We start from the raw sequence: 69,867 nt of genomic DNA on the forward strand, positions 1-69,867 counted from the left end.
CCAAGGGGAGCTGGTAAGAGAGAGCCTTCAGTCCAGCCTCTGGCCTGCTAAGCGAATACAGGAAGGAGAGCCCAGCTGGGTTTACTTTTAGGCAGGAGAAGGGGAATTCCCCATGATGAGGCCCCAGACAGCTGGAGTGGTTTGATAAGGAGCCACACACAGCGTGAAGGGCTCTCCTGCATCTGTCCTCATGAAGAAGGGGCTGTACCTCACTTCTTAGTTAGTAATTGCAGCCTGGAACCACAGAACAATGATTCAATTATGGAATCCTAGGAAGGCTGATGAGATCATCCAGTTCCTGCCTGGCCACCGGAAGATTGTTCTCTTTCCCACATTCCCGTATGTTTAGTGATGTCCCTAGGAAGCCTGTTTAGTGTTACTAGGAAATACTTCCTACTGGCCAGCCTACCTTGTCCTCCCTAGCCAGTGATCAGCGCATCCTACTGACATTCCCTCACTGTCCCATCAGCCTCAGCAGCGGTGAAGTCAATTGAGCCAGTGGTACAATGCTGAAGGCAGGGTGAATAGACACCAGCCCTGCAGTCATTCCAAATAAACCACATGGAGTGGTTACCAAGTTCTTTGACAGTCTGCTCAATGGCTGGAACTGGCTGGTGCTGGAATAGACATGAAAGAGTCAGAGTCTTTTCCATTTTAAAGAGATTGATCCCAACTCTCCAGGGGGCCTTTGACTGAGGCCATAACTTTAAGTTGGTTATAGTGCAGAACACTGCTCTGCCAGCATGGACTTTATATTCCTTCGATTCCCTCATTCCACAAATCAAAGGATGATGAGAGGACCAAGTTCGGCTGCCAGATCCACTCATGCAGACCCACTGATTCCAGCAGCCTTGTCTATACTAGCCAAATTACTGCTTGTGCTATATAACAGCTGTTGCACTGGTATAAGCACTGATGTAGACAGTGCTCTTACCACAGTATCATGCAAATATGTGCCAAATATGTCCTGGCAGTAAAAACGCCAGAGCCCCATCTACACAGCAGGACAAATTCTCTGATAGGATAACTCCGCTCATGTCTCAGAGCACCTAGAGCAGTTTAGCACCCAGAAGCCGCACCCTTGCTGGCTGCTGCTCTGTTGTGAGCATTTGTTTTTCTATTCTAGGCGCACCCAGTGCAGGGTGCACCACTATAACTGACAGCAGAATCTGGAGAGACAAGGTGGGTGATGTGATATCTTTTATTGGACCATCTGGCTCAGTTTTTCTAGCTGCTTGTCCTGCATCTACCTGGCATCAGAAATTCAGGCTGTGTTCACCCAGCTCACTATATCACTTACTTCTAGAATTAAGGGGACAATTAATTATGGCTGGTGCTGCATAAGGCAGATTGGAATCCAGCTTGCTCCCCTATTGGCATTACTGTACCTGGCTTTGGCACTTGGAACAGGAAACTAAGGGAGCAAGTTTGCACTGGTTTGGTTATGCCAGTTTAGTTAAATTGGTGCAAACCCCAAGCTGTACACACACAGTTCAATTCAGAAGTGGCTTATTACGGTTTAGCTTAAACCTGTTCCTAATCAGCTCCTGCTAAACCAAACCTGACCTGGTGCAAACCAGAGTCCCCTCGCAGTGTCTTTTGCACTAATTTATGCAGATGAGTTTAAAATTGCACCTTTTGTTAAACTGGTGCAACTCTGCATGCAGATGAGCCCTGAGTAACAAGACATCCTGGTGCTCCCTGTTTACTTGCTCGGGTTAATTTTGTAATCTCACCCTATAACTTTGTACAAGTGGAGGGGGGAGAAAGGGGTTGGGGACAAAGGTCAGGAATCAAATCCCAGACACAGAGGGCATCTCAAGAGAAGGCACAAGGGGGAGTGGACAGGATCAAAGGCTGAGTGCTTTTCTAGGCCATTTTTGCACTTTGATCTGTGCAGGGCACTACATTTCTGACATCTCGGTGTCTACTGACATCAGAAGTGGGGTTTCGCTGCTCCTATGGCTGTAATATTTACCAGTCCAGGCTGGTCTGTTTTGTTGCTTTGATTGACAAAGGAAAGCAGAAGAACTGTGGATGACGCCTTCTGAGCTCAGGGAGGAAGCTTTGGCCACAGAAGGGGATTTCCAGAACATCAAGATCTGACTATGTAAATCATGCACTCACATTACCCTGGCAGGATGAGAGGGCTCAGGGATGGAATGCAAGGGAGTGGGATGAGTTGGAAATCAAGTAGGATGGAGGCAGGAGCTGAGAGGGAAAGAGGGGAAGGCTACAGAGAGGAGGAGAGTGGACCATTGAGGAGGCGAGAGAGGGAAAGAAGAGGTGTGGAGGGGAGAAGTGATAATGGGAGGAGAGGAAGGGGACAGGACTATTAGAGTGAAGAAGAGGATAGAGTTAATGTAGGCAATTGCTTCTCCATACCTTTTGCAGCCCCGGCCTAGGGAAGCTATTTAGACTCGTGCCTAAAGGGCAGTTTCCTCCATGACCCATCCCATCATGCTGGGGCTTTTACCCTTTCATTTAATCAAATAACTTCCCCCACTTCCCAGAACGTGTACCAAGGATCTTCTCTACCCAGCCCACCATCCTATGGGCACCAAAAGCATCGGTGGCACAATCAGATTGTCAGTCATGGACATAAACTGAATATCCAGCCAGATTACCTTCAGGACCTAGCCAGCGATGGAGCTGGGTGGTGTTCCATCAGCAAGGAAGTCATTATTCCCTTCCCATTATTGTAGGCATGCAAGACCATTTGGTGGCTAACAAGAACTGTGAAATCAAGATGAGACACACGTCATGGCCAATTCTATGGGCCACATTCTGGTGTAAACTGGTGCAGCTCCAGAGATGGCAGCAGAGCCACACCAATATGCAGTAACAGAGAATTTGGTCCTCAGAGATCTCAGATCATGTTTTGCTTTGCTTTAGGCTTTAGCTATTTCAAGCCTAAATTTTCAGGGCCAGTAACACACAGGACATTCTCTGTAACCCCACAGACTCAGAACTGTTTGCCATCAAATTGCCTTTAACTAGACACAACAACAAGAACCGATCGGCAATCATCATCTGATGGAATGTTGGCACCGCAGAGATGAGCAGGTTCCTGGGACAGCCCATTATAGGTGGTGAAGGGGGTTTGTCACATGCACTGAGCAAATTAGGCAGTAGACACACAACTGAAAGAGTAACACAATGGCTAAACATGGTCATACCTTTACCAGGCTTCTGCAGCAATACTTCTCTGTAAATAACCGGGCCCTGTGGCCAACACCTTCAGCATGCACATCAACTTGGGACCCAGCTCTGGTTTCCATCCACTGTTTCTGGTCAGACAAGGTCCCTTTCTGCACAAGCCATTTCCATTAAAACAGGTACAGGGAGTTTCGTGTGAAAACAGGAGTCAAGAAGGGTTGTCAACCCTCCAGGATTGTCCTTAGAGTCCAACCAAACTTGGCAACCCTGGGATCAAGACTGTTGTTTCCTCCTTATCTATCTATAGTTTGGGAGGGCTGAAAAGCCAGAGAAAAACAAAGAAAAATAACCTACTCTCTCCTCACCTTGCACAGAGAAACATACTGAAAACACTGCTCCAAAACCCAGCCTGCTGGTGTTTTAGTGAACTCAGATTTCTCCAAAGCAGCACCGTTGGTTTTGGCCAGAAGACAGCAGCTTAATGAGGCCACAGCATGGAATGTAGGGAGAGGGGCTAGGCTCCAGAGCCATCCCGTGCTGAATACATTTGCCCAACCTCCCAGAGTCTGACAGCTGCAAAGAGGACCCGAAATAGTCCTGGGAACTGACTCAGAGTGAAAGCTCATCCATTTGGGACTCAAATCACTGGCTTTGGGGTTTTTCTAAGTGTTGCAACTAATGAAATGCAATTTTGCTTTGCCTGGAAACAATCCCTCACTGACAGCAATGCTGCAGCAGAATGCAAAGCAGCTGTGTGCGTCTGGGCCTCTCTGTTCTTGTACTGGTACATGAACCCCTGGCCCTCGCAGACAGTTTCAACACCAAAGGCTTTGTTTTCCTTGCGGAGGGTGGGGGGGCAGATAGGGCAGACCCAGACCTGCATTCATATCTCGCCCACGAGTCAGTTTTCGGGTGTTTCCCTTTTTTTATTCTACGCCCCCTCACTTCCTTCTATAGTGCTGTGGTTCTTAAAACATTAGAACAACTTTCCTGTTGTATTTATTTCTGTGTTTGACATGGCCTTTTTCATGTACTTACTGGAGACAGGGAGAAAAACTATTTGGGGTGTGACAGGCGAGAGAAGAAATACCACCTAGGACTGATGACACTTTCCTGGTTACAGGTATCCATTGAATTACCAGAGGTCGCCATTTGCCTTCAGAACCACATAACCTAGCCAGGTGAGGTCCTGAGAAAGATTTCAAGGTTGGGAAAGTTCAACCCATGGAGTCTGAGCTTAGAACAGGCTCAGATCCAATGCATGATGGGGGAGAGAGGTGTACTGGAGGAATAGTCCTGGCTCTCCTCTGGAGACCAGGACTAAAATCCTAGATGGGTGAAGATGGCCTGGATGCAAGGCCTTTCACCTTCAAATATCTCCATTTGTAAAGGTCTCCGACCCACAGACTTGGCCATGAGCCTCACAGGACCGGGATAGCAGGGTCTGCAAGACAGGGACCTAGAACAAGAGTATCAAGAGGTGCTGCCAGATGGGGATCAAGATTCATTTAAACTCTGGGCAGCGGAACCACTATGCTTGGCTCAGGCTGCTTCAATTAACCCTTCACTTTTAAAATCATCCAAAGATGTGACTTGCTATCCCAATGCCATCCTGCTTTTCTCATGCAGCAGAGCCTGTTCCTTCTCTAAGGTCTTGCACAGCACCAAGAAGATGGTCAGAAGTCAAATAAGATCACTTCTCCCCCTCCAACCCCTCCGGCCAATTTTCTGCATCACAGAAAGTGCCAGTAGTTTACACGGCAACCAAGTTATCTTTTTGGTGCATAAGAAGTCAGTCTTAAACCTTGGAGCACAGAGATCATTACTCCCTCATTTCCTTGTCATTCGTTTCAAGTGGGTGCGACTGCACTTTTGGTTTTGGTTACACTTCTCACTGCAGAAATAGCTGCACTCTGCTGGGAGCATCATTCCAGTCACAGGGAGAGAGAGCAGGAACAGTCTTGCATCACCAAAGTCTTCCCCTCTCGTCCATGGTGATGAACAAGGACAATTTCCGGGGAGGGCTGCCTGGGAAGTAGAGAAGAAGGTGGATTTGGATTATTTCCCAAAGCACCGGAGGGACAGGATAAAGAGGGAAAATACTCCAAATGCAGAACGAGTCCTGTAGGATTGTGCTTGAGTTCCCCAAACCGCTACAGCTGTCCTATTATTCTGGGGGGACCCCATCTCTGACATTCTCCAGGCCATCAGGAATTGCTCCCTCCTGGCTTGGGATGCTTTTAGGGGCTGCTGAATTTCCCACAGTGATGGGACATGGATTGTATGGTCTAGATCTGCACTGAGGATCTTTGGAAATTCTGCCACCAGTGAGTGCTGGGGCAGTCCCACTAGCACTAATAACAGTGGGAGCAGACATGGAGCTCAGGGTGTTAGGATTAGTGTACGTGGTGGTTACAGTGATGATGGCTTGTTTCTGCTGGAGCAATAGCTAGTGGACCTTCATTCCCACAGCAGTAAGGGCTAGATAAGGACCTAGATTGATAGATGGATGCTCTGGGGCTAAACCATCAGTGGCGGAGGGTGGGATGTCAGAGAATCGGTGTTGCAAAGGGAACTCCTTTGAGGAGGATTTCTCCCTCCTATCACTGAGTGACTCTGGTGTCCTCATCCACTTAACAGGGAGCAGCCAGGACTTGAATTCATTGCCACACCCTCCCAGGGAAATTCCTCGCGCATGAAAACAAAGACGCTGGTCTCGGTGCGTCAGGTTCTACTGGAATTTCTGGCAGGAAGTGGAAAGTGAGTTTAGGGCAATCTCCTCTGAGCGCAGGGCCAAAATAAACAGACCTCCTGGACCTTTGGAGATCATCTCTCTATGCCTGGCTTGCTAGTGAATGGAAGCAGCTTGTCTCTAGTTGTGCGGTTTGGGGTGGGCCCTAGTGTATGCAGACAAACAGGCCCCACCCTCAGGAGTCAGAGTTACACAAGGATGCTGGGCCCAGGAGAGCCGTGGTAGCTCACCATCACATTTGCCAGCATTTGCATGTTGCTCTTAACCCTCCTGTTTCCAAGCAAACAGATGCACTTGACATGCTGCTCCGGATTCCTCTTCCGACAGAGGTGTCATATCTCCACTTAGTCAAGGGAATTACTCCGAATTCACCCCCTCCTCGCCCCCGGTGACTAAAAGCAGTAACTGCCTCACAGCTTCCACAAATAGATGCCTACTTAGAACACTCTCGATGAGCAGAAAGGAGGAGCGAGTCGGTCAGAGCAACCACAAGACCTGCTCCATTCTTGAGTCTAACCTGCTCCTACCCACAAGGCCAACAGGCCCAGCACTGAATTGACTTTCTTACAGTAGCTTTAGCCCCCTTTCAAACATCCTCCTGCAAAATGCTCTCCGCTCTTCCCAACTGATGGCAGCAACATGGGTTAAACGCCAGCTGCTAGGTTAGTGGCCCACTCTGAAACCAGCTGTTTTGGGGATTATGAGCTTGCATTGCAATGTCGTCCCTTTGCTTGGGTTGCCTGTTTGTTGTACATGTGGTAGCAGGGTTTGGTAAGCTACTGGGAGAGTGGGTCCTATTTTTTTTGATGGAACAGTTTTCCATTGGAAAATGCCCTTTTGTAGAGCCCTGCAAATCCGCGAGTGTCCACTTTATATCTGTGGACCATTTCTGTGGATAGCCGCTTGGCTGCAGATACAAATTTTGCATCTGCGCAGGGCTCTGATGGTAAGAACTGGGCAGGCAGCTGTGAGGAACTGTGGCATGGATCTTCCACCTGCCCTTGGTGAGGGTACTGGGTGGGCAGGAACACGGGCCAGGGATTGCTCAGCCCCTCTACCTATGGCAGGTGGAAGGTCTGTTGCGGTTCCCCACAGCTGCCAGCATGGGTCTCCCTGACCTAGCTCTGGCCAGGGGGCTCGGAGCCACAGCCCGGCCATGAAAATAGCTGGGCTTGCAGCTGTGGAGACCCTCCATCTGCTCTGTGCAGGGGACTGAGCAGGCAGTTCCGCAGGTCACTGTGCAGCAGTGATCAATGGTGCTGGAATGAGGGGGCCTCGACTGTCCACTCTTCACACGGGTGGATCCCTTCCCCTTCCCCTCTTCTTCCTCCCCAAGGCCCCTCCACCTCGGGGAGCCATGGCAGATCCTCCACCTGCTCATGGTGCAGGGATTGGGGGGGCTGAGAGCAGCCCCCGGCCATGTCCTCACCCTCTAGGCTCCCCACCCGGCTGAGGGCAGGTGGAGGGTCAGCGACTCTGCGCTGGCTTCCCACAGCTGCCTGCGCGGGGGAATAGGAGGTGCCTCTGAGCCTCAGCCCAGCCACAGTAAGCAGAGCCCTGAAAATCAGAGGATATCCGCAGACAATTTTTGTGGATCGCGGATCGGCTGCAGATATACATTTTTGTATCCACGCAATTTTAGAATAAATAATTGTTAGGTGCATATTACAGTTTTGGCACATGTGCTTTGAATGCCCCATTAGCAGCTTGTAAAGCACATCAGACCATGAATGGGATCACAGGTGAGGGCAGGAAGGTCACATTTTTACTTCATCTTTATTGTACCACCATCCATACGAATACCTGATATCCAGAACTGCAATCACAGTCCTTTCCATAAAGGTACAGAAATCCAGTCCAGATTTTTCACAGAGGAAAAGGGAAGCTTACATAGGTTATTGCCAGGGAATGAACAATGGGTTTAATTAACCAACCTCTTCTCAGTTTAGACAGATCCTGGACTGGATTTCTGTTTCCACCTGGAGCAGACTCTGGTCACATGGCACTTGGAGAACTCCTAACAGCTCTGTATTTTGGAATTAAACCATGAAGTTCCCAGATGGTTTTTGCATGTGCCATTCCCACTATTTCCCCTGGGTATTCCGTTCCCCACTCCACCAGAAAGAAAAGACAGATTTCCCACGGAAAATACCCATGGGAGTGAAGGTAGCAGAGCATGCAGCAGCCAGTGTGATCAGATAACAGAACTAGGTGGCACTCAGCATTACACAAGGCAGCTGAGAAGATGGGCTTTCTCGCACATGAAGGTCTTGCAATAAGCAAACTGGAGTCGTTCCATGGTCAGCAACATTAAGGTTTTATTTCTGTGGTTTAAAACGTTTCTTATATCACAGTAACTTCCTGGATTAGTGATACGTTTGGACACGAGTCATCTTGTACGAATTCAGACAATAATCCCCCACCCCACTCCCTCCCATGAAATCCCCACCCTGAGACCACCCAGGTGGTCTGCACTGCTTGCAATGTTACACTCTTCTGTGGCACGTTTTTCTAGAAGGTGAATCTTCTTCCAAGTGGAACTGAACGTCCTCCAAAGCCCCCTAAAAGCTATAGTGACATCTAGGCTGTGTGCACGTGATGGCTCAGACACAGGGACGGGCTTTCACAGGGCTCCTGGGGCAGCTTAGTCGTCCCCTCCACAAATGGCCAGCAGAGCTTTGCAGTAATCGCCGGAGGTGTCCTTCTGCAAGAAGGAAACAAATGCCAGAGAAAAATGAAAAGCCAGAATCCATCTGGGATCTCTGCCTCTGAAAACAGTCTCACCCCCGAGGAGAGAGGAGAATCTTGTGTCAACACGGTAAGGGGAGCGCAATCTGGCCCTTAAGCATTTTGATCTCCTCCAGCAGAAGGCAGGGATCAATACTGTTGGTGCACAGACAGTATGGGGACAAGCGTCTTAGAAATACTTTAGAAATTTTCACTCACAATGTTCACTGCCTGCCTGGTACATTTAAAGTGTGAATGGACAAAGTGCTGGTTACCATCCAGCAGGGCACAATCCTGGAAGATGGAGTAGCTGGCTACCCAAAACAGTGGGGGCCAGCAGTCACCATGATGACACTAATGGTCAGCGATTCAGAAGAGCCCAGGACACTCACCTGCAGTCAACTTTAAGGGCAAAGGCCGAGCATCTTCAAAGCCTGGCCCGCTCCTGGTCAATAGTAGGGATAGCGCCCAGTGGGGATGTGACAGGGAAGTTCCCGCCCCCTCCTCACCTCAATCATGTGGTGGAGCGACTTCTCATGCATCTCCTTGAACACACGCCTGATGTTCAGCAGATCGATCTCGCTCCTGGAGACCATGATCCTGGTGAGGGTTCTCTCATCGGTGCCGATGCCCTGGCAACGTGGGGAGAAAATACAATAACCAAAAGGGGCAGGGTGGGAGCATGGTGGGGTCCCTCCCACCATTCCGCTAGCTGATAAATTAAACGAGTTTCCCAAATTTCCATGCCCAGGGAAGCGTGGCAGCAGCGACGCTGTCGTTGGACATAATGCTGGGCAGAGGTATTGCTGCCGCAGCAGCCAGACGGATGCTTCACCAGAACCCATGGAACGGAAAATACCAGTCACTGCCACAGGGCTGCCCCAGCTCCAGCCAGGCTGAAAAATGCAGAGCGCCACGTTGCCATGGGAACCCCAAACACAGAGTTTGTTTTCACCTTCATAGAGTCGTAGAGCTTGTCAGCAAAGAACGCCGGCTTGTCCTTGACGCTCCGAACTGCAGGCAGAGAGAGAAGAGACGCAGTCTGGAAACCTTGCCAAGGACTAAGTAACCAGCCCTGCCCACACCCCCAGCGATAGTGGCATGGCTCCAGGATACCCAGGGGGGAATCATTCCTCACAGTACAGCCCCTCCAACAACTTTTGCCTTAGGGGCGCAGTTTGCTCTCCGCTTGGGTATTTCAGAGGGAGCAACCACCTTCCCTGAATGTTAGCGGGGGACCCAATGATAGGAACCCAGGGGGAAAACCTGATCCCAATGAAATCAATGGGAAAACTCCCATTGACTTCAGTGGGGCTAGGATTTCACCCTAGATCTCAACTTCACAGCACAGGTCACTCTCTAAGACCATCCAGGCAGGTAATTAGCAGGCTCTGAATTATTCAGCTGCCTCATCTCCACTGAATGGAGAAGATGGACCAGAACCAATCCCTGATTTTCTTTTGTTTGTCCCTAGTATTATTCTGATCATGGCTTTCACACAGAAAATAAGAGAGACTAAAGACAGCTTTCCCGATACCATCCCAATATTTAAGTAATACAATCCCTTCTGAAGTTCTGGTTCCATTGGACTAGCTCCAGGGAGAGAAGAGGTGCCCCAGAGCCAGTTAAGGTGACAGATGTCCTGATTTTATAGGGACAGTCCCGATTTTTGAATCTTTTTCTTATATAGGCTCCTGTTACCCCCCACCCCCTGGTCACACTTGCTGTCTGGTCAGCCTAGAGCCAGCCCTAGAGAGGTGTGGTACATGGGACTGCGGGGCTTAAAGTGGATTGTGATTTGCATAACCTAGTAAAGGAACCCCCTGCATGGGCGATAGCAGAGAGCCCCACAGGGCCATGCACCATCTGACACTGGGCCACAGTGGAATCCCGGGCCCCCTCTACCCACTGAGCACACAGCGGGGAACTGACCTATGGCCACGAAGGCATCCCTCACATCTCCAGACATGTGCTTCCGGATGGTGTGTGCCACATCATGGTTGGTCATTTTAATGAACTCTTGGAACACTAGGTACCAAAGGAGAAGAGAGCAAGTCACAAGCCAGAGCATACTAAGTCCCAGCCCCCCAGTCCCGAGGCTGCTCTAAGTTCTGCTGTAGGCCAAACCGGCCTCAAGTTGACCCCAAGACTTGGGGGGAGGGAAGCAGGGCACAAAGCCACCTATGCCCCTCCTTTGCATCCTGCCCTAAGCCCCCTACTCGGCCCCCTGGACCTGAAGATCAAGCCCTCTGGTCCGTGTTAGGAAAGGCTAAGTAAAGGCTAAGTAGGTGCCAGAAGGAATGGTTACAAAACAGCACATGAGTATTTCCTAAGGCAGGTGCAGTTGGCAACCAGGACCCAGAGATGCAGGGTCTGCCACTCCTTCCCCTGGGCGAAAGGAAAATTTCCACCCTCTTATCAAGGGCTGCATCACTACGGGTGAAGCTGTCACAAGCTCACTCTTCCAGGAAGCGGCAATGTGGGCTCCGCAGGTCAGATCAGAGAATTCACCACTCGTCATAGGGCCAGAATCTGGTAATTAACGTGCTCCTACCTCTGCGGAGATGGGGGTAACTCCGGGTGCACAAAATGCTCAAGAAACGGGTTTCCAGGGATGTGGAGTCGCCGCTGGAAACATCGGATAGTTTCTGCAAAAGCAAGTAAGAGTGAAGGAGGAGAGGAGACAGTGCAGAGAGCAGGAGGGGCCGTGCTGTACACCAGCTCTTCCTGGGGGAGTCGGTGGGAACATTTCAGTCCAAAAAGCTTTCCAGAAGGAAAACAGCTTATTTGACAAAACAGATTTTCACAAAATAAAGTTCATTTCTCTTGAAAATAGTTGGGTTTTCACTGAAAAACAGGAAAACCCAGACATAGGAACATTGTGGTTTTCAGTGAAAATCTGAAAAATTGCAACACCGAGGATTTTTCCCCCCTGTTTCTGTTGAAAATGTTTGACAGGGAAAGTTAATTATCTCCCAACCAACTTGGCTCCCTAGGTTTGATTCTGGTCCAGAGGGCTGAACTTGATGACTTCCTGAGGTCCCTTGCAGCCCCACATTTCTGTGATCTTATGTTTTACTCAGGCCTTGCCTACACACAAACACTGTAGCGCTGTAACGAGACCTGGTGTAGTTAAAGAGATACACCTGTGTGTGTGGGCATGTATTGGTGCAAAGGTGCTTTATTCCCGTAGGGAACGGGAATAGCCTACACTGATGCAAAGCATCTTTATCCCGATAGAACTGCGCCCACCCTCGGGATTGCACCGATTTCACTATTTCAGTAGAAAGTCACACCGCAAATAGAAACAGTTAAACCGGTCTAAAAAACTGTGCAGGCCCGAATCTAAAGTCATTAGTGAGCAGCCTGCTGTGGTCCTGAGTGGGCTGTACACAACCGGAACAGCACCGCCGGCGTCACCTTGCATGCATGGTGTGTGCGCCATTGTGAGAGCCTAATGGCCTCCTCTATGCAGCAAAAGTGCTGGCACGCTGTTCCGGCGCCACTGCCCCAGTGCTCCCGAGACACCCCTGCAGCTGCAGACCCTGTTCTGCACCAGTCAGCCTCAGCTACTGCAACTGGGGGGAGTTTTGCCCTTGACTTCACAGGGAACAGGACTGGCTCTCAGCTGTTCCACATCTTGGCCGGAAAGGATCCGATCTCCCTTCTCCTCCCCCTAATGCAGCACCTTCCCACTTAGCGCGGACTCTGTTTAAGCAGCTTCCATTCAATCCCCCAAATGTCCCTTGAGGCCTGGCCAGGCTCTGTGGCCCATCCCCTGGGGCCCTGTTGGGCACGGAAAGGCTTGTCAGTCCGGCTGGAGTCTGCAGACGCCTCTGTGGATTGCTGGGAGGACAGAGATGAAGCTTGGGCCAGTGTAAATCAGGAGTAACCCCATGGCAGTCAATGGGGCTATGTGGTATTCAATTAAAATTGGCCCGGGGACATCATTTCAGAAGAGTTTGGGGGGGAGGGAGAAGTTGTGTTTGAACAAACCAAGGTGTGGGGGGAACTGCCCCTGTTCCCATAGCAAATGTCTCCCCCGCTTGGGCCCACAGGACTGCCTCCTCCGAAGTGACTTGGGACTGCCCTGGGACTCTGCTATTACGCACATTTCCCAGGCACCCATCATCGGCCTTGTCACTCGGGTTCCCATGGGACTTTCTGGGGGTGGCGGCAGAGGCAGGAGGCAGGGTTTGGCCCGTGGGGACTGTTGGAGCGAGATGGAGAGCTCCCAGCAGGAGGAGCCTGCAGCCTGGTCTGGGTGTGCAGCGGACAGGGTTTTACTGCCCCCTCCCCCTCCAGCACTGCAAACACGCTAGGTAGGATCCCGTTAATCATGCAGATAGAGGTCAAAGAATAAAAGGACAAGCACTCACCAGGCTCTCAGCGACCACCTGGCAGAGAGAAAGAGAGAGGAAGGGGGGGAGGAAAGCAACAGGGTCAGAGATGTGCTGTTCACCCCATTTCCTGGGGGAGGCACTGATCATTCCCCCCACCGAGAGAGAGGGAGACAAGGGTGGCAGAAGAGGACTCCTGTTCGCCTGGAAGGGCGCCCACTGTTCTGGCCACTGAGCGGCTTGGCCATGCCCTTTGCTGACCCAGCTGCTGAAAATGCCAGCAGTTGCCAGGGCAGGCAATCAGGCTGTTCACAAGTGCATGAGGTAAAATATAGAAAACTCCATTACCCCTCCTCTGCTAACAATCCCTTACAGAGAGGGCCCTTGTGTGGGTCAGAGGAGAACAGAGCACACCGTGGAAATCCTGTTGGGGTGGTGGTCTCCCAGCAGGGTGATGGAGCATAAAAACATAAGAACGGCCCTACTGGGTCAGACCAAAGGTCCATCTAGCCCAGTTTCCTGTCTTCTGACAGTGGCCAATGCCAGTGCCCCAGAGGGAGTGAACAGAACAGATAATCGTCAAGGGATCCATCCCCTGTCGTTCCTTCCCAGCGTTCTGCAAACACAGGCTAGGGCCACCATCCCTGCCCATCATTATTCTTCACAGAGTGCCACCACTGCACCTGGAGTTTTGCAAACACATTGGAAGACAAGGCCCCTGCTCTGAAGAGCTTGCAGGCTAAGGCAATGAATAAGGCTAAGGCTGCAGTCCCAGGGGCGCTTACAGCTTCAATCTCACAAGCTTGGGTTCAGCAGCACTGAAGGCGGCGGTGCGCACTTCAGCACAGGCTGTCCAAGCCAGGGTAATTACGGGGCCAGGCGTGCAGCTGCTGCCTCTTCACTCCTCTGGTACGCATGCTGGCTGGATTAAAGCTAGCTTGGGTCTGTCTACCTGAGCAGCAATCACACCTTGTGACTGCAGTGTGGACATACTCGGAGCAGGAGAGGAATGAGGCCGTGAAGGGCTACCTGTGCACATGCCAGAGAGAAGCTGGGTGATGCAAGGCCAAGCCACAGGAATTGGGAGGTCAGGGGGTTTGTTTGGTGCAGGGAGAGAGGGAAGGTGTTCCACACACACAAGGTGGCCTACAAAAATACATGGGGACTGTTGTTCTCTTCTGCCAGCCTCGAAAAACTACTCTGTCCTCTCTGAGCCCCCGTGAAGGTCAGGCACTGGGTGGTGAGGGCATTGGTCTTGCTATCTGATGAAATGTGAGATTATTCCAGTGCATTCCTCCAGGGCTGAGCCATGGGGAGTAGTTTGGCTGGAATGGCCTGAATAGGGGCCTAGGATTTTGAGTTCATCTGTTCAGCATAAGTCATTTTAGCCACTGATTGCTGCCTCTCTCTTTCTCCGGTACAATCAACGGCAGGTCTGAATGAAGCACGGCACGGGACAGGCGTAGGAAGGCCCAGCACGGCACGGGACAGGCGTAGGAAAACACAGCACGGCACGGGACAGGCCCAGGACAGGCGTAGGAAGGCACAGCACGGCACGGGACAGGCCCGGGACAGGCGTAGGAAGGCACAGCACGGTACGGGACAGGCCCAGGACAGGCGTAGGAAGGCACAGCAGCATGCGGTAGTGATGCTAGCCCCCCCTCTGCTGGTAGCAAGGCTAACAACATTCTCCAAGAGAACAGTGCCGGCCGTGCTAATGAAAGGCACGTCAACAGGCTTCACGCAGAGAGAGCGGCAAATGGCGGGGCCAGGGAGCAGCCATGTCCACAGGCGTTGCAGCAGCAGAATATTCAAACAGCCCTTGGAAGCCACCTCAGATAGTTCAGGCCAGAGAGATTCATAAACAGGCTTAGGAGCTCCAATGGTGCAGTGCGGGGGTGGGGGGAAGGGAGATGATTCTTGTCATGGGGGTTGAAGTGTGAGCTCTGCGGAGGGCAGAACTGTGTCAAGGGGTCTTCATGTTTGACCCCACCAGGCTAACCTTGCCTGGTTCCAGTTGACTAACCAACCGGGCGCTCGTGCCATGCTCACTGGGGACTGGGGCCTTTGAAGCAAGCCCGGGCTGGTTTATGGGTTTGTGCTGAAATCATGAATTCAGCAGTTCCTGGTTGATTCAGATTAGGAAGCAGGTGCAGCTCAGCTGTTTCAGCTGCCTTCCACTCTGAGATTCAGTGTCACTCCTAGCAAAACGCAAGGGATCGGTAACTCCCACGGATCAAAACCACAGCAGCTACTGATGCCAGCCTGTGCGAAGCGAAAGCGCTGAGCTTCTCCCCACGAGACAGCCTTCCTAAGCTAACTGTTGCAGTACTGCCAGCAAGGGGATCTGATTTTTATTTGTGTGGCCCACAAAAATGGTGGCTATTTTGCAAACTAGCTTCTGAGCAACTAAATGATGGTGGCGGGGGGGAGGTGTTTCCTTTAATAAGAACATTTACAGTCCAGTGGGCCAGACTGGGAGCTTCTCAGGAGAGGGACCTTGTCTTCTGTCATGGTTTGGGGCTGCCCTGTATGTTTACAGAGCTCTGCCAACCGCAATGGCCCCAGGATATTAGAACTAGGGCTTGCAGAAATCAAGCGTGGCAGTTTTATCCAAACACACATAGTTTTGTCCCAGAAATGGTTCCACTTCACTAGGCATTTTTCACGTGGGTTTATGCATGGGAACATCTGAGTCGTGAAGACCAGTCATTCCAAACATGGGGGCCTGACGCTGGACACCTGAAGCCGTGGCTTGATTTGCAGAGGTGCTGAGACCTCATAGCTCCCATTGGAGCACCTCAGAAGACCAGACTCCTTGTTTAGGTGCTGGATGTTAGGCTCCTTGAATATTTTGGCTTTGTTGACTTTCCAAGTGCAGCGGCTGGTGTCGTTCAAGGTGGCGGAAGGAGAAAATCGAAGACAGGAGACAAACAGGAAAAGAGTCAACGATCGCACTAACCAGCATGAAACCGCCATGGAACCAAGAAAGGAAATCCCTTCAGAATGGTCTGAAAATTCCATCCAATTCAGTGCCAAAGTGACCTCTGGGCAGACTGGCACATGCTACAGCACTTCATTCAGGGCCTCGGACACCAACCCACTCACTAATTCTACATCTTTATAACTAATAAAATGGTTGATTTAAATTCTAAAAGGAAGCACCATGCCCCCAACTCCTCCTAATTTTCCTAGCAGTACGGTGTGATTTCTGCAAGCCCCAGCTAGACTATTCTCATGGAAAATTTCATTGAGATTTTTCCTTTAGGTTGGGAAAAGAAGAGCTACTAAGCAACACGAACTCTTTGAAGGCCCCCTGTGCCTCAGTGTTGGGTACAGGGAACCCATCAGAAACGGAGAGGGTAGGCGGTCTCGGGGTGGACATTCTCAGACCCAAGGAGCAAAGGAGAGGTTGATAAATAACACCCACTCCCACGTCTGTGAGCATGTGTTTACATGTGCACACCTGCAGGTGCAGTTCTCACCTTGGCATCTTCATGAGCTCGTGTGAGGTCTTCTCCTCCTCCGTCACGGTTGCCCTGTGTTTAAACATGACAGTCATGGAGAAAGGATCTTGGAAGAAATGTCTGCTCAGAGCAGGAAGGATCCTTGTCCCTGCTGCAAACCCAAATGATATTGGATGGCCGAGGCTACTAGTGGTGGCGGAGAGTCTTTCACAGCCAGGTCACGTGGTTGGTGGCAAAAGCCTTGGCCGGCTGACAACTGTTTGGTGACCTCTGCTTGGTTCCTGATGGACACAGGTCTACATCCCAAAGGCCATGCATTTAGCATTCATGGCACCCCAGAGCCTGCACTCCCTTTTCACCCCTGCCAGGGGTCTCTCCAGAAGACACCTGACACACACAGATGGGGATGGGAAGCCAGCTCTGCTGCTGCCTGTTCCATATAAAATTAGGGGACTGGAGTCCGCGGTACCATCTGTGTGGCAATGTCCCTTTAAGCCACCTGGCTCCCCGGATCTTCCCTGTTCTCTGCAGTGACAGTATATTTATTAGGAGTTTAACTGGGGCACAAAGACCCCAGGACCATCCACACTCAGATCTCCAGTCTCACCCCAGCATGTGCGCACCGAGTATGTTTCCTCCAACACTCCTTGACCAGCTGGGATAGAGCATCACCAACCCCTGTTCTTTAAGGACAGGGTGCCTGAGAGCCCTGAGCATTTCCTGTCCAGCGCTCAGTCACTTTCTCAGAAATATAGAGGAGATGTGGCCAGATCCGCAGTCAGGGTCAGTCATCACAGCATCATGGACCTCAGAGCAGGAGGTTTTACAAGGACTCAAGGGACATTTTTGTCTAGGTTTATAGCTCCGTTTCCCCCCTTTAAAAAATGTGCCCTAGAGCATGACCTTTCCAGCAGCCTGCAGTCTGACTGGATGGCCATTTGGCATGTTGCTTTCCTATAGGCCGCAAGAGCTAGAAGTGAAAGATTTGAGTGGGTACAATCAATCAAAGGACAAACACCAAAGCATCCTGGTGTATTCCTGAGTTCTGCAGGCTGTCTTAGATTCTACCTAAAGAAACACAACCACATCCCTGTCAACTGTCGGGGAGAAGGGGGGCTAGGAGGAAACTGGAGTTTTGTGAGGGGTTAGATTGGAAAATCAGAGTCCCACAAGCAAAGCACACTGGAGAAAAAGTGACCTTACCAGAGCCAGGGAGACAAGAATCCTCTTGAAGTGTCCTGATGTGTCAGAGCTCAGCGCGTCCTCCAGAGATTTGTGATAGGCTGAGGAGGAAGGAGCACAAAAATGAACACAGTATAAATATGCATCCCACCTCAAATAGTCAGCCCCCCGCCTTCCGCTCACGCATCTGGTGTTGCTCTGGCAGCTGATCATGCTTGCCACACGGGCCCTGGGGATGGAACAGGGCAGGTGAGAGCAGTCCTTTGCCCCTACGACCTGTGTATCCAGCTGCCTTGTTTGCACACCTAAGATGGATGCACAACAGCTTTTACAGGCACAGTTTTGGACACGGAACAATGGGTGCTCAGAACTGGAGGCCGGCTGAAAAGCCTTCACCTGATCCCACATGGTAAAGGACAAGCCCTCTATTCCACAGATTCCCTAATGAAAGGGCCAGATGGAGGAAGCGTGGACAGAGGAGAGGGCGAGGGTAGGACATGAGTCATGCAACTGGGCCATGGCGAGGCTCCAGGATGGGCATGTACAGCTAGTTACCACGCATGGAGCTGGTCCAGGGCAGCGGGTGTTTGGGAGAGAAGGGGAAGGCCTTGGAAAGGGATCCTGGACTCTCCTGTTTTCTAACGACAGGCGCTCAGGGAGAAGAGATGGTGATGGGCACTGAGACAAGAGCCTGGATAGGTGGGCAGGGATCTCGTTTGCTGAGGATGAACATGCAGGAAATCCAGGACTTGTGCCAAGCACCTCATACGTTTCCATTGCTCCTGAATGGAGGCCAGGGTCATGTGGGAGATGCTGACCATGCCTAGAAGGTGTCAGGTGCCTTCATAGAGCTGTGTGAGGAAGCTAAGCCTGGAGCAGCAGTGGTACATAGACCACTTACCCTGGCAGAGTTGTACTGGGGGGAGCTTGATCAGCATCGGTCTTGAGTCCCTCACTTTCAGTAATGCTGAAACGTAGCCCTCTTCTCCCCAAGCTCATTGCCCAGGCAGATTCCCCCGGCATTTCTCTAAAATCTCTCCTCCAGCTTCCTTACCTGTTCTATACGCCTCGTTAATCGCCTGGATCTCCCGATTGTTCCGAGTGGCCAAAATTTCAATGAGAATGTTCTCATCGGTGCCAGCCCCCTGGAAGCATAAAGGGAAGAGAACAGAACGTCCCTACATTAGCGACGCACAGCATACTGCAGGATGGGAAGTGCCTTCCAGAGTAGGATGACCAGACAGCAAGTGTGAAAAATCGGGACAGGCGGTAGGGGGTAATAGGCCCCTATATAAGACAAAACCCTAAATATCAGGACTGTCCCTATAAAATCGGGATATCTGGTCACCCTATTCCAGAGGGATGTTGCTGGTGAAGTTAGAATGAAAACTCTTCTGGCTGGGCATTTCCACATCATGCCAGTCACACAATAAGGAAGATCTCTTTAATAACAGCAATGCTTTGTTTCAGGAGACAAAATCCCTAAGCACAGGGTAACTCCAGGGTAAATACCCTGCTGCTGTGTCCTCATTCCTGTTTGTTTACTCTGTATTTGTGGAGACTGGAGAATCCCCCAAGGCAGTGACACCTAACGCTGTGTTTGTGGACCTCAAGTCATGACTAATTCACAGCACAGCAAACAGAAGCTATTCTCCTTGGATTGCTGGCTTGGCTCCTCTCCCACACAGTTATCAGGGGATTCTCACATTGCAGTTAGGCATTCAGTGATCCACTGGCCCTTGAAGAGCTCTCTGGATTCAAGGAGGCAAGAAAAATCCCTTTTGCCCTGAAAATCCTGCAGGTGCCCATTGGGTTTTTAAAGGGAAGTTCTGCTGTTCTGGATGCTAAGAGCTGCAGCAGGCTCCAGAGAGGATAGGAATCACAGCAAAGTATTTCTCTATCCTCATCATGTTTTCTCGTTGGGGCGGGGACGATTAGGACATGTGGGATGGACATCAAGTCTCTGAGCTGCATCTGCCCGAGAGTCGCTGCTCGCTCTCTTCGCTGACAAATGGTGCTGTCTCAGGTTGTCACATTTTGCTTTCCTTCCCATTATAGCTCCTATCCCAAAATCCTGCTGGCATGGCCTCGCGGGTAGAGCATTGCACAGGTCCTCAATGAACCTGTGTCCTATTCCCAGCTCTGCCCCTGGCCTGCTGAATGACCTAGGGCAAATCACTTCACCTCCCCGTGACTCATTATCCACACCCGTCATGATACTGACTTCCTTTGTAAAGTGCTTTAAGATCTACTGATGACAAGAGCTGTATGAGAGCTAGGTATTCCGAGTCTGATTATTTCTGCTTTAGGTCTGGGCCTGTCCCTGCCTCTCTCCCTGTTAGTTTGTTGCAAGAGGAGAAGCAAACAGAAATCGCCAGCTGGATGAAAGATGCCACCCCATGGCATTGCTCCTGTGCATTGGGCCACGCAGTCCTGGAAGCCTGGCTAGAGTGTAGCGGGAGCACCATGGCTGACTCTCAGACACAGCTGTGGAGAAGTTTTCGAGTGAACAATTTACCTCCATGGCTTTCTTCAGCTGCTTGGCATCAAACTGTGCCGGTGTCATCATCAGTCCAAGGATCAGCTTGGCCAAGCTTCCCGACAGCTCTGATTTCAGATCAGCCATCAGATCCTGCAAAAGGGATGGATGTCACGATGTTTAATTCTGTCTTCCTCACCAGTCACAGCTCAGAGCAGCTAGTGATGGAGGGAGTCACGGCTACCCCCTAATCTTTAGCACTTCCTGCTGGCCAGCAAGGGGAAAGGTGCAGAACGCAGGAATAAGAGAGGGGAGCAAAGAAGAAATACCATGGGCGAATACTTAGGCTATACCCTGTGCCTCAGTGCCACATCTGTAAAAAGGGGCTAAATACTTCTGCACTTTGGGTGGCACGCGGAGAAAATCCATCAATGCGTGTGACGTGCAGGTACTATGGAGACATGGAAATGGTATATTTGGGCCCAAATTCTCAAGTGTCTCCTCTCATTATGAGTGCCTCTGTTCTGGGATACTCCACAGGAGACCCCATTTCACAGGCAGGAGCTCAGCTCTTGGAAGATCAGACCCTAAGTTATCTAAAGTTGGACACTCAAAACTTGAGGCATCCAAAAATTGGGGCCATTTTGAAAACATGGCCCTTATTGACAGGGTTATTTGGGCGAGAATGGACAGAAGAACTTTCCACTAAAGACCAGACTCCTTCCTGACTGGGATATCTCTCACAGGAAAGGGATAGATACAAAGGACGCTGAACTCTGTCTGTGAGTCTTTCCCCTCCTCACAGCTTCATCAGGCCTGGGGGAGACAGTGGTGGGGAAAGAGAAGGTGAAAATGAGCAACAACGTGGAAGGGAAAGAGCTGAAAGGAAGGGAAGGTGGTAGGAAGCATCAGGGGAAAGAAGCCTCGTCATTACCCTGCCAAAGTGGGACTTGTAGGCTTTCAAGATCTCCTGTCTCTGAGCGTTGCTCCTGTGTGTGACCACATCATTGATGGCGCCTTCGTCAGTGCCTGCAATGACACAGAAACCAGCCTATGTGAAGACCAGGGGACTTTGCACTGGGGGGGATGGGCCTGGAGGACATGTAGGCACAGACTGAGCCAGTCCAGGCTCTAGACAGGGCCACTCAGCAAAGTCCAAGCTCCTGAGACACGTTTGCTGCCACAAGGCCTGTGAGGCAGAAAGTTGGGCGTCCAGGGGACTGGGAGCTCCGCTATCTAGACCCTTCTCAGCAGATTGTGAGGGGCTTGGGGCAGAAGCCTTCCTCACCTGAGGCCGTTTCTAACCACGGGCCTGGTATTCAGAGTCAGTCTGGAATGGCTGGGACGCTACAGCACAGCACATCCAACGTAGTGGTATCACACAATCACCCCAAATTGGCAGCACTCCCCACGGCTGGGCTTGTGCAATGTTCGCTAGTCATGGGGGAGAATCTGAGCAGAGAGCTGAGCATAGCTGGCAACAGCAACTTCCGCCAGCAAAACAATTGGACACTCAGGGGAGAATTTTCAAGTGTCTAGAAATCAGTGAGGAGCAAGTCCCATTTTCAAAAGTGACTTAGGCACCTAAGTCCCACTGAAAGTCTAATGGCTCTTTTCTAGCTCGAGTTGCTACGATTCTGGGATTCTCTCCTACCAGGAGAAAGGTGAGGCTACCGCTGTTAGGTTGACATTAACCCTGCTTCCTCCTGACCCATAGTGTGTCAGCCATGGCAGCGTGATTCAGGCTTGTGGGGCTACAAATAGGAGAGCAGATGTACAGGCCTGGGCTGTGAGACCCTTCCCCCTTGCTGGGTTTCAGACGCCAGGCTCCAGCCAGAGCCCAAGCCCAAGCCCAAGCGTCTACACTGCTAACCCTGAAAGCTAGAGTCAGATGAACCAGAGTCAGGTACCCCAGACACTTTCCTCAGTGAGGACACCAAAGGGCCTGATTAGTTTATCAGTCTGCCAGTGAAGGGTTGTTTCTTACTGTATGTTTTTCAGTCTAATTTTCAATGACTTAAGAGATGAGCTTTAGCTGTCCAGAGAGAGACACACACTCCAGGAGATCCCATTGGCAGGAAGTGTCCTGATATTTAGTCTAAATTTCTCTTCGATAACATTTAATCACATCTTCTGATATCCCTCCTGGGCCACCCCAAACAGCCGCTCCCTTCCTACTTGTAGACCAGAGCTGGGTGAACTGAGAGCAACTATCCACAAACATCTCAGTCACCCAGGTGCTCATCTCTTCCCGTTGTTTCCTTCCCACAAAGATGCACACAAGCAAAGTACCAGAACACGAGTGTTCATGAGAACATGGCCCACAATCATTTATTCAGGAATCAAAGTTTGTGCCCTAACTAAATAAAATTCATATTGGGTGGAAGTAGCTTCTAAAAGTTAGGCCATCCAATGGGAGAACAGAAAAAAAAAATCACATGATTTTCGTGACCAATCACACACATGCAAATCTCTAACACTTGAAGGCATACTCACTGGGGTGAAGAGTTTGCAGATGTCTTTTAGGCTGAAATATGTTTGCAGAAAACATGCAACAAAGTCTGTCTGTTGAGGGACAATCAGTGATATGGAAAATGGGCCAAACTCTCTGAGTAAATCCTTCACTACAAGCTTTCCACTCTATGTAGCTCCAACTCCAGTTGCCTGAGCCTAATGCAGACAGTTCTTTATTCCAGTCAATCTGCAGAATTATGTTTCTAGAACTTTATTCAGACAGTCTCAGTCCTTCATGGGTTTTCTTCTCTAGAATCCACTAGGGAGTGGAACATTTCCCCAGAAGACAGAGGAGACAGGGCCTCCCACCTTGCACCAGTGCCCCCACAGCATCCTACTTACCAAGTCCCTTCATTGCCTTCCTCAGCACCTTCGCGTCACCATCAGCATTAAAGTCTGCAGCTGGGCGCACGGTTCCTCTCAGCTGCAGAAATGTTAAGAGGTTTTAGATTAAATCCAGAAACCCACTGGGCCAGGAAAGGAGAAAAAACAGAGGGAGAAGGCGTGTTAACCAGCAAGCCAAAGGCAAAGCAGCTAGTGGGATTAGAAAGCAGGTGGGGGTCTGTGTGTGGATGCCAAGTCAGCAGTGCCCAGATACTGACCCCCAGGAAAGGAGATAGCCAAAGAAGTCCCAAAGAGGAGGCGCTGTTGCTTGTATAAATACCATCCTCGCCTCATGCTGCACGAGAGCCAGACTGGGCTTCACCACCTCACACGCCAGGCAAAGGTACAGAGCTGAGAACTGGGAGTCAGCAGCACAAAGGGGATGAAAGTCTTTCCCCTCCTTCATTAGGCCAAATTCTACCCTCGGGTGTCCTCATGCAGGTCCCACCAAAGGGAATGGAGCCGTCTGTGCCCCTCCACAGGCTGACTGGGCTGGGAAGGTCCTTGCCACCTAACCCAACCCTGCTCTTCATCTAATACTCTGCAAGGCAACGTTCCCAGGGAGCTCCTTGAACAGCCTCGCTGCTGGGGACAGAGCCCCCTGGTCACACACACAAGATCTGCAAAAGGTTCCTAGATGATCTGCTGCACTGCCCCATCACCACCCTCCAGAGCCCTGGGATGCCTCATCAGTGCAACACCATTAATGTGGTGAACATGAGGCCCCCTGAGCCCCACTGTTGCATGTGCATGAGACCTCTATGAGGCACTGAAGCCAGGCTCCAGATTGCACGCAGTGTATAGTGCTGACATGGCACTGGACAGCACCAGCACCCAGCAGGATCCATCAGGCTTGCATTGCAGTGTCAGCAACCTGTGTTAGTAGACACACGTGCTGCCGCTGGGTGTGGGGGACCATCCAGCACTTCTGGGGTTAACTCATCACTGGAAATCAGAATCTCAGGGGAAGCCTGGTGTTAATATGCACAGTAAAGACGTCTGATTGGCCAGGGCAGCAGCCAGTTAGAAGGTGCCAGCGCGCAGAGGGAGGAAGCTGTGATTTCCAAGCTAGCAGGGAGCAGAGGAGGAGGGATTGGAGTGGGTTCTGACCTCCACTTTAGCCACTGCACTAAGCTCCCACATCCGATAGGCCACCTGAGCAGCTTCAGGGAAGAACTCACCTGCGGCGCTGAAATGGGAGGGGATAGGACACAAGGACAGTGAGCATCTGGGGAACTCACCAACACAGGAGAGATCAGCCAGCACCATAACCCAACTGCTGAGTGATCCCACGCCAGATGAGCCCACACCATCACCCGATCTCCAATGCCCCCAGGCCAAACCAGCCCACACCATCACCCGATCTCTGATGCCCCCAGGCCAAACCAGCCCACACCATCACCCGATCTCTGATGCCCCCAGGCCAGATCAGCTGATGCTCCAATTCAGTTCCTAATGCCCCTGGGGACAAATCAGCCGGCGTCCCAACCCAAATCTGCAGGTCTTTCTCCACAGCCTGAATCTTAACGTGACCCAGGGCTGCTGAGACACTAGTGGGGCTTTTGTGCATTGTCAGGATAAAGCGACTGGATGAGGCGGGAGAGTTGAGCCTTGGGGGCGGAGGTGTGTTTCACGCTAGCATTGCCATGACTCGGGGTCACTGCATCGCCTGTTCAGCTGCTTCACTGTGCTCTGGGACCCTGGTAGGTGACGAGGCGTTGGCTCCACTGGTGGGCCGGGAACAGGGCACGGAGGTTTCTCTGTTCCTTGCACCCAGCACTAGGGGGACAAGGACAAAGCGTTCCCCCCACCATTGCTTACAGCATGGGACCCACTCTAGTCCATAGCCTGCATCTGCTGTGCTCCCCCTTTCGCGTCCCTGCCTTCCCCCAGCTGGCAGCGATAGGTGCCACTGGGGGGACCGCAGGACTGTGAACAAGGCTGGGCTCACAAGGCTTTGGACAATGGTCTCGTGCCTGCAGGGTGGGGGAGTTGGGTTGGGTTTTTGCAGCTCCATTCAGGGGCGGTTCCTATGACAGGAGGCTGTTTCACGCTGGCATATCACCAGTGGGAGAGTGACTCAGCTGCAGATGTGGAGGGAGTCCCGTCCCAATGCAAGCTGGAGATACAGGATACCACGGCACCCCTTCAGCAGCTCCCTCAAGCTGCTACAAATGCTTCAGCTCAGGTGGGGCTTCCCCCACGGCCAACATCTGACAGGGGGCTCTAGAGGCAACAATTGGGGGCGGCGAGGGGGAATGAGGGGATTGGGACAGGACTATAATCCTTCTGGTTGTGCTGACCATGTGGACTACGGGACCTGCTCCTATTGACGTCAGTGACAGAGGATCAAGCCCATGATGTGGACGCTCCACTTTGGCACCAGACCAGCGCTCCATGCCTTTCCTTGGACTGCAGTGGAAACCCTCCAACAGGGCCCCGCACGGAGCTCCAGTCAAGGAGGCTGAGGAGCCTAGAGTCTGGCCTCCCCATAGACCCTGAGGGACGCTGGCGGGACTAGGGGCTGCTCCAGGCCCCAGCACCCCAAGCGCGTGCTTGGGGCGGCAAGCCGCGGGGGGCGCTCTGCTGGCGCCATGAGTGTGGCAGGCAAGCTGCCTCTGGCAGTTTGCCTGCAGAGGGTCCGCTGGTCCCGCAGCTTCGGTGAACCTCCCGCAGGCACGCCAGAGGCAGCCTGCCTGCCGTGCTTGGGGCAGCAAAATCCCTAGAGCCGCCCCTGGGTGGGACAGTACAAGGTAGGCAGCGGGCGCGGCGGGCATGCTTACTCATCGTCTCCCCCACACAGCTTCAGCAAGGCCTTCTTGTACTCGCCGGACGTGTCGTCCTGCAAAGGAAGAGACAGAGGCTAAAACCACATGCGTGCACAGGGCAGACCTCGCTGATGGGCCTGTACCCACATCGCGGAGCCAGGTCTCAGCCGGGGTTGTCTAGCTCGAGCAGGTCATGTGCTTCCCTGGGGTTGAGAGGGGGTGATGCTGGGTCTCCCAAAGCAGCTCATGAGCGAGAGGGGATTTCCTGACTGCATTCAAGGAAGCCAGGGCACAGGGCAGAGAGGGGCCGGTTGGGGGGCCACCATCCACCACACTGTGGATTCAGGAACTAATCAGTTTGGTAACATATTAGAAGGAGCTTTAGCCAGCCGGGGATGGTGGAACCCCAGATCTGGGTGCAGTTCTGGGGGTGTCCAGACCAGGAGGGGAAAAAAAATTTAGTCAGAGCCTTCCAAAAATGCCTGAAGGACGATTCCAGGGAGCATCGGAGAGTCTCTCCCTAAAACTGCCTCAGCAGCGAGTGGGGATTAAGGGGTTCTGCGCGTCAGAGAAGAGGCTGACGAGAGCTTTTCACAAAGCCAAAATCAACCCCAACAGATCCCCAACGTTCTCCTGTTGGTTTTCCAAGCCCACCTCCCTGCCGCCCCTCCCGACACCGTCAAAAGATGGGGAGAGGATGAGATTCCCTGGCCCCATGGGTCTCCCGTATGTATGTGGTTGGGATCAAAGCTGAATTACTGGGTATTCTCCCGGCAGTGCACTCCTTTTACCTTAATCATGCTGTACAGGGACTTCTCATACTTGGTCCTGAACACTTCCCGGATATCCAGCATGTCGATCTCGCTGCGGGAGACCATGACACGGATCAGGGTGTTGTCCTTGGTCCCCAGCCCCTGGAACAGACGGCCCCACAGGCCATGGCTTAGCCACACAATCATGCCAGAAAGTCACAACTTGTTTGCAGATGATTCACCGGCTCAGAAAGAGGCAAAACCCTGGACAGGGGGTTCTCTCTGCACCGGTCACCCAGCTGGGCTCCCAGTAACTCGTGAAACCCGCCGAATGCCAGCTAGTTAATGTCCCCGTGGCCCCTTGTCAGAATCTCTGCTTATTTACATTGCTTGTCCCCAAGCCCCTTGCAGGTTAATTCTCCTGGAGCTGTGCAATCTTCCCTAGGGGACAGTTCAGAGGAGAGTAACAGTGTCCTTATGCTAGCCTGGGCTAGGATTTCCATGGCCAGAATCAGTCTGCCCAGACTGTTCCCACCCCTCCGTCTCACACTCTGCTGAACTCCCCCCTGCCCACGCCCCAGTGCTAGAACCCTGCCAGGGCTGCACCCAGAAGTGAGAGCCTTGTGCCTCTCACGGACTAATGGAAACAGGGTTCATGCCTCGCTAGTGGGGTTTCCCTGACACAGCATCTGCGGAGCCTGGGCTCCTGAGAATGTCCTGCACCACTCACCTTCATGGCCTTGTAGAGCCTTTCAGCAAAATACTCTGGGGTGCTCCGGATGCACTTCACTGCAGGAGAAACAATGAAGGTGAAAAAACAAGAAGAGTCACAAGAGTCCAGTGACCCCAACAGACAGAGTTCCCCATTGGCCAGTAGAGCAGAGTGGCTTCCTGAGCCTTTCTAACCAGCTCAGGGCACAGGTGACTCCTTCAAATCTGCCAGGCTCCCGATCTCTTCCCCACACCTCCAACACCACATTAGATGCTGCTCCCTAACCCACCCACCCCCAGCTTCCCCAGCCTCAGTTATTTTCCCTGTACCGTGTCTGTTTTCCTCCTGTCCCAGTATAATTCCCAAGGCTTCCTCTAAGGTGTGACCCACCCACAGGACAGTGGTTACCACTAAAGAGTCAGGATGAGTTATTGTATTGTGGTGCCTCAGGTGTCACAGCTGTTGGCTAATCTAGTTAGAGGGAAATGCTGTGATGTAATAGCCAGTAAAGATCTTTTTAATGGTGGGTCAACTCTTGGCGCTCTTTTTTCCTGCTGCAGATTACAGGTAACTCCTGTAGACAAGGGACCCTCGCAGCTCTTCCTTACCCTCTACAATATCAGGGGTATGGACTGAAGGAGGACTGCAGGATTTGGGCTTGCATTTACACGCACAGCGCGGAGCTGGCCCTGTGACACAGCAGAGATTTGCAAATATTTCTGCAAGTCAGCCTCGCTGCGGGCTCCTCTATGCTGTCCGGGGCTCTCCAGCCATTCCCTGCACGTGCAGGGGAACGTTACACGCTTTAGCACAAATGATTGTCCGCCCAGAATCTCTTTCCGAGACAGGACACCAAACTTGACAGACCCTAGCCTCATGCAGTCGGGCAAATCCCACACTCGTATACATGGGGGGACCCAGGCTGTGTTTTTTCACATGGGTTAGTGGCAAATTTTCAAACTTGGGTGCCCCAAGATGGACACCTGGGGCCTGATCTAAAGCCCACTGATATCATCAGGAATTCTGCCATGGACTTCAGTGGGCTTGGGAGGAGGCCCCATAATCCATAATCCAAAGCGGCCCGTTTCTGAGCGGTGCTGAGCTGCCACACCACCAGGTGACGTCAGTGGGATCACAGTATTGGTGAGTGCTCAGGTTTCTTCTTCAGCTGGTAAATACGGAGACAGGCCCTTCACCTTAAGTCCCCTCATTCGACCCTTTTGACTCAAGGGTCTCCTCCAGCCTTGCCCCTCCACCACACAGCACCAGCTCACCCACTGCTAGCATCAGCTTCTCGATGTCCCCGGACAGCTCGCCCCGGATGCTGTCCTCGATGGGCTTCCCGGAAATCTTCAGATACTCGTCAAAGACTGTGGGGTGAAAGCAGAAGAGAGGCCCCGTCACAAGCCACACTGGCCTGGCCCAGAGGCAGGGGAAATGGAGGCCAGCACCTTTGTGGGGGAGCAGACACCACGCTGCATGTTGGGGGCTCTCGGAGGCAGGGATTATTGCCTATTAGGGTGTTAGGCTGGCAAGGGGCAGGAGAGCGTCTGGCTGTGCTCAGTAACCCTGCCCATTGCTGCGTGGGAGGGCGAGAGGAGGAACTAATCTGTTGTGTTTTCTCTTCACTGCCATATGCCAGCTGTCCCTGTGGTGCTCCCCCACTGGCCACAGAGCATGTGTCAGCCACCTGAAATCTTCAGCTGACACGCTGGGAACTGAACTGGGGACCTCCAGAACTAAAAGCGTGGGCTCCCACAGCTTGAGCTGAAACCCCCAAACCCTATGGCTTGGGGCTGTAACAACTCATATCCTCTGTGTACCAGCATAGAGGATCCCTGTAACCTGCAGCCCCCGGCTGGAAGTAGTATCCATCATATGCAGGGTTTACAGTTACATTCAGTGGCTCTCAGCACCTCCACTATACAAATGGCTCCACCGCCACTGCCTGTAACACACATTCACCATGGGTTAGACAGTCGTACTCCCATCCTTTGTGTATTAGCCAGATTGCAAGTTATTCGGACACTACAGCATGAAGGCGGCCATCCAGTGGCTGGTTACTCCACTACTTTCACAGGAATTCTGCTTTTAAGGCAACTACCTTAAATGATGTGGGTTTTAATTAGCAGAGGCACCAATGACAATAATGAAAGCTACGAAGCACGAAGCACTTCTACGGAAACAAAATCTCTCGGGGTGAACAAGTTATTGCAGCCATGAGGTCTGAGAGAAGATGAAAAGGAACATTCAGGGTCTCTCAGTATTCAGGGCTCCCCCAGGAACAGCCCGATAAGATTTTGTCAGAGATGGAATGGGCACCGGGGTCTCCTCCCTCAAAATTCAGAATAAAGAATAAACGGACACAAATCTGACATCAGGAGTCATAACACTCAAAAACCAGTAGGAGAACACTTCAACCTCTCTGGCCACACAGTAACAGACCTGATAGTGGCAATTTTGCAACAGAAAGACTTTAGAGACAGACTCCAATGAGAAACTGCTGAACTTGAATAGATTTGCAAATTAGATACCATTAACTCTGGCTTGAATAGAGACTGGGAATAGCTGAGTCATTACACTACTTGAATCTATTTTCTTATGATAACTATCCTTACTCCTCTGGTCAACTGTCTATAATTGACTCGATTATCACTACAAAAGTTTTTTTTCCTGCTGCTAACAAGTCATCTTAATTAATTAACCTCTTAGAGCTGGTATGGCATCTTCTCTGTATGTATATATATACTCTTCTTATATGTTCCATTCTATGCATCCAATGAAGTGGGCTATAGCCCACAAAAGCTTATGCCCAAATAAATTTGTTAGTCTCTAAGGTGCCACAAGTACTCCTGTTGTTTTTTCAAAATTCATTAGATCTCATGGAAAATGGTTACTTGTCCTTCCCAAGCATGACCACCAGATGGCGAGAGCCCAGACTGGCTGGCATGTCCACACAATCTGCAAGAACCAGTGAGCTGCTTTGGCGGGGAGGAGGAGCATTGTGGTTTGGTGATCTCATGATCGCTTTGAAAACAGCTTACCCAGGCGGAGATGCTGTTTGCTTCGGTTTCCCAGGATGTAGATGAACTGGGCCTCGTCTGTGCCCCACTTCAGGTCGCCAGCTTCCAAAAGATCCTTGCAGAAAGGTGAAAAAAAGCAGTAAAAGCCCAGAGTCAGAGAGTGCTAAAATCCTGGCCATGCAACCCGGAACGAACACACTCAACACCTGCCTTCGGTGCCAGCTCTGAGCCCTAATGCCACTGCTTACAAAAGGCAAAGCTCCTTCCCGCTCTCAGGCTCGATCATTTGTTTAACTGACTTCATCTATAGGGATGTTGTCAATTTAAAATCTGATTTGTCTTGTCTTCCTTCCCTCTGCGATATCTCACTGTGTCTGTGTGCAATAAAAACAGTTACAACCTTGCAAGATCACATGGCTGGAAGAGAGACTGTGTGTGTGGGTGTGGGTATGTGGGTGTGTGCGTGTGCGCATGTTAAGTGACTCTTCTCCATACAGTCTCTCAAATGCTGTAAGAAGGGGTGATAAACACGGGCCTGAGCTGCAGAAGTCAGAGCTGAACTTGTCCATAGAATTTAAGGTCAGAAGGGACCATTATGATCATCTAGTCTGACCTCCTGCACAATGCAGGCCACAGAATCTCACCCACCCACTTCTACAACAAACCCCTAACCTATGTCTGAGTTACCGAAGTCCTCAAATTGTGGTTTGAAGACCTCAAGCTGCAGAGAATCCTCCAGCAAGTGACCCGTGCCCCATCCAGTATGAGGTGTCCGCAGCCAGGGCTTTGGGCCCCTTTCTGGCTGCCCAGACACATAGCAGAGCAATGAATAAACTACAAAAAATGTGTTTAAAACTGAAGTCGGAAAAGCCATGTTCTTGGCTGGGATAAATCAGAGTCGCTTCGATCTGAACCAGCTGGGGATGCAGCCAGTGCCATGAAAAGCTCATTCTTCCTCCCAGTCACTGGCTGTGCCATAGTGATTGCCAGGGAAGCAAGCCAGTCTCAATTCAGCGACACTTACCTTGGCATCCTGCTCCACCAGGTCCTCGCTCACGACATCGTCCTCCTCCCGCGTGCCCTGCATCAGAGACGAGAGGCCAGCGCCTCAGTCACAGAGGAATGAGGGCAGTGGACAGAACAGAGGGGAATGGGGAGGGGTAGACAGATCAACGTACCTGAAGCAAAACAACAAGCATCTTCTTGAAGTGGCCCGAGGTGTCTCCCAGGACATCCGCCTCCAGCTCCCTCTCGTAGGCTGGAGCGTTGGAAAGGAAAACGGAAAGCACTTCAGCTCTGTATTCAGGTTAGGCCGGAGCCCAAGACAACCCCGGGTTCAAAGGATGTATGTGGAGCTGCTGTCCAGCACGCCACCCCTCTCCCAGATGCAATCGAAGCTGCACTGCCTTTCACATCAAGCCCAAACCAAGCCAAATCCATTTCAGAGGCACTACCCCCTGCCAACAACTCCCCTCGCCCCCACAGCCTCCTCATCCTAGGCCTAGTTTGACTTCTATATTTGGGGGGTGGCTCCCGTCAAGCCAATGGCACTGTGCATGGGAGCAGGGGGGCAAATTCTGTGCCTGCCAACAGGGGCACCATTTCAGGTTTTTTGTGGGAAGGGGCAACTTTAACCATGATTCCAGGGTCTACTTAGGCAACTGAAAACTCTAATTTTTTTTTTCAGATAATAACTTAGAAATTATCTGACAGGAGCACTGTATCTAGTTCCTATATCAAGAAAGAAAATTAAATAAATAGTAGACCCACTCAGCTCCAGTACTAACATGTTCTGACATCTTGTGGGAAGTCACTTAAGGGACACTGGTTAGGTTTAAAATGGTAATGTACATCCTTACTCAGCTACTCAGAAGGGACCATCGTGATCATCTAGTCTGACCTCCTGCACGTTGCAGGCCACAGAACCTCACCCAGCCACTCCTGTGATAAACCCCTAATCTCTGGCTGAGTTACTGACTTCCTCAAATCGTGGTTTAAAGACTTCAAGTTACAGAGAATTCACAGTTTAAATCTGCAAGTGACCCCCTGCCCCATGCTGCAGAGGAAGTGAAAAAACCACCAGGGTCTCTGCCAATCTGACCCAGGGCAAAATTCCTTCCTCACCTCAAATCTGATGATCAGAGAGACCTTGAGCATGTGGGCAAAATCCACCGGGAAGATACCCAAGAAAGAATTCTCTGTAGTAATTCAGAGCCCACCCCAGCTAGTGTCCTGTCTCCAGCCATTGGGGATTTTTGCTACTGGCAGTCACTGATGGGCCACACCATTGTCGGCAGTCCCGTCACACCAACCCCTCCATAAACTTATCAAGCTCAGTCTTGAAGCCAGTTAGGTTTTTTTGCCCCTACTGTCCCCTTGGAGGCTGCTCCAGAACGTCACTCCTCTGATGGATAGAAACCTTCACCTAATTTCAAGCCTAAACTTGTTGATGGTCAGTTTATAGCCATTTGTTCTGGGGTCCACAATGGTGCTTAACTTAAATAACTCCTCTCCCTCCCTGTTATTTGTCCTTCTGATGTATTTATGGAGAGCAATCCTATCTCCCCTCAGCCTTCTTCTGGTTAGGCCAAAGGGGTTCTCAAACTTACAACATGACAACAGGAGGAGGGGCTGAAGCCTGAGCCCACCTGCACCCCATTGTCCTAGGTGGGGGTGGGGGCAACACCAAAGGGCTTCAGGCCCAGACAGGGGGCCTGTAACCTGACCCCCGCTGCCCAAGGCTGAAAAGCCCTCGGGTTTTGGCTTCTGCCCTGCATGATGGGGCTCAGGCTTCAGCCCCAGCCCCCAACGAGTCTAAGCCAGCCATGGTGACCCCATTAAAACAGGGTCACGACCCACTTTGGGGTCCCGACTCACAGTTTGAGAACCACTTAAACAATCCAAACTCTCTGAGTCTCCTCTCATAAGGTAGGTTTTCCATTCCTCGGATCATCCTAGTAGCCCTTCTCTGCACCTGTTCCAGTTTGAATTTATCCTTCTTAAACATGGGAGACCAGAATTGCACACAGCATTCCAGCTGAGGTCTCACCCGTGCCTTGTATAATGGTACTAACATTTCCCTGTTTCTACTGGAAATACCTCACCTGATGCACCCCAGGACCGTGTTAGCCTTTTTCACGGCCGCATCACATTGACAGCTCATAGTCATCCTCCTGTGATCAACAGATAAACTCAGGTCTTTCTCCTCCCCTGTCACTTTCAACTGATAGATCCCCATTTTATAGCAAAAATTCTTGTTGATCCCTAAATTCATGACCTTGCACTTTGCACTATTAAATATCATCCCATTTCTATTACTCCAGTTTACAAGGTCATCCAGATCTTCTTGTATAATATTCAAGTTCTCCTCCATATTGCCAATACCTCCCAACTTTGTGTCATCTGCACATTTTATTAGCACACTTCTGCTTTTTGTGCCCAGGTCAGTAATAAAAATATTGAATAAGATTGGTCCCAAGACTGATCCTTGAGAACTCCACTAGTAACCTCTCTTTAGCCTGAGAGTTGACCTTTCAGCATGACCCATTGTAGTCTCCTCTTTAAGTTCTCATATTAATCCCTGTCTTCTCCAATTTAACTAATCATTTCCCATGTGAAACTGTATCAAATGCCTTACTGACATCCACACCAATTTGATCTACTGCATTTCCTTTATCTAAAAAATCAGTTCTCTTCTCAAAGAAAGATATTTCGCTTCTCTAACTCCAGCTGCCCAGCACCAATCAGAAAGCTGAGTACAAATGAAACAGCAACATTTGGGAAGTGCGAGGCCTTCTCCCATCCACATGCGAGGATACAAGCAGGTGCCCCCAAGAAACATGCACAGAGTTTGGAGTGGAGGAGTCCATCTCAGGAGCAGCGGAGGGGGAAACACAGAGGAAGAGGCTATTGGGGGATATTCTAGTTCTGGTGAACCTGTACCCCATCTGACTTAAATCCTTCTTTGCCCACAGGGCAGTGACTGCTGGCCTCCTGGCCCCAGAGAAGCCAGGATGCCCTGGTCCCCCATGCTAACCGTCTCTGTAGGCTTCCACCAAGTTGTGTATCTGCTGGTTGGTCCGGGATGCCAGGATCTCAATCAGGCATTTCTCATCAGTGCCAATGCCCTGCAAGCAGGAAACACAACCGCCGCATGAGATGTTACGTGCTGACGCCAGGTGGGAATCAGCCGAGAAGGGCAGCCTCTGGGGGACTGCATCGAGAAGAGGGGATAAGTACACCCAGAGCTAGGCTGTAGCACAGGGGTTCTCAAACTTTTGTACTGGTGACCCCTTTCACACAGCGAGCCTCTGAGTGCGACCTCCCTTACCAACTAAAAACACTTTTTTACATGTTTAACACCATTATAAATGCTGGAGGCAAAGTGGGGTTTGGGATGGAGGCTGACAGCTCATGACTCTCCATGTAATAACCTTGCAACCCTCTAAGGGGTCCCCACCCCCAGTTTGAGAGCCCCTGCTGTAGCACGTACTGTATTCCAGGATGGTCAGAGCGTGCCCTTTCCTGACCCTTACCTGAAGGGCGTCCTTAATCTCCTTGGCATCAAAGTATGCCAGGGGCCGCATCAGACCCACAATCAGCCTCTCAAATTTCCCCGTCAGCTCCCGCTTCAGGTCTGCAATCAGGTCCTGGCCACCGGGCACAGAAGGCAGTGCAAGGAGAGAGAGAGAAGGATGCATGAGTGGCAGACTCTCTGGGAGAAAGGACTTATTAAGACAGCCTCTTTAGCTGTCTGGGAGGTGGTCATGACCTTCTCAGCAGGGCTGCTGGCAGAGTCCGGGCTGGCCATGGATACTGGAAGGCTTTTCCCCACCCAGCTGTTAGCTAGCGAATTTTCCCAATGATTTTGCTTTGCTTTGTGTGCCCATTGCCAGTCTGGCAGGGCAGGGAGAAGCAGGGGGCTGTACACCCTGCATGCTCTGGTTTGGAGGATGCAGCAAAGGCTCCCTCTCCTGTGGATCACAGAGCACGATGTGTCACCCTCCGATTCTCTGGGGTTACCTTTCCATAGAGCGATTTGTAGGCCTGGCTGATCTCAATTCTCTGCTTGTTGTTCCTGGATGTTATCAGGTCCAGTATGGCCTCCTTGTCACTGCCTGCAGGGAGTCATGGTCAGTCACCCTCGTCCCACTGTTTTGATCTGGGTCTGCTCTAAGATCCAGCTTTGCCTGGACCAGAAGCGGATTCCAGCTCTGTGCTGGAGTTGGTAGAACAGAGAGCTGTGATGAGGGCGCACCCATCCACGGCTGGCCTACCTGGGACCTGGGCAATGGACTGATTGGTCTCAGGGGCATCACTCGGGAAAGGGGGACATAGCATGTTAGCACAGGGAATGCCCCAGTCATTCACTTTCCCCGTGGGAATCCTGCACTTGGGCACCAGAGACTGTCCCAGGTCGGATCCAGACTGAAGCACTGTGCCTTCTGCCTGCCCCCCCAAGTAAATTGCAGACATGTCCTCCTCTTCTCCCCCACCCCCACAAGATAAGCCATGGGACATTTCCCATAGGAAGGGTGTTTGTGCATCATGAAGCCACTCCAGCGCCCTGCAGAAACAGGCAGCGGTGCCCTGAAAACACATGCACTGTGCATCCTCGTTTACCAATTACATGGAGACACAGGGAGGTGATGAAGTGTGCACTGCCTGCCAGCACCGGAGGGGGCAATACTGAAGGGCTAGGAGGTGCTTTCATGGCCTTCTCCCCCTAATGCTCTCCCTTGCCTTCAGAAAAGGGATAATCAGGGCATCCATTGTCACCTCTCCATTCCACTCACACCCAGCCATGCCGCCCCAGCAGCTATTAGCACAATGCCAGAACAAGGCCTGCTCCAAAGCCACTAACGTCAAGACCCCTGGAGATTTGACGGACAGTGAACTGGGCCCTTAACGTGGCGGCAGTGGAAAGTACGCACCGAACCCCTTCATAGCATTGTACAGGGCCTCTGCATCCTGGCTCGCGTTGAAGTTCGGGAACTCCTTCACGGAGCCCCTGTACCTGCCAGCCTAGAGAGAGGAAACAAGAAAACAAATGAGGAAGCACCAGCTGGAGGCTCCTCTCCAACGCCTGGCCAGAGCTGGCATGAGGGCGGCAATGTGAAGGCATGGGGCAAACCTGACATCTGATCCACCCAGCCACAGCTGAATTCCACCACAGGGCTTGTCACCTGCGTCCACAGGGGAATTCGGTGAAAGAGGTCCCAGATCCACCAAGAGCTGGAGGCTTCCCAGAGGAGTCATCTCCCTTTGCTCTGATGGAACCTTGCCTTTGTTTCTGCTCCAGCCTGGCCCTTCTCCGGAGCGAGGTAGCTCAGCCCGGCCAACAGCCAACGGTGCGGCAATCATCTGTGCTCTGGGCCCCTGAGGCAGCTGGGCCTGCTCTAACCACAGAGATCAGGCCCCAGGATCCTCCCTTAACCCTTAGTCTTTGCAGTCCTAGCTGCTCCAGTGTGCGCGGCTGCTCTGCAGTTCTAGCACAACTGGCCAGGCGGGCTTGGCCATCGATATGGATGGCAGGCCCAGCCAGAGCTGTTATAGTGAACACTCAAAAACAAAATGCTCTGGAGAGATGCAAAGCCTCCTGCCTCATGGCACATGCCAACCTGCAGCCGCGGGGGGTTGAGAGGAGGCTCCCTGAGGGGCAGGTTGTCCCATCACTATCTCTTTTGGGGTTTCACGCACCTTCCTCTGAAGCATCTTGTACTTGCTAAGGTCAGCGATGGGATCCTAGGTCCAACCTAGCCCATGATCCATCCCACCATGGCAATTCCTATGCACTATGTTGCTATCAAGTCACCATGCACAGTTATAGCACTGGAATAGAGTCTAAGAATGAAGAAGTCAAGTCACACTGGGAGAAACTAGGATTTCCCTCACGGTGCCTGGCTAATTTTTAGCCACCGACGCCTTCCTCTCAGCCCAGTGCTGAAGCAGCCATCACAGAGGCAGAATCTACAAAAGAGCTTGTGCAGGAACACAGAAGCAAAACTGTAAACAGCTGAGGCTCTACTGGACAGCAGATATGACACCCGATTAACAACACTCAACCATTGTATTGAAGAGAGACCACAGCAGGGAGAAGTAGATCTGCAAAAAGCAAGCAGTAGGGTCTGGGGACTCAAGGAGGAGGCCATGAGCCTGTTCTTAGAGCACCTCTGCTCTAGCCACCATCCCCTCCTGGAGCGGGACAAGCTGGCCGTGTGCAGAGTCTCTGGCATGGCTAATAAGAGAAGCCGATCACTCTCCTTGCTGCTAGGGCAGGATCATGTTGCGGGTGATTCATCAGCAGGGCAAGGCTTTATCCCTGCTTTCTCGTAAGGAAGCTCCTGAGGTCCCTTATTCCCAATGTGAGCCGCTTCCTGCACAAATGCCTTGGAGAGACGTGAATAACCGTTACAAGGCCAAGCCACTGGCAAAGGAGTCACTTGTTACAACTCCTGCAGAATGTGGCGGGGTGGGGCATGTTCTCCGTGGATACTCCTCTCCGGGGAGAGCTCAGAGCAGGGGCCCATTGGGTGGCTAATCAGGTACCAGCAGAACTTCTTTCTGGCTGGGATGGCATAGATCATGCTGGCAGGGGCACACTCAATGCCCACCACTCGGGCAGAGGCTTTAATCGTACCCAGCACTGAGTGACAGGGCACTTCATAGTCCCAATGTGTTTTACAAACATTAACTTGTTCACCCTCACAGCCACACCACTCTGAGCCCGGTGGAGAAAGTGAGACACGGAGAGGCTAAGTGCCAGGGCCAAGGCTGCTCAGTGCATGAGTAGCAGAGCTGGGAACAAAACACAGGAGCCCAAAACTGTGCTGTATATATATGCACTTAGGAATGGAGAGCCTTATGACAATGAATTGGAGGAGGGGAAGCAGAGGCTGCTCTGTGCTAGTAGTGAGCTTTCCTGGGGCAATAACATCCCCCACCCCCATTCCTGCCTTGCTGGGCAGCAGCAGCGTGAGATGCTGGGAACAGGGGCAGCCTTCCTTCCCCCCTTTCCTCAGCTGTTTATTTAGCGCATAGACTGCAAGACTCCCTCCTGCTCCCATCCCCCACTTCTGAGTCACACTGGCCTCTAGACAGCTGGAGCCCTTTTCGCTATAAATAGGCAGCTGCTCTGTGCTGGGTGGAAGTTGAATTCCCTGTACAGCTTCACTCGCTTCTCCTCACACAGCCTCAGCACCCTAATCCCTGGGTGCACATGCTCACTTCCCTATGCTCTCGGGAGTCACTTTCTTTACAGCATGACTATTTGTCTGTCACTTTAAGGGACTTCCCCTGTTTCAGGGACAGGACTTGCCCAGTGGATGAGATGAGAGAACACCAGCTTCTCACCCACCCCTCCTGCCCAAGTGTCCTGTAGGGACACCTGGACACCCCCAGGGAATGAAGTGGTGCTGACCCCTTGCCAGTATGACAGCCACCATCTTGGCCAGCACTGGGATTGAACCAGGCCCTCTAGATCCAGGCACACAAGGCCCTGCAGCCTGAGCTAAGGAGCCAGGGGCTCTAACAGGCTCACACTCTGTGTGGATCGAGCACAGAGAGGGAGACATAACACACACAGACCAGTGGCTCTGCTTCCCACTGCAAGCGCCAGCCCCAGGTGCACATGGGGGCTGCGAGGGATCAGGTGGCAGGAGCTGCCCTCCAGCAGGGACAGGCGTGGGTGCGTGCAGACCTCACTGACACCACAGATGGGGGATTTTCCACCCCTTCACCCCTCCAGGGCTCAGCAGCAAGTGGGTGTTTGCTAATAGAGCTGCCAGACGGCAGAGGTGAAGGGACTTGCTCTCTTAGCAGAACAGAGTTGTTCTCCTCCAGGGGAGTTGCCAGATTGGTTTCCTCCAGGCATGATGAGAGGCCAGGCTGGGGTGTTGTGGGATCACTGAAGTGCCCGCTAAGGACAGGGCCAAGCAGGTGGAAGGACCCTTCCCCCAATCTGATATAAGTGCAGGGTTTGTAGCAAACAGCCCCCACCTGTGGCTGTTAAACATCACATCCAGATAGCTCCTCTAGCCTGGAGCAGGGACAGCTGTGCTGACCCTTCCCTTGGCTCACACTCGTCCCCTGCCTCCCCCTGTCTATACTACATCTAAAGGTTTGGCAACAAGCTCTGGATTAGAACTTCTCAAGCTTCCAGAGCCTGCCTGGCATCTAGCCACAACTGTCACCCCCGGCATTTTAAAAACAGGGCTTGCACCTCTTGCTTGGAAAACCAGGGAAGTGGTGCCAGGCTGTGATCTCCATTAGACCAGTGTAAATCAGGAGTCAGTCCTTCGGTTTGTGTGGAGTTGCTCCAGATTTACACTGGGGTGGCTGAGATCAGAATCTGGGCTGAAGGTCATGAACTGGTCTGATCTATAATGAGAAGTTTGTGCTACACGCCACTTCTTTTGTCCCCATATAGGCTCCTGAATCCCTCGCCCCCCACTTTTTTTCTTCTTTCTTTTCCTACTAGTTCTTTTTTCCTATCTGTGTTCCCCTCTGTCTTTCTTCTCAGCCCCACTCAGATCACAATCATTTGGATTACTGTGCCTCTGCTTTGTGTTTACACAAAGCGCTAGCCGAAGGCCGAAAGACCGTAAACAGTGTCTGTCAGCAAGATCTCAAGTCTCATAACTCGTGGATGAAAAGCAACGCCAGCTGCCAAAGTTGTGGTTGCTTTCCTGCTTCTCAGCCTTAAAGCTGTGTGAAACAACAAATCTGCCCCCACCATGAGCACAAATGCTGAGTTACCCAGGACCACTATGGCAAGAATTATAAACTGGGTTGGTGGATTATACCAACCTGTTAGCTTCACTAACACGGCCCTCTGGCAAAAGATGGGAAAGATTCTTGGTAGCCAATCCTTTAAGCCAGGACTGGCTGCTTTACATTGCCAGAGAGGCACAAAACCACTGGAGTGAACCAGTGGGTCTGTCCCAAGGACAAAATGGTGCACAGCGGATCCCTGAGCCTCTCCATTTCTGCAGAGGAGTCGGCAGGAGGTAACCAGTGCATGTCCCATGGGCTAGAGTTAGTACAGTACCTTGCCTGTGGGCGCCATGGCTTCTGGGTCAGAATCAATGGGGGAGGAGGAAGAGGAAGCTGTAGAAAAAAAGAAAAACCATCAGGCAAAATGTCCTTTCACCCAACAGCTATAATGACTTTGGTGAGGGTTGTGCTCTCAGTCACAGCAATGTAAACCCGGAGTGATGCCACTGAAGTCAGGCGATCCACTCCAGATTTACACCGGCGTAACTGAAGCAAGACATTTGGTCTGTTACGTCCTTTATTGGCCCCTATCTGAGGCTTGGCCAGGCTCACACACCCAATACAGTTGTTGCAGGGCATGGATGCCTCTGTCGGGCAGAGATGCTGCCCAGATTTGCCCTGCCTTTCATCCTCTCTCTTCCCTAGAGCCATTCTGTATGTATTGATAGACCTGGCGGGCAGAAATCCTGCTGCCATGTGCTGGCACATGGAGCATCATTCCAAGAAACCAGCATTCACCAGGGAGAGCAGCTCTACATACTCTACATACACAGGTGCCTCTTTTTCTGCAGCCAGTTTTGCTTCGCTCTCGGTCCCTGGCGTTCTGCTCCGTGCCAGGAAGCCTGGCACGGACAGACACAGGAAGGGGATGGGAGGGAGTGAAGAAACACAAAGTAAGTTGCACTTGAGTCAGCAAGGAGCAGAGCGTGGTCCCCGGGGAACATTGCCATTGGCAGCCTGCTCCCCAATGGAAAGCCTGCTAGAGGAACTGGCTTTTCAGCACAGAGCCCTGAAGTCTTGCACTGGGCAGAGATCTGGTTACCTAGGAGACCCCCTCTGCCTCCCTGCATCCTGAGTGGTTGAGATGCTCTTGCTGTTGCCTCGTAGGTTATTCATAAAATTCATAGATTCTAGGACTGGAAGGGACTTCGAGAGGTCATCGAGTCCAGTCCCCTGCCCTCATGGCAGGACCAAGTACTGTCTACACCATCCCTGAGAGACATTTATCTAAACTACTCTTAAATATCTCCAGAGATTGAGATTCCACAACCTCCCTATGCAATTTGTCGTGGCCCAGTTCAATTTTTAAGACCTCCTTCTGCTGGCACTAATTTACATAGGCAATGGGCCCAACCCAAAGCCTACTGAGGTCAATGGAAAGTCTCCCACTGAATTCAATGGACTTTGGAACAGGCCCTGTGTGTTTTCATCTTGCTGTAATTAAACCTTGGCACTGCCAGGGCAACTGGTGTTACAATAAAACAACCAGACCCCACAGGAGCATGTCAAGAAGATTCAGCTTTTGCCATTGTGACGTTATTGATATAAACTGGGACCTTATAGAATATGGGTTGCAACCAAGGTCCTGTAGTGGCATCAAATCCTATGTAAAGGGGGTCATATAAGGTGTCTAAGACCAGGTTACGGGTTATGGGTTATGATTATGCTGTCTGTATGTCTGTATCATTTTTGTAGTTGAAGTTATGAATATTGGCTGTATACTGTCTGTATTTCAAACTTGTGCTGTGTTACTGGGAAAGATCCCAGACAAGTTGGTGTCAGCTCAGCTTAGCCTGCTTGATGGCCCATTAAGGACCGTTAGCTACACAATTGACCCATTGAGAGGAGGCAGATACGCCTTGTGACTCAGCAGGGTTTGCAGAAACTGGCCCATGTGACTGCAGACTCCATTTTGCTGTAACTTTCCACAGTAAGAACAAAGAAGTGTCCTTACACCTGGAAAAGCATATATAAGATGGAGGCCTCATCTCCATCTTGTCTTCAATCCTGCTTCTTATCTCTGGAGGGACTTTGCTACAAACTGAAGCTCTACACAAGGGACTGATGACCCATCCCAGCTGGGGATGTTCTCCAGAGACTTGATTTAAACCTGCAGTTTACTCCATCACTGCTATAAGCCTGAACAAAGAACTTTGTCCTTACTGTATGTAATTGATTCCATTTAACCAATTCTAGTTCTCATCTGTATCTTTTTCCTTTTATGAATAAACCTTTAGATTCTAAAGGATTGGCAACAGCGTGATTTGTGGGTAAGATCTGATGTGTATATTGACCTGGGTCTGGGGCTTGGTCCTTTGGGATTGAGAGAACCTTTTTCTTTTACTGGGGTGTTGGTTTTCATAACCATTCATCCCCAGGACGCGTGGAACTGGGGGTGATACTGGGAGACTGGAGTGTCTAAGGAAATTGCTTGTGTGACTTGTGGTTAGCCAGTGGGGTGAAACCGAAGTCATTTTTGTCTGGCTGGTTTGGTTTGCCTTAGAGGTGGAAAAACCCCAGCCTAGGGCTGTGACTGCCCTGTTTGAGCAATTGGTCCTGAATTGGCACTCTCAGTTGGGTCCCGCCAGAACCGCATCGTCACAGCCATGAATACAAAAGCTCCCCTATTCCTGCTCTAGTCACCTTCTATTTTCCTCTCCATCTGCTTTCCCAGCTGTTCTCTCTTACGTACGCCATTTACTGGAGAATGCCTCTAGGGGAGGAACAAATTGCTCTGGACAGGTACAGAGCAGGCAGCACTGAACAAGCTTCCCCTCCAGGATTCTGCCAACACACCTCAGCCCTCGCCTCTGCTATTCCAGTGCTTGGCTTCTCCCAAGGAAGCCACCGACCATACCAGCAGGCAGGTTTTATTTGGAATCTAAGTCCCATTCAAGCCCAGGATCATCAGAAGTGGAAACCGAAGGCCAGATCCTGGCATGCTCAGTTGTTTTCACAAAGTCCTTGAAGTCAACCGGAGTTTGCCTGAGCGAGGACCTCAGAATTGGGCTTGATACTGACAGCACTTGATATTAGGAGCCAGCGGAACGCTAATCATCTCAGAGACATTTTCCTCTGGAACAACGTCATGCCATCTTGGCTTGGCATCACGCTATGGTGAGCTCAGCTCATGTATCATCCTCCTTTGCACTGCAGTAGCGTCCAGACAGCCCAGTCAGAGTTCAGGATCCCATTGCAAGGGGCTCCATCCCCACGAGGAGAAGATGCTGCGCTGGCACCAAAGATATCGCAAGACATTCAGACACATCTTACAAAATCTTTGGGCAGCCCTGCCATCCAGGAGAGGCACCCAGGGAGCCAGGAGTGGCTGGTGGAGCAGGGCAGTGGTCCCCGGGTACATACACATCCCAGAGCACCAGTTCCAATGCTGGCCCTTTCAGAACACAAGGTAGTTGGGCTCAGCCTCGCTTCGTTTGGCATAGATGAGGCAAGTGAGTCCCGGGCGACAGCGTATAGGGGGCCTGTGGGAGACAGCAGGCTGGAGAAGGCTCTCCAGAGCTCCCAGGCAGAAGTCCTGGCAAACACAAGCCTGCAGGAGGCAGGAGCTGGAGAGGAAAAGTTGAGGAGAGCAAGCCCATGGCGGGAAAGCCTCGTCAGGGACAGAGCGAAGAGCCCTGCACCAAAGGTTGTGACACAGAGGAGGCTGGGCAGATGGCTTGTGTGTTGAACACTGTTAATAAGCCAAACTCCCAGCAGGGGAGGGTTATTATGACTACGCCTGCAGTCGGATGCTTACCAGAGGGAGAAGGGAAATTGAGGCAGCAGCAGAGGTCAATAGTTGATGAAGGAAGCCCCTGCTACAAGTGACGACCTCACAAACCAGACCCCCTGCAGTGGGGTGTTGTGTTCAGAGACCCGGCAGGGCGGGATGGGGCTGTGCTGCATTCTAGAGAGCAGCTGGTTCGCTCCCTGTTCACCATTTCATCCTGCAGGCCCTCGAGAGACAATCTCACCTCAGCTCCAACCAGTCCCTTATTTCTCAGGGGAGCCCGGGGCTAGAACCAAGTGCCACATTTCAAGGTCTGCAGCGCGCTGTGCAGCCTCCTCTCAGGGGCCCCTCACTCTGTCTAGACTAGAAATCAAGCTGGATGCCAGAAACATACAGAGACCTGACCCTAGGAAACACAGCTCGGTTTCTATGGCAGCTCACCGTACTCCTACCTTAAGATAGATTTTACACCAACGGAAACAAGCCCTTACCGCTAAAGTCACTGCCAGTCACCAGGCAACGGACACCCCATCCCCACAGGGAGGAGATTCACCAAAGAGGGGGGCCATTTTCATTTTCCTCCAGACTAAAGAGAAGCAGAGGATGACGGAGGGAGAGAAGCAGCTGGATAACGGAGCCTGGAAATGAATGAGTCTATTGAATGTTATCTGACACCCATCGGGTCTCGGGACAACTCGTATCCCCCCCAACTTCCTGGAGCCAGCGCACCATGTTGCAGGAAAATTCAATAGTGGCAAAGCCCCAGAGCAGCAATTTGGGCTGGGAGCACTTTTCAAAACCATACATTGAATACATTTCACTTTCCATCCTGTCCACTTCCACAAAGCCTGTGTGCGAACGGCCAAAGCTAACTGCATTCAGACAGAAGGCTCTTCTCCCGCACAGCCCCAGAAGAGTCTATGGGGAGGTCGTCCGGCTGGATTTCGGACACCACAATCATCTCCAGGGGCAGCAGGAAGGGTAGACTTGCCTCATTGTTCCTCATGAGGCGAGGAGTCAGAAATCCTGGATTCTCTTCTTGACTGACTGCCACCGACTTTCTGGGTGACCCCAGGCAAATCACTTAACCTCCTCTGTGCCTCAGTTTCCCCCTTGCTAAAACGGTGATAACAGTATTGTCTCAGGAGAGCACTGTGGTGTTCTCCAAACATGAATTAAGAGCTTTGAGATGCTACACAAGCATCCAGCATCATCACAGTTTTACTTGTGATTCTGAGAATTACTTATGATTCTTATGCTCTGCTGAGATACCCAGAGGCCTTTTCAGCCCCCTTTGCTTTCCTATTCTCTTTCCGACGGCATCCTCTTGGCTGCAGCTTTGCCCAGAGAGGGTGGGAGAGAAATGTCTGGCGGGGGTGGAGAGGGCACAGCTCAGATCTCCAATGAGACAGCCCGGCTCGCAGTACGAGGCCTGGTTGGTTCCTGGCTGACAGCCTGTCCCTGCATTGCAGTGTGGCTGCAGGGCAGGGATCCAAAAACCAGCTGGAGTCACCTCTCAGCCTCCAGCAGCATGGGCTGCACTGTCGGACCACAAACTGGCCAAGAGGCACAGAACTCTGCAGCTTTGCTGGTCTTCATTGGCCAGGCCTAGAGTGGTGCTAACGTGGGCTTTCACTGAGGCCATATTTTCTCGGGGCCAGCTCCAAAAACTGGGCTTTTATCCACAAACGCTGAAGCCAGCAAGCCTGGAGAGCGAAATACCAGGAACATGCAGGCTCAGGGCCCAGAGCAGCTGAACTGACAAGCTTTGCAAAGGGTGCCCCGCACCTGCCGTGGCTCCACGAGGGGGAGAGCTGTGCTGAAAGGGGGCAGTGTTCAGCGAGGGTACTTGCACAGATGGGGCCCCTCCCTGGGGCCCTGGGTGGGGGAGGGAGCTGCTTGTGAATACTGCAGCAAGGAGATGAAGAGGCTTGTACCCTATGCAAGCTTCCTGCTTTACTTCCTCTGATACAGATCACCTACCCGGGCCTGGCTCTCACCTCTGCATGCAGCCCCAGAGAAATGTGCAAGAGAGACAGCCAAATTCATCTCACTGCAGATCTGATAACTCCCAACAGCACCTGGATCTGCTCACGGAACGAGCAGCTGCTCAGGGTTGCAGGTGACCTTCCACATGATCCCCGTTCCTGGATGTGAGCAAGCCCATGCTGGAATCACCACAGCTCCATCCAGCACTGCTTTTTAACATGCACCTGATCCCCCTGCTCCTAGAGGAGGTCCCTCTCCAATGAGAACTGCCTTGGCAAGGTCCAGCTATGAAAAGACAAACAGCAAGAGCCAATCCCCACTTGGGACAGTCATTGGAAGACAAAGACAGGCCGATGGGGGATGAGATAGTCAACACGCCGCTGTGTCGCACAGCCTCATGCCTGCGGCATGTGAGCTGATGAGGGGCAGACAGGACCCCTACTTGGGGGGCTGGCCCCACACGACAATTCGGGCTGCCGCCTCTCCTGGCAAGCGCAGCTCGTTCCCTGATTGCTGAACACCAGGACGAGCGACCTGGACCAAGGGAATCAACAGAAAGCCCTGTTGGCCGGGGGAGGGGAAGGGAATCTGGGAGGCAGTGCCGGTGGTGTCCATGTTTGCTGGCTCTTGGGCGGACAAAAGGATTCACTGCTCATTATGCTTTAGGAGGGCTTATAGGGATTTTCTCACAGCACCTAATAAATAATTGACCAGAGTGGAGAGCTCTCTGCTGTTGCATCCAGGGTGTCTAGGCACTCAGCAGCCCCTCCCTACATCCTTTAAATCCTTGGTACAGCGGCAGGATAAATTGTCCTGAGCTCCCTTTCCCCAAAGGGCCAGTGAAAGCCATGGTGTGCGGGCCAGCCACAGTCCCTGTGTTTTACTGATGGATTCACAACCCCAGCCAGCCTGGCCCACCTTTGCAGGGCTCCTCTAAGCAGCAGGCCTTTGGTTTTACATTCTTCCCAGCCATGCAGAGTCATGCCAAGGTGCAGCATGGACAGAGAGACAAGAGGCCTAGGGGTTATTTTGAAAGCTTGCAGGCTGGCAGTGGTACTGTGAGAACACACCTTGCCAGCTGTTACCCAGCACCGTACCAAGCGGCAGCCTCGGGAGGGGTTTACTTCTGCTTTAGACAAGAGGGGGTTTTCAGAAAGTCATTCCCAGAGCAAAAGTAAAGCCACAGGCTCCACCCATCCCCCTAGAATTGGGGCGTTGGCTCAAGGACCTCCTGCACCAGCCCTTTGAGGCTCTTCACGTTAAAAGAAGTGCCTTGTAAGGCGGCAAATGAAACATCGAGAGGGTTAAAAAAAGATACACGAGCCACCACAGAAGACAGAGACACGGGACACTACAAATCCAACGCAGTCTGCTTTTTTAAATTCAACCTTAAGCCTTAAGAGAAGTGATGCTAGCTCCCCAAGACTGTCCCAGAGCTCAAGCATCTCCCCACAGGGTCATGAATCTTTTAAAAATATACATTATAAATTAACTATTGCACAGGACATTTTATGAAACAGGAGGGCAAAATTCTCTGGGGATCCGCTTTCCCCAAACGAAGTTCATGGATTTAACCAGTATCCCAAGGTGTAAGTCACTGGATTTTTGTCTTTTTCTGTCGTCTGCCCAAATACTGGGACAAGCAAAGCTAAGCCAGGCTTATCCTTGTGGCTGGGTTTTGCACACACACAGACACCCTGGGGAAGGGGCCCAGAACACACCCACCAGCTCCCAGCCATCTCTGGTTACAGAAACGCTACCCAGTTCCCCCAAATGGGGTTTACTCTCCATTTGGAAAGTGCCAGGTAGACTTCTGGTGATTTTCATTAATAATAAATAATCATTAATTTACTCTAAAGAGAAAATAGCCTTGAAACTCACCAGCACGCTGAACATTTTGCAATGCACGCAGGAGGGGCTATTGATTTGCCTTTAGTCCAGTGGCTTGCCAGACCCCCTTCCCCGCAATCAGCCCTGGCACTCTCCAGTTCCCCTCTCACTAAGGATCGACCCTTTTCCCAGGCTCAGACTTACATGTCCTGCCAAGGCCTCTTCCCCTGGAGCAGCCCTTCTCAGCCTGCAGTGAGACAGCCCAGGAGCTGTGCAGAGCAGCGCTTGGTATGGCAGCGTGCAGCCTGCCTTCGTTGCAATGCAGCTGTTTCCTCTCCTCCGGTGGAGCGACGTCACACACTTCAGAGCCTTCCAATCCGGGCTAACCCAGGCAGGGGCAGAGGCCACCAAGAGAGTCACTGGTTTGCCCTGAGCAGCCCTTGCCAATGGCACTCTAGAAAGAACATGCACCAGCAAACTGCCATATGTCACCCTCACTCAGAAAAGGCAACAAGGGTCAGAGAAATAATCCAGTTCCTGCCTCACGCTGATTGAACGTCTCGCTGCCCCAGTGGGAGCAGAGCTCAGTGGTGCATCTCATTATACGCACCGCCACATCCAGGACAAGAGCAATGAGAGGGATAACTCGGGTGCCCCCCCAGGCTGCAGAGATAGAACTGCAGCCCCCCCATGTAGGGCATAGCATGGTGGGAAAGGCTAGCCCTGGTGCTTATCACAGTGGCCCTATGCCACCGCCCTGAGTCTCGTGATGTGCATTATGTGGCACGTACTGGAGATAACGCTTATTTCAGTTTTATGGCATGAGTCTTATACCCTCTGAACACAAGAGCATTTAACACAATTAAGCTCTTAATATGTAGATCGAACTGCCTGTGCTTCCACTAAGATACGTCCACCAATGACCGTAACGCAACGATCCCCTCTGCCCCATCAGCTCATCCCTGACCCTAATTCAGGGGAAATCACAGGTGCAGGAAAGTTAACTAAGGAAGCTCTGACCCACCATGGAGGGAAGCAAGTTTCGGGGCTTCATGGAGAATGCCCTGCGCCGTTGAACTGTGGGGGCTCCCAGCTCAAGCATCTCTGGTGGTCACTTCCGGTGTCAGTATCACGCTGCATGGGAGTGAATGAGAGGACAGTGGAGGGGCAGAAGGATGCATCCTCCACATAAGTGAGGAGAGATCCAGCAAGAGCCAGACCATATATGGTGTCTTTCCCTTGTGCTCTCTGAAAAGATAAAAGGCCCAATTCCTTCTCCTCTGAGAGAGAAGCAGCTTCTCGGGTCAGACACCAAGGAGGGTTTTCAGCCAATTGCAAGCACCTAAAAGTTGGGCTTGGTAATGGAAATACTAAGAGTCTTAACCTGAATGTGGTCATAGCGTAACCACAGCTGGAGGAGAGGTAGAAAGAAACAGAAGCAGGCAGTTTCCTTGCTCAGAAATCCCCCAGTCTGCTGCTCCAGCATGCCCAAGAAGCTCCATGTGTCTCTGCTTTCTGGCTCATGCTCACAGGTTGTTCTGCCTCCAGCCAACTAGCCTGCAAAGGATGCAAATCAGTCGTCTGCCCTAGCCCCTGCACTTGCCCCTAGGGAAAACCCCTCTCCTCAGGCCTAGCCATGCACGTGAGTGCCTTCCGTCCTAGCCTCCATCAGCTGCAGGCAGCTGCTTTACTACCTACTCCCATTGCTCTTTCACTGAGGCTGAAGGCGGTGACTTGGCACACTCCTGGACTTTAATAAGTCAAAGGCTCACCTGGTAGCAGCCATTAGCACCTTTCAGCAGGACCTCTGGAGCAGGGATTTTCACCCAGCAATCCCACCAGCATTGCCCTGTTGGGATTCAAAGGAGCTGAGGTCCATGCTGTAGTGGGGGGTCCGTTCCTGGCTGGCAGGATGTGCTCCAACATCAGGGGGCACTTGGGCTCTACCAGAGAAAGACTCAAATGACGTGGCAAGCGCCCAGCCCTCAGCAGCTACATCACGGGCAGTTGCCAGAGCTAACGCAAACAGCTGAGAGAGGGTCCCAGGCACCAAGGCACAAGTCTGGCCATGCTCTAGAGAAGGGCAAGGAAACATTCCCATTGAAATCGCTAGGGGCCTGATTCTTATTGACACAAAGGCCCTTTTACAGCACTCGAGCAGGGTAAAGAGGCCTGCCAGCTTTGAGGCCTCTCCACTGCCTTCCTGTCAATGAGAATCAGGCCCTATATTTCTTTCCAGGAAGTGTGCCCCGGGCCTGCTGTTCTCTATTGCACAGGTAGCCCTTATAGTGAGGCCATTTCTCAAGTGTTTTTAAAAGGGTCAGTTGTGCGACCACTCCCTGGCTGTTTCTTTGGCACTTCCAGTCTATTTGCTGGGATTTTCTCCTAGATGTAGAAAGCCCAAGGGATGAAACAGACGAAAGTGAAAACAATCCCTGCGTTGCATGTGCAGTTAGATGGTTTGCATGTGCAGAGCGAGGTGCACGAGTTCATGCACAATTCTTTTACCTGCAGACCTGTGCCCCCATGAAAGCAAATATTTGCTCTTTCACAATCATGAATGGCCAGGAAATTGGTTCAGTATCTTGTGAAACAGTGTGAACACACTGATCATAGATAGAGGGCTTGGGGCCATTTCTATATTTGAAACTGAAATGCATCACAGTTACAATAAACTCCCCGGCCCAGCTGTGCCACAACAACTGTTTTTCTGCATATAAAAGCCAGGGCTGGTGTTAAGGGGTAGCAAGCAGGGCAATTGTTTGGGGGTCCCCATGCCACAGGCTTCAGCTTCAGCCCTGGGTGGTGGGGCTCAGGGTCCCAGGCTGCAGTCTCTTGTGGCGAAGCTTTGTCTTTCTGCTGGGCCCTAGAGAGTCTAATGCTGGCCATGCTTGGTGGCCCACCTCAAACTTGCTCATGGCCCCCCAAAGGGCCTGGGACACCTGGTTGAGAACCACTGGTCTAGTGCATTGAGCAGTGGGCTGGAACTCAGAAAACAGTGGTTCTATTCGCAGCCCTGCCACTGCATTACTGGGTGACCTTGGGCAAGTCAAGGGTCACTCTGTGCCTCAGTTTCCCCACCTGCAAAATGGGGATAATGATACCGACCTCCTTTGTAAAGCACTTGGAGAGCTGGGATGATGATAGTGATCATGACTGAAGGCAACGGCAGAACTCACGTTGACATCAGTGGGGCCAGGGCACCGTTAGTGACTAACAGGATGCGCTCAGGAGTCCAGGGGCAGATCTTGTTTTCACAGGGAGCACCCTGCCTGCTGTCACCCAGCCAGGCCTGCATGTGGAACGACACTGCCAGAAGGAATGGCCGCAAATCCAGCTCAATGCCTCCTGCCCTGTCGTAGCTTCCTACTCAGATTTGAACCTTAGCGTTCATAAACTGAGAAGCTAGCATGAACCCTCTAAGCTTAATTACCAGCTTAGATCTGATATCGCTGCCACCAGCCAAGGATTCCAGGGCTTGGCTCCCTCTGGTCTTCCAAAACCTTCTCTGGGGGACCCCAAGACTCAGAGGCTCTGAGTCTCACACCAAAGGGAAAACAACTTCCTCCCCTTGTCTCCTCTTTACCTCATCCCCGGCTCCCCCTCCCTGGGTTATCCTGGACAATACTGTACTTAAACTCCTTGACTTTCAAAACAGAGAGGACAATTCACCTTCCCCCCATCCTTCTTCCCCTGAGGCTGCACAGATTCACCCTCCGTAATTCTAACACAAAGAGAATTTCCCTTCCCTTCGTTCCTTAGCCTACCCAGAGAAAACTCAAACAGGTCTTAAAAAGAAAGCTTTATATAAAAAGAAAGAAAAACACATAAACACAGTCTCTGTATCAGGTTGACAATACAGGGTCAATTGCTTAAAAGAAAAAAAATGAATAAACAACCTTATTCAAAAAAAGAAATACAATTTAAACATTCCAGCAACTACACACATGTAAATACGAAAACAATATAAAAACCTATATTGTCTTATCCCTGTACTTACAACTGGGAAACAGAAGATTAGAAGCTTGAAGATAGAAAGATCCCTCTCATAGCCGAGAGACAGACAAAAAGACCCACACCCAAAACATTCCCTCCCTGAGCTTTGAAAAATCCGGTTTCCTGATTGGTTCTCTGGTCAGGTGTTTGGTTCCCTTCGTTAACCCTTTACAGGTAAAAGAAACATTAACCCTTAGCTATCTGTTTATGTCATGCCCCTATTTCCAGTGAAAGAGCAGAGCAAGAGCCATCTATAGCCATGTCATCTACATATGGCAACGGGGCCTTTGGCAGGAGATGGGCCCTATATTTGTTTGCAAAATGTCACCTAATTTTCCACTCTACTCTCAGGCATGGATTTAGGGTGCAAGCCGCCTGGCTGAGAAATTCACCAGGAAGGGCCCTTGGAAAAGGGTTGTTAAAGGCTTCTCAGCAGGAGCCCTATGCTCCTCCCCTGCAGAACAGGAGTCAAGAGGGAATGGACAGAACAGGCCACGCTGGAGTGATCCATCCCTTGTCATCAGTCCCAGCTTCTGGCAGTTGGAGGTTTACCGGTGCCCAGAGCGTAGGATTCCACCCCTGACCATCTTGATGGACAGATCTTCTACGCCAGTGGTTCCCAAAGGGGGCGCGGCTTGTTCTGAGTAAGACCCTGGCAGGCCAGCCCGATTTGTTTACCTCCCTTGTCCGCAGATTCAGCTGATCGCAGCTCTCACTGGCCGCAGTTCACCATTCTCGGCCAATGGGAGCTGCAGGAAGCGGCACAGGCCAAGGGACGTGCTGGCCGCCGCTTCCCGCAGCCCCCATTGGCCTGGAGCAGCAAACCGTGGCAACTGGGAGCAGCAATCAGCTGAATCTGCAGACAAGGCAGGTAAATGAATCGGCCCGGCCCGCCAGGGGCTTTCCCTGAACAAGCCGCACCCCTAGTTTGGGAACCACCGCTCTACGCAGAATACAAGTCAATGGGAGTGACTCAGTGTTGCCAACCCGAAGCGTTAAAAAAATCACGAGTCTGGCGCCCCAAATTCAAAGATTTGCTTAAAACTCCTGAGATTTTTTTCCAGTAATAAAGGCTGGGATCGTTTTCTTTGCCGGCTGGTTTCTGAGCCTTTCGGTGGCACTCGCTGCATATTCTCAAGCTTTTCTCTGCATTGACTGGGCCTTGAAAGTTCCTTTCCCCCCTCAAAGAACAGTGGAGATTCTCCCACAGGTTCCTGATTCCTGCAGCGGGGGCTTTACGAGAAACACCAGAGATCACCAGAGTTGGCTGCACTGTCTATTGGGAGTGGAGGTGGGAGAAATAAGGCACCTGCTGAGGCGGCTAGACAAGGACATCCGTGAAAATCTACCCACCCCATTCCATCATGCTTTCAACCCAATGTGTGTCACTGAATTTCCTCTTCTGCAGCCTGGCCATGTCCATTGTTTTCAGGTGCTGGCAGCTCTGACTAGGGTGCCCAGACATCCCAATATTAGAGGCTTTGTCATATATGCGCAACTACACCCCCCACTTCCCCTTCCAAAAACAAAAGTGTCCTGATTTTTCACACTTGCTATCTGGTCCCTTGAGGTCTGACGGTGCCTGACACTAGCACGGAGGTGCCTGACCTTAGCTGCCAGAGACACAGACAGTTCTCCCAATGGGAGCCTTACTGTCAATGTGCAAAGGAGTCTCCCTCCGCCTTCTGCACTCCCCGGACCCCAGCCGGAGAACTGCCCCCCCCAAGGCAGAAAAGCCAGCCCTTCGATACAGCTCTGGGCTCCAGCATCTGTGTCATCCACACTGCCACCTGCTGGCCCAGCAGCAACAGACGGCATTAGCTCAGGGGTTCTCAGACTGGGAGTTGGGACCACTCAGGGGGTCATGAGGTTATTACATGGGGGGGTCGCGAGCTGCCAGCCTCCACCCCAAACCCCGCTTTGCCTCCAGCATTTATATAATGGTGTTAAATAGATAAAAATGTGTTTTTAATGTATAAGGGGGGGTCGCACTCAGAGGCTTGCTGTGTGAAAGGGGTTACCAGTACAAAGTTTGAGAACCCCTCCATTAGCTCGATGTACCCCAGAGGCTCCCCTGCAGGGAGCTCCAAAGCAGTTCGGGGTCAGCAGAGGGAGCAGAAGATCGCTGCAGATGGGTAGAGCTGCAGGAGCAGAGAGGAACACCCCACTGCCAACTTCCTGCTGTTGGCAATTAGAGTGGCATCCTGGCAATCAGCAGAACGGGCATCCTGGTTCTAACCCCGATCCGCTTCTCTGAGCCCATTTCCCTTCTCTCACCAAGCCAGCGGGGCACGGTGAGAAAGGGACAGAGAAGGGGATGGCACAGCCTGAGGGAAAATGTCCAGCTGCTGGGAAAAGGCAGGGATTTCCCTAGTATAAAAAACCAAATTGAATCCCTCCACATCCCCATCCCCCACCTAGGATCTAACGAGACATGTCCTATACTGACAAATTGGCATTGCCACCTCCCCATGGACAGCTCACTTAACTAGTATTGTCACCCAAGCCTGGTTTTCTGGGTGACACAACCCCATCTGCTTTGTATAACCCAGTTGGCTGGAGTGATAGTCACGCCTGTGATGCGATTAGGTGCATTAGGAGCAGTTGCTCCTTGGAGATGGTTGCAGGAGACAATAAAAGCTTTGTTAACAACTGTCAGGCTGTCCCCTTCTCTATGATGGAAAACAACATTTGTCTCCACTCCCTGCTCTTTTACCAGCTAGCACTCCACTCCAGCGCAGCTTGGCCATGACAAGTTTTCCAGGCACGCTCTAAGCTGATTGGCATGGCTTTTCACTACGCAGTCGAGACGGCATGCTGGAAGCCAGTGACTTACTCTGTCAACCAGCAATGCCTCTGATGTACAATTGTGCAGCTGTGGCCTGCCCCGTTCCCGTTGGCTTGATCCCAGGTATTTCCTGCTGCAGATTTTTCAGCAGTGTTGTATTTAGGCCGGGCAGAATTCCATTTTTATTTTTTTAGACTTTCGAAAGATAACGTCAATGTTTATCTTAATGCATCTTTTTCTCTTTTCGCAGATTTAAATTTTCACAGATGTGCAAAATTAGGTGGGAGGTCAACATCACGTCAGCATAGGCAAAGTTAGTATCCTCCCATCAAACTCTAATACGTTCTCAAGCAGCATTCTTCTGGCATTGCTTATCTTTACATTTTTCTTATTATCACTGGAAACATTTTTTGTTGGGGTGAGCATGAGTATGGTGAAATCAACATTTACTGATAAAAATCTAATCCGTCCAAGCCACGTGCAATGCACACACAAATATTATCGTGCACATCAGGCAGACTTCTCAGCCTCCTCACCTGCTTCTTCCTCCTCCCGTAAAGCCCTCATTGATATGGTAGCTTCTGCAAGCAACGTAATGGTTTATTATGAGGGTGCAGCAGTGTGGGACTCACCCCTGCAGTGCCTTCTGCTGGTCTCTGTTGGGAATTAGCTCTCCAGTCGTCAAAGCGCCCGCCCGTTCACTGGAGCAGACTGCAGTGTAATCAGCCACTCATCATAGGCAAGGAGGGTTGGACCTGCTGCCTTTGCCTGCTTGTGGGCTGCCCCTTTGCAACCCCGGTACTTCATAGGCCTCACTAGGCCTTCAGCCTGGGGCTTTCCTAGGCCAGAGCCTCCCCAGCTCCCTTGGCCTGTCCCCAGTCCTGCTCCCCTCCAGGTACCTAGTTAAGCTCCCTACAGCCAGGCCCTTCTCCCTCTGAACATGGAGAAAGAGTATATGTCTGCCTTTGGCTTCCCTGCCTTTACAGGGCCAGCTGAGTCTGTTTGGAGTATGGCCACAGCTGAGGCTGCCTCCCAATCAGCCCAGCCTAAGGCTCCCAGCCCCAGCCCTCTCCAAGGGCTGGTTTTAACCCCTTAGGGCAGGAGCGGGTGACCACCCTGCTACAGAGGGCATGTGTTAAAGAACTAGGACTTCCAGTTCAAAAGCTTGGAGGTGGGCACAACATAGACCTGGGAGACAGATGAACTGGATTTTGTTCCCTGCTCTACCACAGACTTGCTGTGACCTTGGGCAAATCATAGAAAGTTGGGCTAGAAGGGCCCTGAGAGGTCATCTAATCCACCCACCCACCCACCTGATGAGGCAGGCCCAAGTGAGCCTAGACTATCCCTGCCAGGTGTTTAACTGTTCTCAGGAACCTCCACTGAGAGAGATTCCACAACCTCCCTTGCTAACCCGGTCCAGTCCTTAACTATCCTGATCGTCATACAGTTTTTCCTGATACGTAACCAAAGGCTCCCTTGCTTCAGATTAAGCCCATTACTTCTTGTCCTTCCCTCGGTGGACGTGGTAAACAATTGAGCACCATCCTTTTGATAAGAGCCCTTAACATATTTGAAGACTGTTATCAGGTTCCTTCTCAGTCTTATATCTCCACATGCCTCAGTCCTCCCACATAAACAAACGCTCCCCACACACATCCCCAAAGGGTTGTGAGGCTCCATTGTCCAATGTGTGCAGTGTATTTTAAGATATGTGGATGCCAGGCACTATGGGAGTGCAAAGCATTATATGCATGACACATGTTTCGTCTGAGACATTGCTTGCTATGTGCTTTCTTGAGACTATTTTCCGGCAGTTTGTAGCTACTGAGCCTTTCTACTCATCTAAGGCGAGTCACACCAGGGATGTGCTCACTGAAATCTTCCCAAGTACCATGTAACAGTGTCCCTGCACTGACCTAGGCACCTAGTCACACTTTCAGACCCACGTTTCCATTCTCCCGCTCCCCAGAGCGTTCCCCATGTAAGGGAGAGATAGAGAGACCTGGAAAGTGAGAGGAGGAGAAAAGGGGAAAAGGGAGAAAAGAGATCAGAGAGAGATTCTCTTATTCTGCCAGTGCAGGCAATTTTCAAATGGTAATTACATTGCCTTGATAATGCGCCTGAGCCTGTTGGCATAGTGTGCCATGTGTATGATTTGGAAACAGTCGCGGGAAAAATATTTATGCACAGATTTGCCATCGTGTGGCCAAATATAGAGGCTAGTAGAGGGCAGGGGTAACGGGCAAATGGGCAGAGGGGTGGGCTTCGGCACTTGTAAAATAGATTTAAACGTGGACAGCATAAACATTCTTGATGGGGTGGGGTGTCTCTCTTCCCCCATCCCTTGCTCAGGTTGGAGCTGGCGTAAGTGTCCTGATGGAGTGGTGTCATGGCATCTAGCCCCAATCTGAACCTTAGAGTCCAAAAAAATTGGGGTACCAGCATGAATTCCTCTAAGCTTATTTACCAGCTTAGATCTGATAAGCTGCCACCAATCAGGACTTGGAGTGCCTGATAAACTCTGGTCTCCCCAAAACCTTATCTGGGCACCCCAAGACCCAAATTCCTTGAGTCTCACAACAAAGGGGAATAAACCATTTCCCTTCCCCCTCCTTTCTTCCTCCCAGATCTTTCCCATCCTGGGTACACCAGGAGATCACCGTGCTTCAAGCTCCTTGAATCACAACACAGAGAAATCAGGTTTCTCCTTCCCCTTCCCCCTCCTTCCAGGCTTTTCCTCCCTGGGTATCCTGGAGAGATAGACAGTGATTCAACTCCTTACTAAACAGAGTGATGTCACCTCACACCTCCCCTTTCCCTACCCAAGGCAACAGATTCAAGCTCGCGTGAATCTAAAATAAAGAGGAAATTTACCTTTTCCCTCCCCCTCCTCTCTGCTCCTCTCCCCCAAGTCCATGGTGAGTAGAGACTCAATACCTTAGCATTAACAAGGGTAAAAAATCAATGAGGTGCTTAAAAAAAGAAAGTTTTTTTAGTAAAAGACAGAATACAGTAAAGATAATCTACTGTAAATTCAAGATGGAATATTACAGGGTCTTTCAGCTTATAGAACACTAGAAAGAAACAACTCAGCGAAACTAAATTTAAAATACTTTCCAGAGAGATACAACATTTGTGCAAATAAAGAAACCAATTAAAAAGACTAAACTGCCTTTCTACTTGCACTTACTACTTGAAATAGAAATAAAGCCTGTAGACGTCCGGTCACTCTCAGATCCCAGAGAACAATGCTAAAACCCAAAAACACAAAGCAAAGGCTTCCCTCCACCAAGATTTGAAAGTATCTTGTCTCCTGATTGGTCCTCTGGTCAGGTGTTGCAGGTCACTGTTTGTTAACCCTTTACAGGTGAAAGAGACATTAACCCTTAGCTATCTGTTTATGACAAGTGGAGAAATAAGTAGCTTATTTTATAGAGGGAAAAATCAGGTCAGAAGTTGCAATTCAAAGTGGCTGGAGAGTGCCTTGCAAAAGATGGACAGGTGTCACCAATCCTGGAATTACACCAGGTACTGGGCAGAAGGCAGGGATAGAGGGTTTGCCAATAAGGGTAAGCAGCAGAGAATCCTGTGGCACCTTATAGACTAACAGAGGTTATAAGGTGCCACAGGATTCTCTGCTGCTTTCACAGATCCAGACTAACACGGCTACCCCTCTGATACTTGACACCAATAAGGGTAGCGTTTCCACAGGACCATGAGAGAGGGAAAGGGAGACAAAGAACTTGCTGAGCAAAGGGTCTGATAAATGTACCTTTAAATGTGGCACTCAGTCGATGTTAGGATTCATGCCACGTTTTATCACATGAGAAGTGTCCAGAGGAGGAGGGCAGAAAGGTAGATCCAATAGTTACTTCTGAACTGTCTTGGGGCTTAGAGCAGTGTGATCAGTGAGTCAGGCAACGATGCACCCCTTCCCCACTCCAATGCTGCCATAATGGGAAGGGTTGCTAGGGACGCTGTGTTCTGACAAGCCGCTCACTGAGGGGTTAGGTGTCCCTGGGTGTGGTACCACATCAGCAGTGTTCATGACACTGGCCGGAGTGAGGGGACTGGTGCAGCAAGGTTGAATGGCTGATTGGCGCCGCAAGCCTGGGAGGTGGGAGAAGTGAAGCAGCGATGGTGTGCTTGAGAAGGAGGCGGGGCAGGGGTGAGCCGGGGCCGGGAGTTCCCCTGCGTGCCGCCCCCACCTTACTTGCTGCAGGCGGCCCTCCCCACACTTCCCTGCCCCACCTCCCTCTGCCTAAATGCTGGTGGTGACCGGGGCAGCCAAAGATCTGGCTGCCGTGGTTGCTGCCGAAGAAAATGCCGCCCCCCCAAATCCTAGTGCCCTAGGCGACCGCCTGGGTTGCCTAAATGGTTGCACTGGCCCTGCTTGTGATAGTGTGTTATAGCCCATTTCCCTCGCTGACCATGCTTCTGCCATAGCTCGCCCAGTCTGTGCAACAGTCAGGTGTGAGAGAGACCACGGACTCTGAACTGACCCTAGAGATGCACCCCCAGCCTGGCAGGTGAGAGCGCTAACCACCATTTATTGAAAATTACACCCCACCTCTCTGTCTCTGCAGGTTTTGCTCTCTACAGACCCCGCAGACCCTCCTCCCGCCCCCCACACAGCTAAAGGCTGGCACCACATGGCAGCATCTTCATTGTAAGGGCACCAACCTGCCACTGTGCCAGCCGCCAAGGTTGCTACCACTGGGCTTTGGCAGCTGCTGACTGTGGCCAGAGGCCTGGAAAGGAGCCCATCTCTGGTCATGGCAAGTAGGATCCATGGCATTGGGAACATGGAGCCAAGCAGGCTGCAGGGGAGGGAGGAGACAGATGGGGAAACAGGTGTAGCCTGACCCAAGCAACCTTCCTTGCTTCTTTTTCCTTTTCTAGGACACACGGAGCAAGCTTTGGCAGATCTGTGCTGTGTGCTGGGACAGGCCTGCACAAAACTCCACTAACACTGCCCTGCCTGAGCACCACCGAACGCCTGACCAGAAAATGGCCTTGGGCTACAAGGTAGGAATCCTGGATAGAGTAGGTGGCTGCACTGTGTGACCTTATCCTTTCCTGTCTCCAGAACTGAGTTCAGGTGTGGTCACGAGTGATGTGCTGATCTCTTCCCTTAGAGGCCAGCAGATGTTTGCTCACATGATAAAGGCTGCACACAAATGGGCCTGACTACAGATCCTTGCTCAGGAAGGGAGAGAGTAGGTCACAGGTGGGGTGAGTTGGCAGAGCTCTGCTGGGGCCCAGGACCCAAGGCTTTATCGATGCTCAGGAAACTTTGTTTGGGCCTATGGAACATGAACGAGTCTGAGGTAAACTCAGAAAAAATAACTTCTTCCCAATGCGCTTTCCCCCCACCTCACCCGCCCGCTTCTCACCTGGTGGTCAGGGGGCACAGCGACCCCACAGCCACAATGTTCTTGGCCACACTCCAACCAACGTATTCAAACAACACTGGCAATGGGCTCCTGGGGTCCAAGAAGTGGTACGGCACCATGAGAGTCAGGGCAGCCGAAACCCCAGAGTATGCCAGGAAGCAGACGAAGAGGGAGATGACGATCCCTGTTGGGATGAGTTTCTGGGGGTTCTTCACTTCCTCCCCTGGGAAAGGCACGCTTGGCTGGTCAATATAGGCATCAGCAATCCTTGTTGTTTATTGGGCCTGTGGCCCCGGCTGGCAGCTGCAGTATTGTGACACCTACAAGGAACTGACTGGAAACTTCTCTTCCTCTCCTGCCGGCCAGCCTCCTGAATGCATCCGAGGCCTCTGTGTGGTCCATTCCCCACTAGAGCAGTTAGAGCGAGGGGTGTGTCTGGCAGATTCAGTCCAGGGCTGGGAGCCAGGAACACCTCAGTTCTGACCTTGGCATCCTTACCAACTCCTTCTATGGTCTCTGGTGAAGTCACTGACTCTCCCTGCCTCGGTTTCCCTATTTGTCCAATTGGGATAATACTTTTCTTATTTTTCCCCTTCTCCCTTACCCATGTAGCAATGCAGTTGAACCCAACAAAAGCATAGAAGCAGATCCCGCCATCGTCCCACAGGGAATTAACCTGCAGCTGTTCATGGAAGCTCAGAAACGGGTCTTCTCCAGCAAATATAGGTAAAAAGTCAACACTGAATATTTCCTCTGCCCACAAGCAGCTCTAACCCTAACCCTAACTCTCCCCCAAAATGCAGGGACACTCCACACCATGTCCTGTCCTCTTTTAAGGCCCCACAGCCCCAATGTCTAGTTAATATGTGCGCCCATCTTCCCAGTTGCAGGGATGGCCTTCTGTGGTAATCTAGCCTCCCAGTCCCAGACCTGAACTTTAGCGTCCACAATCTGGTCCTGTCCCAAACCTGGACTTTGGCGTCCAAAAGTCTGGGGGCTTACCTGAAACTCCCCCAAGCTCACTACCAGCTTGGGTATTTGGGCTGCCACCAGGTCAGGAATTTAATTAGAGAGCCTGACCCCCCTCTTTCCTCTCTCTGGTGCCCCCAACCCTCCCTTGGTGGGACACCCAGATTCCAAATGCCTTGGATGCTAAAAGCAGGGGAGAAAATCCCTTCCCCCCCTCCTTCCCAGGCTTGCCTCTTGGTCGAGCCTGCGAGTAGCAAGAAACCGGTTTTCTGCTTCCCAAGAGATAAGCGTTCTCTACTCTCAGGACAATTGAGATGCAAAATACCAACAGCTTGGCTTTGCCTTTCCCCGTGCCTGTCTTCCCGTGAGGGAGACAGGTACCTGATACAGAGGCTTCACTTTCTCTGCCTTACTAGAAAAGAAGCTTCCACAAGTTTTGAAAAAAAGAAAACTTTATAGAAAAAAGAGAAAGAAAATATAAAACAATAATCTTGCATTAAGAAACTCAATACAGGCTCTTGCTTATAAGAAGATATGAAGAAACAGTCTGATTTAAAAGATAGCCCAATTAAACCAGTCCAACAAATCAACATACATGTGAATACACCACAAAGATCATCATAGCCGAATTACTTTGCGTTCCCTTGGTACTTACAGATGTTTAGAAGAAACTTTAAGATAAGATGGAGTTAGGAGGAAACCTTGTTTACTCACAGCCGAGAAAACAAAAAAGACACAGCCATCCACATCTATTCGTACAACCCAAAGCTCCTCACAGCCGAATTGCTTTGGGGGTTCCTTTGTACTCACAGACTTTTGGTATAATATTTGAAATAAGAAGGAGTTAGGAGGAAACCTTGTTTACTCACAGCCGAGAAAACAAAAAAGACCCCGAGTATACAAATTCCCGCCCCTGACTTTAAACAATCCAGTTCTCTGATTGGTCCTCTGGTCAGGTGTTTGGTTACCCTTTCCAGGTAAAAGAAACTTAACCCTTACCTTACCTATCCATTTATGACACCTTCATTCCACAAGTTTGCCCAGCATCCTGCAGAACTGTCCTACCATGGAGAGGTCACATGAATCAGGGCTTAATTTGTAATGGAAGAGAGGCCAGACTCAAGCAATTGTTTTACATTCACAATGAATACAGCAAGCCAAGAGGTGCCGAGGCTCTGAACTGCCAGGCCCAGAGGTGCCGAGGCTCTGAACTGACAGGCCTGGTTTTGCCACTGTCTCACTGAGTTTTCTTGGGTTAGTCAATTCATCTCCTAGTACCTTGGCTTCCCCTGCTGTGTAGTAGGCATGGTGCTTTGAGATCGGAGGATGAACAGTGCCGTGTAGGAGCTAAGTATTCTATTGGCCTGCACTGTGTTGCACTCTGTGACATGTTCTTGCGCTGCAACATTTACCCTTCAATACTGTGTATCAAAGGGTAATAGCTGGAAGGGGAAGCGAACCACAGGATTCACCCACACTGTTATCACCATTGTCGGGATAGTTAGTACCCAGTGTCTTCCCTCGGGATTGGCACCCCATTGTGCTAGGAGTTTGTTCAAACACTGGGGTAGAGCTGGCCCTTTCCCAAAGCGCTTTGCATCTAACCACTCCACCTGCCCCATGCTCTCCAGAGCATAACTGGACCGAGCACCGCCTGGAAATGGAGTAGGTGGACAGTGTTTTCTTTTTAAGCCTGGAGTGTGACTGCTGGAGCCTGGCTTTGAATAGCTCCATTTATCACCTCTGAAGGAACCTGAATGCCTTCATGGCACGCGGAGGTGAAAGGAATTTTGTTTAACGAGGCAAAGAGTCAAGCCTTTGATTTGCTTTGAAATCTCTCCCCTTCATCTCCCCAGTCCCCCGGACTCTCCATCCCGCAGCGCCCCCTCCTCCCTCTCAGAGGGAACAGGCAAGTGTGGAATTGCTGCGGAACTGTGAACAGTTGCAGCTGCTGCAGCCCCACTTCAGCAGCGCAGCGCCCTGGTTTGTGCCTGGCTTGCCCCAGCATGAACTCCAAGGCCCTAGCTGTCCTGGGCTGCAGCCTTCTCCTCCTCATCTTAGGTAAGTCTTGCTTTTCTGACTCTTTCCCTTCCTCCTACTCATTTCCCAAGCCCATATGTTTCCCTCCCCATCCCTAGCTTGGTGCTCTTTGCATTCCTCAGTGGCCTACACAAGGATGCCTTGTCGGAGGGCAGGGCAGCATGCTGAAAAGTCCCTTATTGCCTGCAACACCAGCAGGGACTGTGGCTGTATAGGGACTTGCTTCTGCAACTTTGGTCAGGCCGTGGTACTGTAACAGCTTTGCCCATGGGCCACAGCCCCAATTATTTTGGTTTGAGTGTCATCAAGGGAAAGATCCCAGGTTTTGCTGGCTTTGTGGGTCAGCATAAAATGAAGCTGGATGAGCTTCCCTTCAGACATGCATCACATACAGGAGCCATCTCTTCCCTGGCTAGAGAAGAAGGATACATAGGAGGGTTGTGAGCCATGCTGATGGCTTGGCAGATTTGGGAGATCCGCATCTAAGTTAGGATGCCTGATTTCTTGCTCTCTACCAGGTGCATCCCAGATGTCCTGTGCTTGGGTGCATGTGGGGAATCACAGGTAGGAGGCAAATGCTATGAGCTACACAAATGCCTCCCAACAATCAATGAACAGAGAGCAGGCAAATCAGTGAGTGCACAGAGAGACCTCTTGTCTTCTCGAATATGATACTCTCACAGCATCCTCCTGTGCCAATTCCCAGAAGTAGCTTAGAGTAGGAAGAGAAGGAACCCTACTAGGTAAAGTCTTGTCTTATATGGCACAGGGATCCTACCAGTCATGTCCTTTGCATGGTGAGTAGGTAAGAATTTCCTTGGTTACCCTGCAAGAATTGCAGATTTCTGCCCCTTAGGGGATATGACATTTGGGACTCAATTTCCAGATGTTCAGGTGGTGAAACGACACTGATGAACATCAGCTGAGGCGCTGGACCACATTCCAGTCAATGTCTTGTGGTAAACAGGTGCCTCCCCTCATTTTGTTGGCTCTGCTGCTGTCATAAACAGATAGCTAAGGGTTAATGTTTCTTTTACCTGAAAAGGGTTAACGAAGGGAACCAAACACCTGACCAGAGGACCAATCAGGAAACCGGATTTTTCAAAGCTCAGGGAGGGAATGTTTGGGTCTGGGTCTTTTGTCTGTCTCTCAGCTTTGAGAAGGATTTTCTATCTCAAAGCTTCTAATCTTCAGTTTCCAAGTGTGAGTACAAAGGTAAAAAGACAGTAAGCTTCTATTGTTTTTTTTGTATTTACATGTGGTGTAGTTGCTGGAATGGTTTAAACTTGGAAATCTTTTTGAATAGGTTGTTTATTCATATTTTTCTTTTAAGTAATTGACCCTGTATTGTCAACTGGATACGAGACTGTGTTTATGTGTTTTTCTTTCTTTTTATATAATAAGCTTCTATTTAAGACCTGTTTGAGTTTCTCTGCGGTAGGGCTAAGGACCGAAGGGGAAGGGAAATTCTCTTTGTGTTAGATTTATGGAGGTGATACTGTGCAGCCTCAGGGAAGAAGAGGGGAAGGTAAATTGCCCTCTCTGTTTTGTAATTCAAGGAGTTTAAGTACAGTAATCTTCCAGGATAACCCACGGAGGGGAAGCCTGGGGAGGAAGTAAAGAGAAGACAAGGGGAGGGGGGTTATTTCCCTTTGTGGTAAGACTCAGGGCTTCTGAGTCTTGGGGTCCCCCAGAGAAGGTTTTGGGAGACCAGAGAGGGAGCCAAGCCCTGGAATCACTTGGCTGGTGGCAGTGATATCAGATCTAAGCTGGTAATTAAGCTTAGAGGGTTCATGCTAGCTTCTCAGTTTATGAACGTTAAGGTTCAAATCTGAGTAGGAAGCTACGACAGCTGCACACACAGAAATGAAGCATCTCATAACTGGACCCTCAGTGTGTCCATGAAACCTGTGCTGTGGGTTAGGAGAGAGAATAAACATCCCTGCAATGCTTGGGACCCGACTCAGCCCTGTTGCTGAACAGCCCAAGAAGCTGCAAAGCCGCACTGAGCCCTCTGCCCCTGTAGGCCTGCGCCTGCTACTGCTCTGTTGTCAAACGCATCTTCTCTGTCCACAGCTGAATGTCAAGAGAAGGAAAAGCCCCCCAAAGCCACCAAACAGAAGGTCACAAAAGAGCCCAAGCCAAACAAGCTCAGACCTCTCAAAGCAACAGGTGAAAAGCTCCACCAGGCAGTAACCAAGCCCCCGAAGGGCAAAGCCCGAGTGAAACTCACAGCCCCTCCCAACCAGGTGCACCAGCCTGCATCCATCCTGACTCGGGTGGTGACCAGGGGGCAGTTCCAGAAAGTGCCTGAGTCCCTGACGCTGATGGCAGGCAACACCCTGGAGCTGCGCTGCCGAGGGCGGTCTGTCAGGTGGAGGTTCCCTGCATACCTGAAGGATGAGGATGAGGGGCGGCTCAGGTGCGTGTCTGGGATGTGTGACAGGCTCTGGGAGGCTATCCAGGCCCGGGGTGATTGTCAAGGGCCTGTCATGGATGAGGGGTGAGCAGGGCCTGTGTGGGGTCCATTCCCCCGAGATGTCAAAGGCATCAAATTGCTTCAGTAAATTACACACAAGAGGCCTGGATTTGGGGATGCTGGGCAGACCCTTGTTCTGGAGGCCAAGCACGGGGGAGGGCATGCAGCAGACATGTTACCCTGCTGTGGACAATCGGAGCTCGTTTAACAGGGGAAAACACACGGATACTCCCTGCTCGCTCTCTGAGATCCGCCAGGGAGCAACGCTGGCAGGTGCTCAGCTAGGCTCACGGAGCCCAAGCCTCACATTCAGCTTGAGCCTGGCTGCAGCTTCCATTGCCTGTTCTGCCTTTCACGCCCCGCGGTCCTGGGCTGGGGGACAGTGCGAGCTCCACAGCAGGTGGGAGCATGTTAAGCGAGGGGCTGTCCCAGGCACTATCCATCTCTCAGCATTTGGAGCACACTGGCCACATCCCCGGTTATTAAGCACCTCCGGACTTCACCCCTCTGGGTGTGCAGGTAGGTCAGAGCAGGGGAGTGTGACACTCAGTGCCCATTGGGAATTGTTACCGTGACCTTGTCATGCACTGTCTGTCCTTGGGCACAGGCAACGGGGGCACAGGAAGCCCCTTTCCCGGCCCCAGGCCGTCACTGTGGGCGTGGAGATAAGTGTGTGTTTTCCTTCCTCACACAGTGCACAGTCAACCTGTGGAACTCATTGCCAGGGGATGTTATGAAGGCCAAACTATAATAGGGTTCAAAACAGAATTAGATATATTCATAGAGGATGAGTCCATCAAAGGCTATTAGCCAAGATGGCCAGGGATTCAACCCCATGCTCTGGGTGCCCCAGCTTCTGATTGCCAGAAGCTGGGAGTGGACAGCTGGGGCTGGATCACTTGATAACTGCCTTGTTCTGTTCATTCCCTCTGAAGCACCTGGCTTTGGCCATTATCAGAGACAGGATACTGGGTGAGATGGACCATTGATCTGACCCGGTCTGGACGTTATGTTCGATGCTTGATGCAGAGGCCCAGGGTGACTCTCCTGGAGTCTGAGCAGGGCCTCTCCCCTTTGTTTCAGAATCAAGCACTTTGAGAGGCACAGCCAGCTGCTGGTGGTGAACTCGAGGGCTACTGACACGGGCGAGTACAGCTGCTGGTCCTTCCAGTGCCGGGACAGCGAGTGCCAGGACGGAGAGGACAGGATGGGCAAGGCTTTCATCTTCTTCACAGGTCAGGCTTCTGCGCTTAGACCGGTTTGGGGCACGCAGGGCACTCGAGCCAGAGAGCATCAGCATCTGCTCTCGTTATCCAGCAAACAGGGAAGCCCTGGGTGAGGCCTGCTGCGGGCTAGGGTGTGTTACACAGGAGGCCGGCGCAGGTGGAGATCCGGGAAGTGTCTCCCTGCCTCCAGAATGTAACTCCACTGCCCTCCTCCCTCCCCAGACCCCCAGGAGCTGTTTGTGCCGACGGAGGATTATTACGAAGTAGTCCAGCTGCGCACGAACCATCCCACACTCCTACCATGCCAGGTGACCAGCCCTTTGGCCAAGGTGACGCTGCACCGTGAATTCCCCCCCGAGGAGGTGGCTGTGGACGGGATCGACATCTCATACGACGTGAAGAGGGGGTTCGTGATCCACCGCCCACGGCCCTCGTATGCAGGGTCGCTCTTCTGCATGGCCAGCCTGGCTGGCATGCGGCAAATATCCACCAAGTACATGCTGATCTACGTCAACTGTGAGTGACCGCTGCCTGGCAGGGATGGGAGATCCAGCTGCCAGAGCTGACTCTGCAGCCCCTAACCTATGTGTTCCTTTGGTTTTGAGACCTCCATCTGCCTCCTTGCTGACATCCGCTGCCTTTAGCCGAGCCAGCTTCACCGCTGTCAGTTCAGGAACAATGCTAGCTAGCCAGAAACGGTCCACCACACTAGCAGTGGGGACAGGAATGGGGACACAGAATTCCACCTCACTTCCTAAGATAGAGCAGGAGGAATTAGCCCACAAGGCTGCGTATTGCTGCCTTCTCCTCGCTATCACTAGCTTTTCTGGGCACTGCTGTGCTCATACAGATCTGCTCATGCAGAGCAGTCCCTCTGCTAGCTGAGCTATCCGGGCATGTTAACTGAGCATCTCTGGTCACCTGCACCAGTCTGTAATTATGGAGGACCATACAAACGCTGATGTACCATTCATCAGCCCGCCAGATGAACACATGCCATCCAGCAGAAGGATATGGTGGGTTGCTACATAGACAGAGGTCTCTAAGCAGAAGCGGTGACCCCGTTAGCTGGAGATACCTGGTAGCAGACCTGTCCCTCCTTTAACCCAGCCCTAAAGCCCAGAAGGGTTGGCAGGGAGGTGGTGAGCTGATGGACTCTCAGCGCTATAGCTCCCTGAACTGCCGTTGGTTGACTAGCCCGTCTCCTACGACCGGGAAGTGATGAACCCATAGTACTTTGCTGCCCTTCCTTATCCTGCTTCTCACCACTTCACTCTTGCCCTTGCAGACCCTTCCTCTGCTCCCAAACCCACAGTCAGCGCCTCAGCCACCACTGTACGGGCTGGAGAAAACTTCAACGTGACATGCACGGTGTTTGGAGAACCAGAAGTCGCGGTCGACTTCACCTGGGAGTATCCGGGGCAGCAGGTAGGGAAGTGAGGTGGCTGGACAGGAAGGGGGTTGTTAGCCTGATAATACCGAATGGCTCCAACCAAGATCAGGGTCCCATTGCACCAGGCATTGTACCTACAAAGTGTAAGAGGCAGTCCCCGCCCCCAAGACTTACAGTCTAGACAGAGAAAGTGTGTGGGGGGAATAAAGGCCAAAGACGGAGGATGAGTTGCCCCAGGTCACACAGCAGGTCAGAGCCAGGAACAGAACCGAGTTCTCCTGACTCCCAGACCATGGCACCTCCCCAGCTAAAAGGGCACAGAGAGAAGAATGGGCCTTGTGCTGCACACAACTTTCCTTTCAGGGGCTTCTGACCAGAGGTATTTTCCCCACAGGAAACAGCATAAAGGGCTGAAGTGACCTTTGCAGAAGCACGGTTCACTCAGCACACCAGGGCCAACGAAACAGAACTGAACAGGACATGGGCTGGGGCCGCCAGAATGGTGGATGGTTCCAGTGCAACCAATGACTATGGGCAGGGACGGGGTGGGGGGAGAATTGGGCTTCAATGGAAATGCACGTGGTGCCCTTTTCATGGAGTGGGAGGGAGGTGGTTGGCGGGGCCGCCATGCAGACCAGGTGCGAAGCTGAGGTCCCTTCTGCGCATCTCTGGTGACACCTCGGGGGGAGAGACAAGGAGCCCATGGTGCTCCGTGCATGGAACAGGGGATGTCCCGGGGGGTTGGCTAATATGCCCCCTCTTGCTACAGCAGATGCCAGTGACCAGGGCTATGCGTGAGGGGCTGTTGAGCATCGGATGAGCCCTTCCTTTGCCTCCAGCCCTGCACTTACCAGCCCCTAGCTCGGCAGGTGCTGCAGGCGCTGCAGGCTGCCTAGGAAGGGAGAGGAGCTCTCCAACCCCCATTCCTTGCTTGCTTTTCAGATTGGCAGACCCCCCTACATCCGTGAATGTACCGACCTGGCACGCCGAGGTGGGCAGGTGCAGCAGGAATCCGAGAGCATCCTCTACATAGATGAGGCACGTGCAATAGACGAAGGGCTTTACACCTGCAGTGCCATGAACCTACAGGGCACCACCACCATCTCCACTCGGGTCCAGGTACTTCCAGCCACCCCAGCCCCAGGGGGGGCCCGGTCTGGGTAGCCCAGCCACGCTACAGACAGGGAGGTCAGCTATGGCAATGCACAGGACCAGAGATCTCTTTGTGACATAGGGACCAAATTTGCTTCCATTCTCCCTCCTCTCCTTCCTGTGATTTATTTACTCATTAAACTGACCAGCTTCTTCAAAGAGGAGAGACTTTGTTTTGTCCACAGGGTGCACTGAGGGGAGACGAGAGGCTGTTTCAGGTGAGTCTGGGTCAACGCTGAGCAAGCAGAGCATTTCACTAGGATCCGAGATGGGAAACCAGTCCCTCTGTGCCCCAGAGCCCTGGAGAGGCACCTTGCTGGCCGGCAGGTTCTCTCACTGCTTCTGCGCTCTTGAGCTCTCAACACACCACCATGGGGCACGGGGCCCAGGGTAGCAGAACCACGTCAGCTGGGTCACAGCTACTGGGAAAGAAAATAGATCTGGGCAAACCTCTCCCACGTGAAGAGAGAAATGGAAGGTCTAAGCTGTTACGGTCCAATCCAGAGCGGGTTCTGAACTTCTGCCAGGTTTAGGCCCACTCGGGTCTGGGATTCTGCCCAGGGCTCATTGGACATAGAGGGGTCAACAGCAATGTTCAGAACTGTGGGCCCAACCTACCCCAAAGTTCAGGGCTGGTTGGGTCCAGGATTTGGGGTCAGGCCCAGCTCTAGTTCAGGCTATCGGCTGATCGTATCATTTTAGTCACCTGTGTACCATGTGTGATCACATATGTGCGTGGATGTGCAGCATATGGGAGCCTGCAGGGGCATATGCAGAGCTGTCCCTTGGGTATGGCAAAATGGGGCAACCACTCCGGGCCCTGCGCTTTGCGGGGCCCCACAT

The 69,867-nt window shown here is 51.6% G+C and overlaps 3 protein-coding genes across 5 annotated transcripts in view; 1 reads left to right on the forward strand and 2 right to left on the reverse strand.

The window, feature by feature from the left end:
* Nucleotides 1-155, reverse strand: part of TNIP1 (TNFAIP3 interacting protein 1) — a 43,919-nt gene extending 43,764 nt beyond the window's left edge. Inside the window, exon 1 of one of the 2 annotated variants that reach the window (XM_032771884.2) lies at nt 1-155. This exon is cut by the window's left edge and continues 10 nt beyond it. The gene's annotated coding sequence lies outside the window, so the exon portion shown is untranslated. The other variant, XM_032771866.2, reaches the window with a different exon arrangement.
* Nucleotides 156-8,209: 8,054 nt separating this feature from the next.
* Nucleotides 8,210-48,080, reverse strand: ANXA6 (annexin A6). Of its 2 annotated transcripts, XM_032771835.2 has the most exons (26): nt 47,787-47,861; nt 40,308-40,366; nt 36,193-36,283; nt 35,282-35,376; nt 34,795-34,908; nt 34,296-34,386; nt 31,438-31,517; nt 31,284-31,340; nt 30,281-30,374; nt 28,511-28,606; nt 27,255-27,313; nt 26,564-26,686; nt 25,788-25,846; nt 24,115-24,193; nt 22,963-23,044; nt 21,041-21,135; nt 20,146-20,259; nt 18,682-18,772; nt 17,649-17,728; nt 16,464-16,517; nt 13,018-13,035; nt 11,193-11,286; nt 10,571-10,666; nt 9,594-9,652; nt 9,148-9,270; nt 8,474-8,615 (listed from the first exon to the last, which is right to left on the reverse strand). In XM_032771835.2, exons 2-26 carry the CDS (start codon nt 40,323-40,325, stop codon nt 8,556-8,558), a joined length of 2,022 nt encoding a protein of 673 aa, XP_032627726.1. In that variant the 5' UTR covers nt 40,326-40,366; nt 47,787-47,861; the 3' UTR covers nt 8,474-8,555. The 2 variants fall into 2 exon arrangements, with proteins under 2 accessions (XP_032627735.1, XP_032627726.1); XM_032771844.2 differs by lacking the exon at nt 13,018-13,035 and having other exon boundaries at nt 8,210-8,615; nt 47,787-48,080.
* A 14,638-nt stretch (nt 48,081-62,718) lies between these two features.
* Nucleotides 62,719-69,036, forward strand: LOC116820074 (platelet-derived growth factor receptor-like protein). The gene is made up of 6 exons (XM_032772292.1): nt 62,719-62,795; nt 64,851-65,196; nt 66,337-66,488; nt 66,702-66,995; nt 67,768-67,907; nt 68,815-69,036. Exons 1-6 carry the CDS (start codon nt 62,741-62,743, stop codon nt 69,034-69,036), a joined length of 1,209 nt encoding a protein of 402 aa, XP_032628183.1. The 5' UTR covers nt 62,719-62,740.
* Nucleotides 69,037-69,867: the final 831 nt, after the last annotated feature.

Source organism: Chelonoidis abingdonii, chromosome 7 (assembly GCF_003597395.2).
Source record: "Chelonoidis abingdonii isolate Lonesome George chromosome 7, CheloAbing_2.0, whole genome shotgun sequence".
NCBI lineage: Eukaryota > Metazoa > Chordata > Testudines > Testudinidae > Chelonoidis > Chelonoidis abingdonii.

What these genes read in the sequence shown, in the direction of transcription:
- LOC116820074 (XM_032772292.1), top strand. Translation starts at nt 62,741, where the DNA reads ATGAACTCCAAGGCCCTAGCTGTCCTGGGCTGCAGCCTTCTCCTCCTC. An exon ending in CATGCTGATCTACGTCAACT is followed by an intron (nt 66,996 to 67,767) that starts GTGAGTGACCGC and finishes TTGCCCTTGCAG; the next exon opens with ACCCTTCCTCTGCTCCCAAA. An exon ending in GGGAGTATCCGGGGCAGCAG is followed by an intron (nt 67,908 to 68,814) that starts GTAGGGAAGTGA and finishes CTTGCTTTTCAG; the next exon opens with ATTGGCAGACCCCCCTACAT.
- ANXA6 (XM_032771835.2), bottom strand. An exon ending in CAATGCTATGAAGGGGTTCG is followed by an intron (nt 35,377 to 36,192) that starts GTGCGTACTTTC and finishes GACTCCCTGCAG; the next exon opens with GCAGTGACAAGGAGGCCATA. An exon ending in TAACGAGGCGTATAGAACAG is followed by an intron (nt 17,729 to 18,681) that starts GTAAGGAAGCTG and finishes CTTCCTCCTCAG; the next exon opens with CCTATCACAAATCTCTGGAG.